Source organism: Octopus bimaculoides, chromosome 3 (assembly GCF_046866305.1).
Source record: "Octopus bimaculoides isolate indiv1 chromosome 3, ASM4686630v1, whole genome shotgun sequence".
Classification (NCBI taxonomy): Eukaryota; Metazoa; Mollusca; class Cephalopoda; order Octopoda; family Octopodidae; genus Octopus; species Octopus bimaculoides.
In genome coordinates this window covers 51393769-51451268 of record NC_142930.1, presented here as the reverse complement: position 1 = coordinate 51451268, position 57500 = coordinate 51393769, and the positions used below count along the sequence as shown (strand labels likewise).

Sequence of the window (57500 nt, the reverse complement as noted above, 5' to 3'; positions counted from 1 at the left end):
ACTATAAATCCAAGCCATAACTGGAACTATGAAAATGTGTAAAACTTTCCATAAACTTATAATTTAAGTATATATGAACACGTGTAGGCAAGCAAGTATATGCGTGAAATGACATACATAAAACAAAAACATACAAATCTGAATATATACATATATACATACATACAAACATGCATACATACATACATACATACACACATGCATACAAAAATACCCTGTTATTTGTGTTGAAATTCCAATGAAGGAGTATTGGAACTAGGTTAGAAAATAGAAACCAGCTCTTTCTCTATTGGCAAGAAATCATGAAAGAAAACTGAATCATGACGTACATACATATCCTCATGCGTACGCAAAGATTAATACGTGCAAATATACATATACACGTGTGTACATGCGCATATACACTTGCACAAAAGTTCACACAAGTAAATTAGCAATAAACAAGTTAAACCTACAAATAACCCACGAAAAAGAATTAATAAATATAGCAGTCTTAATAATAGAAATTTATAGTAATCTAAGAAAAGTTTTTGATTGATGAATGTAAATTGAATTTAACATCAACATTTTAGATCCAGCAATAAAAAATACCAGTAACAAATTAAATCTTATCATCTTTACTGCTCATACAAATACACAGCAATACTGATCGCTTCAATCAAGAAATAAAACCGAGGAAGCCTACAAATGCAAATCAGCCTTCGAGCACTAATCTTCCTAATTAAACATGATGACATAGGAAATTCGAAAATTTAAAAGTACATAGTTTCAGCTAAAATATATATGAATCATCAGTTTGAAAGAAAATCTGTTTCCACAAAAACATACATACGCATATGCACACACGCAAGCATACACATACATACGCAAGCAGGCGCGCGCACACATACACACGCAAGTACACTCACAAAGATATCTTTTTATTATAGCCACACAGGGTTAAATACAGAAAATGGACAAATTACAAAGTAGAGCTTTTCTTGGTGGGGGGGATAATTTCGATCAAAAGGGATCGCGGGAAAAAAAGGTGGGGATTTCGATCAAAAGGGATCGCGGGAAGAAAAAAAAAAGTGGGGGGGGGGATCAATAGGGATCGTGTATCACAGTCAATGTAAAAAACGGGGAACAGATTAGGTTTATCCGTGGAGAGAAAAGCCTACGGAAAAGACAACGGTCACCTCAGGCTTTTTTTTATTTTTAAAGGTAACATGAAAGTAAGTACCTTCTCTCTTTTTGTCTCTTTTTGTTACAAGTCTATGCTTAAAATGGTGTCGTCTTTCATTCTTACCATTCTTGCCACATTTACCCATTTTTTATTGAAACTTTCATTCGACAACACTTTCCTCTCTATCCTCATCCTCCTTTTCAAGTGGTACTTGAAAAAGTTGACGAGGGACTGACCAGAGAGGAAAGTGTTTGTTTGTAGACCTTTCAAACGCGTCCACCACACGCATTCTTTTGCCATAGCTACCAGTGTTACAAAAACCGTTTTTCGTTCCCGTTTAAAGGAAGGTGGCGGAATAATATTCACGATAGACTCGGCTGATAAGTGGGCTCGTCCCACACGCGACAACAGCCGTTCGACGAAGGTCCACAGCTCTAAAATATCTGGACACTGCACGAGTGCGTGCAGAACGGTTTCGTCGCTCTGACCGCATCTTGGGCAGGTCGGTCCGGTGGTTTTCGAACCGTGTCTGTAGATCTTCTCTCGAACTGGTAGTGCGTCTCGATAGCATTGCCAAGCCAGGGATCTCTGGAAATTATCCATAGGCCCCGGCCCGAACGTCGTCCTGAAAAGGCGGGTTAGGAATTTCTCGTCGACACCCAGGTTTGCCCCGAGAGTGTCGTCAGACCTCCCCTCCACTAGTCCTCTATAGAACGCATTGGTCGTTTGGAAGTTGCACAAGTTTGATCCCGGACGGCAGAGCTGTTGTAGAGCTTGACGACACTCGCGGTGCCAATCGCCCAGTTTCGGTCTCTTCCTGATCCATGTTTGCAGTTCGGTGAGTGAGACGAGCTGCGGGAAGGCGTGCCTCACAAACGGCGCCCACACCTGTTCACCGTTGTCAATGAAGTTCCAGAGATGCCGCAGTCTCAGCGCATGTCTGCGCATCATTAACCACGGCATCCCCAGTCCTCCATGTAACGGTTGTTGACAGCAAATGGATCGCCTCACCATCGGAACACCACCCTTCCACAGAAAGCGGAAAAGTATGCGTTCTAGTTTCGTGATGGTGGCATCGGGACACGGCACGGCGGTCAGGCGGTAATCGATGACTGATGCGATATACACATTAGCCACCTCCGCCCGGCCTTTTAGAGATAACTTTCTCTCAGCCCATGTTTGGCTGAGTTTGATCACTCTACTGGTGATCTCGTCCCAGTTCTTATCCATTTGGAGGTCCGGACTGAACCAGACCCCGAGCAGTTTAACCGGTCCGTCCGTCCAGCGTCCAACTACGGGGTCACTGTTGGACGGTATGGGCTTGCTTCTCCAGGTGCCGAGTAACAAATCCACTGACTTTTCCGGGTTAATTTTTGCTCCTGTCACCGTTTCGTATTCTTTAAGTGTCTCGCCTAGCATCTCGACGTGCTTTTCGCTCGACACTATGACGGTGACATCGTCCGCATATGCAGACACGCTCGTCCCGCAAACCAGCTCTCGTGGGATACCCCTCCATAAAGATAGATAGATAGATATATAGATAGATAGATAGATAGATAGATAGACAGACAGACAGACAGACAGACAGCTAACCAGACAGACAGCTAGCTAGCTCACTAGATAGATAGATAGATAGATAAATAGATAGATAGATAGATAGATAGATAGACAGATAGATATGTTTTTAAGAAGGATAAATTGATAGAGAGAGATAAAATACTTGTACGTACGTTTACGTATATTGTGTACGTAAATAAATAAATACATACTGACTAGGACATACAGTAACGAACTGGAAGAATATTTAACTTTTCGGCACCCATGATAGATAATTTTTGCCTGTTACGATCTGTGTTTGTGCTTTTATGCACCAAGAGCATTTGAGAGGATTTCTCAAACATAATAACGCAGTATCCGACATTCTAAAAAGACATCTATATTGAGTTGAATATAAATAGCTTTTGGTATTAATACAACTTCCGTTGCAAATAATAATTTCTAATGATTCTGCTGGCCATTTGCGACATAAGTGTCTGAAAATATGCTTATATTCCATATAACTTGCAACGAGATTTAGCTGACAGGCGGTGACCAGACGCCTCCCACCGATGACTTCCAATTGAATGAAATCACTTGATATAGAAGTTTCTGCGTCCATCACAGACCGTTCTCGTTGCTACAATGTATGTGCATTTTTTACACTAAGCGCCTATATAAGATCTCTGAATGTTAATAACGCAATATTCGATGCTCTAACAAGACATCCATGATAAGTTATCTCTCTCTCTCTCTCTATCTATCTATCTATCTATCTATATATATATATATATATATATATATATATATATATATATATATATATACATACACACACAGACACACACACACACACACACACACACACACACACACATATATATATATATATATATATATATATATATATATATTATTTAAAAGAGTTCCAGCTCTGTCTGTTTTTTATGTTTTATTTATATTCTTATAAAATTAATGTGGGATATAGAATATGGAATATATAATATAAATAGTAAAATGAAATGAAGTATTGAATGTCTTATTGAATATATGAAATACTGAGTATTAAATATAGAGTATTAAATATATAAGAACTAGTATACTTTCCTGCCTCATGTCAGAAGATGGTGCGCGCGCGCAAGCGTACATGTCTTTGTGTCTGCGATTGCAACTTCACCCCACGCACCGCCTGGTGTTGGTTTGTTTCAGTCCCTCTGATAAAGAGGTTCCGCAAAAGTGGTCGATGAAGTGAGCACTAGACTTTAAATAATAAGTACTAGGGTCGATTTGTTCCACTAAATCCTTGAAGGCATTACCCCAGCAAGACTGCAGTCCAGTGAATGAAACAAGTAACAGATAACATACACATCCAAACATACATATATACAAACAAACATAAAAGCAAAATTAAAAGATATTAAATACTCAACTAGAAAAGACGCGATTTAACAAATGGAAAAATGAAGTATCTTAAAGTTTCGAAAGTTAATCCTTCACCGGATGTAAAAAGACATGCAAAAGGCAGTTAAAGTACATATCAAAGTAACCTTGGCCATATATGTTTTTGTATATTTAAATATCTCGTACGCTGGATTCACTGTAGGAGAATGCTTATTGGCGCAAAATACCAAAAAATATCCAGGGTACTGGCCGTCAATTCAATTATATATACATGTTGCTGTTCATCATAGAAACCATGTTCCGAAATATCAGCGAGGATCATGCCCTTGTATTTCCCAAACCAGTCAACACGACTTTCTGTGCCGAGAGCTGGCTCTATAATTTCTTAGGCCTTGGAGAATAGATATGATACCATTCTATAGACTGAGACTTCGTTCCTGGATTAGAAAATTACTATCATCTTTTATCTTGTCATTCTGAATCGTGGAAAATCTATCTTCATTAGCTTGAAACGCTTACAATTAATCAAAATAAACTTACACGTTCTCTTCTTCAAAATCAGATTTCAACGGCCACCATAAACCTTAGCCGTCTTCTATAATGCATTGTGACCATAAACTATTCGTACAGCAAACTCACGGATTGCAACTCACCTGTTCCTGCCGATCAGTTCGTCCACTCATTGACGATTCGTACAAGAAGTCACATTTTATGGTCACTACAATGCCAGTCTTCCCTCTTTTAAATTTCTTCATCCATTGTGCATGTTGCTAGTATCATCTGTGCTGTTAACAACCAGTGGCGTTTTGTGAATATCGGAGATCTCCTATTCCGCCTTCGTCAAAATGTTAATGAAGGCAAGATATTTCTCCTTGAAGCCTACAATTTTCATGCAATTAAGAAGAACCGAAGGAAGGGTTAAAACAGAGTGAAACTTACTCTAACCAAGATTTATAGTTTAAATGACTTATATCAGTTGATAAAAGCATTATACCCACTTTTGAATTACAGTACCATCTTCGAATATGGCTGCGTTTGTAGAAGTGTATATACGTATGCATAAAGGTAGATAGGTAGGTAGGTAGGTAGGTAGGTAATATATCAATACATCTTCAATGTGAAGAGATTCTTTTTAATGTCTTTATCGTTTTTCCTTTCACCTTTTATCTTTTTCAGTCATTAGATTGTGGCCATGCTGGGGCACCGCCTTGGGAAGAACTTTTAGTCGAATGAATCGACTTCAGTGTTTCTCTTTAAGCCTGCTACTTTTTCTATCGGTCTCTTTTTGCCCAACCCCTAAGTAACTGGATCGTAAACAAACCAACACCGGTTGTCAAGCAGTGGTGGGGGACAAACACAGACACAATTACATAGGCACAGACACACAGACACACATACACACACACACAGAGGTTATAGCAGAAGACACTTGTTCAAGGTATCACGACTAAGCCCAGAACCATGTGGCTAGGAAGCAAGCTTCTTACCAGACAGCCACGATGTGCCTGTTAATGTATAGGTTTATTTGACTCAGAATCGACACACTTGTCCAACAGGGAAATATTAAAGTTTCCTATCTATCATAAATGTTTTACATTCCTGTGTCTAGTATTTACTGCTGTTAATGCAGTGATCTGGCAAAATCGTTACGACACCGGGCAGCAATTCGTCCGTCTTTACATTCTGAGTTCAAATGCATCTGAGGTCGACTTTGACTTTTATCCTTTACGGCTCGATAACGACTTACACCCTCCCATTAAACTGCTGGCCTCATGACAAAGTCTGAAACCAATATCTACTGCTGGTGTGATAGTTACATGCGTAGTTAAGCAATTCCCTTCCTAACTAGATGCTTCTGCGTTCGATTTTACTGTGCAGCGAGCTGGATATCTCTTTTATCACAGCACCAAAGACCTGTGATTTAAACTTAGTAAACTAAATCTATGTGGGTATCGTTGGTGGAAAGCCCTCCGTTGCAATGACTTAGGCTAGGTCTCCAATTTTCTTGGTAGTTATGAATGTCATAGGCATTGTATTTTCTGATCTATACCATGCAAAAATATTATGTATTATTCGTCTTCTACTTTCATCTATTTATTTCAGAACTTGCTGATTCAAGACTTTCTTTCTCCGTATCTTGTGCACTATGAATTTTATGGACCTCGTAAGGCTGAATCACGAACACAAAATAGGCATAAGGTTATATATGATGGATTCTCTCTTAGAGAACGACGTATGAGTGTTCAGCATTGCCGAACGACCTGCACAAGTAATTTGTTTATAGTGATCAAATGTACGTACTGTACATTAGCTCACTGCCTCCATACAATCGGTGTTGCCTGAACAGGTGCACAGTGTACCATGCGTCAGGTGCCAAAGTCATCGCAGATCAACGTGGGATGAAGTGTTTTTCTCAATATCACAAGCACCACCCGGTATAGGAATTGAAACCATGATCGTGGGAGCAATTTCATCACAAAATATATATATACATATATAAATATTTGTATATACATTTTACACATTGGTTAATTGAGCAACTGCTTCAACATGATAGAACAAATGTATCAATTCAATGGACCAGTTTATGAAAATTGCAGAAGGAATTACACCCTAACTGATTAAAGGAATATGTTTCTTAGTTGAGTTTTAAGTCGTCATTGTACAGTGAAAAAGTACTATCAATTTTATTTACATTGGGTGACAACTGCAAGAGAAATTCTTTGCTGGGGTAAACTTCTTTACGTCTATTATTTGGTAAAGCAAAACTTGAGACACAGTTGACCCAATTGAAAAACTTAAGATAAAAAACAAAACTGAGCAGGAATCAGACAGGACGAAGTTGAGATGCGACTATGCAGGGCACTATGTTGTAGTAATATACTATTACTGGCCTGTATATGTTTGTTTCGTTCCATATTACTTCTGTCTTCCTCACAAATATTTTAAACTTACCGTTTCGTCCACAGGTCTAATTTCTTTTTTTTTTTTTCCTTTTTCTTGTACGGTCTTGTCCTTGTATCAGTTTTTTTCTGTCCTTGTTTTTCTATCCTGTCTGCTCGTTTATACCCCAGTAGCTACGTTTGCTTAAAGCGCCAAATTGAAAATTATTATGGGGTGGTGTGATGATATTTCCTCGACTGAAAGTGTCTGCGTGTCTATGCATGTATGCATTAATATATATATATATATATATATGTGTGTGTGTGTGTGTGTGTGTGTGTGTGTGTGTGTGTGTGTGTGTGTATACATACATATATATATATATACATATATATATATATATATATATATATATATATATATATATATATATATATATATATATATATATATATATATATATATATATACACATAAACACACATATTTATGTACGTACAGAGAAATGATGTATAAACAATGAAAAATAAATCCACGGTTATTACATAGCAGTAAATCCAGTGGGATGTTGGATGTATTTACATAAGCGGCAAAATCGATTTTTCAGTGTAAGATTATTGCGAAACTTAATTGATCTAAAAAGTTAAATCAAGTAAATAAATTTAAAAACGCAATTCTTCAACAATATTATGTTAATCAGAAACCGTTACTGATTTAGATACAAGAGAAATATTTAAACCAGTAAAGGTTTTTTTGATTTGCAAACTTTCCTGAAAATTTGTGTTAACGCAGCTTTTTAATTAATTTAACTATAACTTAATTTAATGTAATTATGTATCACAGCTATGTAATTATACATTTGGTGATGTTTATCTTAATGAAACAGATGTTGATCACAACTAAAGTGTGCACTATTTCTGAACGTCATGGTTTTCTGCTCTTACGACAATTAGTTAACTAGTTAAACCTTTCGATTTCTATAAAGCATTAGCCAACCACGACTTTTCTACACTGATCTATTTTTTGGTGCTCTTCTTCCAGCGAATCTCTACGTCCTGCAGTATCATTCTTCTCTTAGGTTTTGTTGGTTCATATCAGGTCTTGTTGATTCATATTGAACCGTCCAGCGTTGGTAGCCCTATCAGGAGGTGGCACTCCACATTCAATGCTATCAGAGGCATTCAGGCGCATGAGCTGTCAAATCGCGACAATGACTGGACCTTGTAGCGGGCTTCTATGATACACACGCACACATTCACACAAACACACACACACACCGTTCTGGTCTGACGACCCTCCATGTTTATTTTCATTCGGTTTCCTTATATGTCTCCAGTGTCATGTTTTTGTTCCCAACTTTGACCTTCTTTAAATCCAAAATATTATTTTAAGATTTATGGAAGCTATTGTATTTGAAGACTCCTATTGTCGTTCAATGCTCGAAATAAGGAGTAGATAGACAGCCGACTACTGATGAAGGGTCCTTTCTTTGTGTTTACTTGTCCTGTTCTCCATCTGTATCTCGTTCTTTACGTATTTCATGTTTGAACCGTTGGTGACGTCCTGTACCCATATATATATATATATATATATATATATATATATATATATATATATAATAATATTATTAGGGACAAAATCCAAAATTACAGGTAAAAAACTCAATTAAAATCAATTTATAAAAAATTAAAATTAAATTGAGCCTTATAGATAAAGTATATATAAAATATATATAGTTTTAGGGAAAATAACCAATTTTCAAGAACTCATCGATGAAAATCCACTATCACATATAGAAAAATTAATAATTAAAAGCACAATAAATGAGTATAATGTAAAGTAAAGTAAATATCATAAGATAAATATAATATAATAATATAATAATAATTATATTTATCTTATGATATTTACTTTACTTTACATTATACTCATTTATTGTGCTTTTAATTATTAATTTTTCTATATGTGATAGTGGATTTTCATCGATGAGTTCTTGAAAATTGGTTATTTTCCCTAAAACTATATATATATATATATATATATATATATATATATATATATATATATATATATATACAAATAGTAAATGAGTATATGCATATATACGTACAGGTATGTGCATACCGACATCCACCTGTATGTATAGGTGCATATCTGGGTACAGGACATTGCAAACAAAACAGAGACGAGAAAACACACAAGCCACATAGAGAACATTCTACTTCATCAGCTACCTCCGTTTTAACACCAGCGTTTCGAAGAGCTAGGCAGGACGCATCGTTAAAACAGCTCTTCCCATGGACCGCAAATTAAATTTGTATACACAAATTAAATCTTGCCATGGAGGAATGTTGTGGCGGACAAAAAACAAGACAGGAAAACAAATAGAAAAGGCTTTACGGCCAGACGAGAAAAATTGTTTGTGTGAACGCTGTGAGGCACGAACTTGAAAGTAGGGACGAAATGGTTCGTGTGTTTGCTCGGCGATAGCCAAGGAAGAAAAGGATTATTGACCGGAAGCATGTGACCATGCCGGTGTAAGGGGAAGAGAGAGAGTGACAGAGGGAGAAACAAAGGGAGGAAGTAGAAGAATAGGTGAGCAACGAGAGGAAAAGAGAAAGAGAGGAAGTACGAGGGGGAAAAAGAGATACGTAGTAGTAACAGAGGAAGAACGAGAGGGGTAAAGCGAGATACGTAGTAGTAAAAAGGAAGAACGAGAGGGGGGGAAATGATAGAGGAAGAGGAAGAGAAAGAGAAAGAGATAGAGTAACGTCGGAAAATATGAAGTTACGAAAAACTACTTACAATTGGAGACGCTGCGTTCAATCATGTAAAAACAAATAGTAAATGAGTATATGCATATATACGTACAGGTATGTGCATACCGACATCCACCTGTATGTATAGGTGCATATCTGGGTACAGAGCATTGCAAACAAAAAGAAAGAAAGACAGAGTGAGAGAGAGAGAGAGAGAGAGAGAGAGAGAGAGAGAGAGAGAGAGAGAGAGAGAGAGAGAGAGAGCGAAAGAGGAAGTTGTAGGATTCGTGTTCGTGGAATCTAGGTTTTGCAGTGTGCTACACTAGGAAAGACCGGTTACCAGTTTTGCGATATTCAGTTGTCATTTGCTGACCATGTGCTGCAATTATGTACATCTGCACGGCTATCCGTGTATAAGCATACACAGACAAATGTATATTTACATATATATGTACCCGATTCAATACAAACTGTAGATATAACCTAGAAGTAGTTCAAGTGTGGCGTATAAATAAAGGGAGAACACAGAGGGGGTGCATTTTCAATTGATTTTTTTAGCAGTTTCAGCAGCATTTTATTGATGAATTCTTAGATTACATCACGACAAAATTCTGGCAGCTTCAGGTGATTTTAACCGAACAGAGTGGTAAAGTAGATGATTTAAGCTGACTTGCTAACCACGTTACAAAAGGAAGAAAATGTTCTCCTTATACATACACTTGCTGTGGTACCCGGTAATACGTGGGAGCGGGTATATTCCCAGTACTCTTCACAATGCCTAATTTCTCTCAGACGAAAAATGAAATGAAGTCATAGGACAGATAATAGAAGGCGTAAGCAAATTCATTCACGAAACAATAATACAAATAAATACGTGTGGAATCGGAAAATGACAATCATCGTTTGGTCAGATGAGTGGAAAGCTGCAAATATATATTCAATGGAAACATCAAGAAGGGAATTGTAAAGAGTGCTATGAGAAAATAAATAACATGAAAGTTTGAAAGTGTAAAAAAAATTATTTAGAGAAAAGGGCACTTAATTTGACGACTGTGTTTCATGGGTATAGTTCCACTGATCACAAGAATCAAATATCGAATGCAACGGTTAGAACCGACAATTTTAAGTGCAGGTGTTAAGGAAATGCATGTTACATGTTTCAGCACACAACGTTGCAACGTTTAGAATCGATAATTTTGCTGAAATAATTGATGAACATTTTAACCCCACAACAATTTAGACCAAATTTCGTTAATCAATTAATGAAAAATCATCTTCCGCTTTGCTTGAGTGGCCCAGGTCAAAATTTATTTGTTTCAACACATTGCTAGTGCATATTCCATCTGTGTTTAAAATTTCAAGAAAATCGGCCTTAAACTTTAAACGTTATGGCAGAAAATAATATTCATATGAGAATTTGCACTGAAAGATTCAACTGATTTTTGAAAAAATCGATGCTGATTAAAAATTATAGATTTTTTTGAAATCCCAAGTGAGTAAGTGACCGCATGGGTATAACCCCTCCACACGTATCGAGTTTCATCAAGATCGGTGGGATAGTCTCGGAGGAGTTAAAATCACAAATTCACAAACGCACACAAACACTCAATGATGGATAAGAAGTACTGACCTTAAGTAATTTGAGGCCCACATGAGAATATCCCCTGTCTTAAAAGATTGATGTAAGATCCTGAACCTTCTATAAGAGTTAAGGTTCATGTAGTGACTCAATGAAAATCTGAACTCAAAAAGTGTTCGCAAGTTAAGAGGGGGGTATACTGATAAGTTAAACCTTGTGTATAAGTAGTAGTTTGTATAAATGTAGTTTGATTGTCAGTATATCTATGGGTATGCATGAAATACTGAATAGAAAATGCTTGAGAAATAAAATGCGCTTAGCTATTTAAAACCTGAAACACTGGGGAAATAAATCAACGAATTTAAATAATGAGTTTTAGCAAATGAAAACGATTCGTATTATAATGCAGAATTAGCAAATGCTAATAAGATTACCGTTACTAAAACGTCTGTTTATGCCCATGAAACATTTTTCATCGATTTTCGGAATTTTTCCTCAAATTGATATCTATATTAATGGGTAGGACCAATTTGACGAACCCGTGTCGTCGTCATTTTTGTGCATATGCGTAAACAAATTTATTTGTCTCAACGCATCCTTAGCGTATATTCCATCTCTATATAAAAATCCAAGAAAATCAATTGGAAACTTTAAAGGTTATGGCAGAAAATAACATTCATATGAGAAGTTGCATTGAAATGTCCTATTGATTTTTGAAAAATCGATGCTGATTAAAAATTATCGAACATTTTTGAAATTCCACGTGCAGAAGTGGCCGCATGGGCGTAAGCCCAAAACACACACACACACACACACACACACATGTCAAGTTTCATGAAGATCGGTTGCATATTATCAGAGGAGTTAAAGTAACAAATTCACAAATACAGAGTCACACAGCCACAGTGAGAAATTGCCATTTATGTACATACATACATATATATATACACACACATTACCCTCACACACATATACATACATACATGCATACATACATACATGCATACATACATACATACATGCATACATACATACATACATACATACTTATCATATGCTGTCTTAGTTTTTTTCGCGTTTCTTCTCTTATTCACTATGTTTAGTTCGTTTTGATGTGGCTTGTTGTGCCTATGGAATATGTCCGAAATATTTCTCAACATATGAAACTATTAGCAGCACTTAAAGAAATGTATTATGTCCTTAAATAAGTAATTTTTATTTCTCACCAGATGGAGAATTTTTTGTTGAATTTTCTATCACGGAACAGTACATTATATATATATTTATATATATATAGATGAATTTGTGTGTTCTGTTAAAGAGTTTTATAATTTTAAAGATTTTTTCAGATTTCCGTTTTAGAAATTTAGGCTCAGCTTGGAACATTGACATTCGGAGATTCATTACTACATCAAAAGCTTGCACTATCTCAGCTCAGCCATAAAAATTAAATGATGGTAGAATGGTTTGCTTTTGTGCACTTTGCATCGGATCGTAAGAGATCATGCGAATGTTAATCCCTTACTTTTTGCCGATACTGGATTTGGTCATTTCCTATAGCTTTCGTAATAAATTTTGTTTTATATATCCGTTTTATATTTCAGCTAATACTTCTCTATCAACAAAGCATCTATTGTAACCTTTTTCATTTTACGGAATTATGAAATAAGATTTTTACGGTTGTCAACTATGGTTTTCCTTTCAATTTGAGTATATTCCGAAAGAATTGTTGTCTACTTTCAGTTATTATCGCTAGAACACAGATTTTCTGGAAATAAAGGGACGTGTAACTGACTACACCAAAGTAAATCAGAATATAAAGTCTAAAATAATATAGATAGTGCTTGATAAATTTTCTCTCACTATAACTCATTGAATCATATTCGATACATGAAGACCGTATATTTAAAGGAACCCGTCTGTAAATGATGGTGAAAGTCAACTACGTTAAGAAAGTAAAAGGTGAAGTTAATAACTGCAAAAACTTTGTACATATCTCTTCATTTTTCATCTCTATATCATCTTTTATCTACCAGTAATAATAAGATTACTTTCCAATTCAATTAAAAAAAATTATATAGTGAAATATTATTTGATATTCTATTGAGTTATCTCGTATATATGTGCCTTTTTTAAAAAGAGCTTCCAAGCACAGATGCCAGAAAAGTAGATAATTATATCTAAAATACAAATCTGGAATAAATTTTGTTTGTAGTATATTAGATATTTTCACTCTCGGTTGGAATGATAGATAGATAGATAGATGATATATAGATATATAGATTAATATCTATATATATATATATATATATATATATATATATATATATATATATATATATATATATACTTATACGTATACATATGTACATATATATATATATGTAATATGTGTATATATATAGTTACATGTAATTACATTTACATTTAAATAATTACATTTTTATATTCACTGTGTGTGTGTGTATGTGTGTGTGTGTGTGTGTGTGTGTGTGTGTGTGTGTGTGTGTGTGTGTGTGTGTGTGTGTGTGTGTGTGTGTGTGTGTGTGTGTGTGTGTGTGTGTGTGTGTGTGTGTGTGTGTGTGTGTGTGTGTGTGTGTGTGTAGTATTGGAAATTATTTATCACTGGATGTATAAGATCCGCCGATATTATTTTGATTTTCATACAAAAAATATCAAACACATTAAGAATCTTAGCATTCTCTTGTGTACATAAATTTCAAATTCTTTAAAATATCACGAATGAGTAAATTTGATATGCTATATATTCCCACTGTGAGCTTAATCGTATAATAAAATACTTGGTCTAAGAGGTTTAGGGAATTGTGTATTGATGTCAGCTGGAAACCACGTTGAGGTCCAGCTATACGCCATAGAAAATTGAAAAAATAGAATTGTAAAATTGAATGTCATTTAATGATTTAATACAAGAATAAACGAATATTCGTGATAAAATATAACATTTTATTTATCGAACATGTTACTAAAAATCAATATCGAAGTGAACAAAAAAGGCCAAAAGTAAGTATGCTCAAACATAGTATTATCGGCGATTCCAAAAATAAGGCATAAACAAAAGCCTAAAGAACAATTTAATCCGGTTCCTTGGCATTCTTTTATCATTTCGTCTCTTAGCATATCCGAAGATATAGCAAACATGTTTAGTATCCGCTTATTGTACGCGATTGATCGGGCTTACGTGCTAAAGCGATTCAAGTATTTGTTACCTCAGATATACATTACCGTCACCTAACTTATAAACATACTGCACATCTTAACATATAGTAAAGAATTGTAAAAGTTACAGTGTGAGAATCTAGACATACAGAACCTTTAGACGGTATTTTTCCCTGTAAAAGTAGCAGTCAAATCACCTTCAAATATTACCCTATCATTTAAAAATCGATAAAACAATACTGAATATAATATGGCAAAATGGAAGGTAAAATGATAACGACTTGTATGCCGGTGAAACGTAGAACAATTTACAGAAATGAATATATCTCATGTTTTCACTTGATAGTCTTTTTAAACTAACTTAGATTCCTTTTATTTGCCTCGCAGACTAATAGTCTTTTGAAGAAGAATAATGATGTCCGCATGACTTCTCTGTTCAACAACATTGCTTACATAAAAGGGCACGAAACGTTAGCGTTCTTACACCTCCAGCGACTAAACTTATAAGATTCTTCTATGAATATTCTTGTGCATTAATTGTAATCTATTTCATACTCTAATGCATTGCATATTTGCGTTTGGATTATATACTGAAGTCGACAAATCATCAAAATAACTATATGCTTGTCAAGAGTAACGAAATTCAAATGTATATTTTGAAACTCATGTTTTGAAGAAGTTCAAGCGAAAGTGCATACTTTAACATATTTAACATACTTAGTTCCGTCCAATAAGATATTGAATTGGAGTATCTGTTATCACTTCTTCCATCTTATTCAAACGTTAATCTAAGTTTGTAAAAGCTAACTTCTAATATTCGATGCAAGAAAATTGTAATGAAATCTAGTAACTTAGTGGGGAAGTATGCTATTGAAGTAGATAATAACAATCAACGAACTGTTTACTGTGACGATGACTGATTCGATAAGAGTAATCAGAAACATTGCACTTTTTAATAACTTCACTCTAATTGTCTCGTAGCCATATGGCTTATACTGAATTCCTAAAGAATTTATCTTTCCTCTCATAACATCAGAGTCCTTAATTGCTTGTGGTAATAATTTCAACATGTTCAAGAACTGATTGTCCAAGAAGATAACAATCAATAAGTACTATGTTTTAGTAATATTTTGTTTTGAGTAGCTTGCATGACGTGACTGAAATACTAAATTATAAGATAGTGTGAAGTTTCCGCCATGAAAAACGTATGGAACAAAATAATTGATGCTACCTCCTGTACTTGGCCACGCAGGGTTGCAACATGTGGGCGGAATAATCTATTCTCGTTGAAAACATAAATTAATTGAGATGTGCCAAGCTACTTACAATCACAGAGACTTAAAGAAACCATTAATTGTATTTATATTGTAATATCTCTCAACTGTAAAACCAGTAATTTATTAATGGTGGCAATGATTTCTAATCGTCACATTGAGGTACAAATATCGAGTGAAGAATATGTAGATTAATAATAAGAAGAAGAATGATAATAATAATAATAATAATAATAATAATAATAATAATAATAATAATAATAATAATAATAATATGCCACAGAACCACTATTATTAGAAGTAAGAAGGTCAGGCTTGTGTAGGATGAAAGATTGCAAAGATAAAGCACTATACAAGAAATTGAAAACGAAGTCTTGGGAACATTGAGCAAAAATCTCGAGAAGTAGCGTAGGAGTGTCTGTGTGGTAAGTAGCTTGCTTACTTGCGGTTTGCCCACTGCGCATGTGCGTCAGACTTGCTACTTGCCGTCAACAATGATAGACATTAGTTTCGGCTCTGTCTAAAAAAAGGAAAAATTGAAGAACTTGCCGAGGTAAGTCGTTTTTGTTGCTCAGCTGGGCAGCAATTTATTGCTTCTATTTATTTTTTCAGTAAATTGTTGTCCAGCGGTGTGGCATCTTCGCTTTCCTTGGCGGGTTTTTTGTGTGTTCGTTGTACGAACAAATTTTGTATTCGCTGTTTGTAGGAGGCGGGCTCGCTTGCCCACAGTAGCGAAATTTTTTGTTTTGACTTTGAACCAAAAAAAAACAAGCAGCTTTGAGTGAAGTCGACCGAGGTGGGCGGAATTGGTTTTTGAGCTGTGTGTAATTTATTGTGTTTCTTTTTGCAGTAAATTTGCCAGCTCTGGAGCAGTTCCGTTTACTTTCGGCGACTTTAGGACAGAATTGTGTTTCTCATTCGTCGTTATTAATAGGTGGGTTCGAGTCACCATAAGGCGGACTGAGAATTTTTTGTGAAAACTTTTTGTGTCTCACTTAATTGCGAGAACTGTTGTTTTTGTGGGCGTATCTCGCCTCCGAAAAACTTGCAAAAAATTCTAACAATTTGTGAAGGATTTCTCTGTGTTCCTGTTGCTGTGGCCCTTGATTACCTTTACTGGAATACCTTATTGGAATACCTGTAGGCTAGGATTACCGAGTCGCCGGAATTGTGTTGCTGTGACTTGAACTGTCTTCCTTCCTTCTTTTCTTCTGCTCTGTCTTTCTATTGTTTTTGTATTTATTTATTTGTTTATTTATTTATTTATTTATTTTTGCTGTGAACCTTTTTGTTGAATTTTCGTTGGACTTCTTTTTTTGTGGAACATTTTGAACTTTTTTTGAAAGCATGGCAAAAAAAAGTAACACTGTCTTGGAGTGGGAACTGTGCCCACCCAAGCAGTGGTTGAAAGAAATGGAGGAAAGAACAGTGACGCTCCGAACCTACTCAAAGGTGTTGGATAGCGTCACTGTCTTTCCTCAAACTATTATTGAAAAGGAACTTGCGAATGTTAATGCGAACTTTAAATATATTTCAAGGGGAGTCAAATATGCAACCGTATGGTTGCTTTTTGACTCCCCGAGTGAAACTCGCAAATTTGCGAGTGGGCCCATTGAGGGCAAAGAAATTTTGTTTCTGCCCACATATTGTGGACAAAAAATAACGAGGGCTTGGGTCTGCGGGTTGTCGCCTGGAATAAAGCCCGAGTGGATAGAGGATTCTTTCCGCCGGGGTCTGAGCGGCACCAGAACAAAGCTCCTCAATGTAAAAATTTTGCCAGCAATTCACTGGGAGGGGTCAAAAGCGGTGTTGACCCTCTGGTCCCTGTCGATTGCGAGTCTGGTGTTTCCAGACTTTTAAGGACGGCTCAGGCAAGGTATCCAGTGATTCTGGAAGGACGCCCTCCTAAATGTCACAAGTGCCTTGAATCCGGCCATTTAAAAAAGAACTGTCCCAAGGGCCGAGGTAAGGCCTCGGAGCAGAGGAAAAAAGAGAATGTGCCCTCCGCCCCACCATTGGAGGGGGAGACGGAGGAAGTCGTGGAGGCGGTGGCCCCCACGAATAGAAAGAGGAAGGTGAGCAACGGTGGTTGCTCACCAGGAGAAATAGAGGTTGCGGGAAAGGACGGGGACACCTCGGGTGTGCCGAAAGATGCCCCGACCCCCGCAACCGGTAAAAAGGAAAAAAAGAAAAGGAGAAACGGGAGACGGTCGGCGGATGTGCCGCCGACCGAACCCGTTGTCCCTCCGTTGGGAAGTGTGTCACCGGAGCGGGAGGCTCTGTCAGTGGGATTTATGCCACTGACAGAGCAGGTTGCGACCCCTGCCGGTGATGAGGAAACGGAGTATATCTTCTGTTACCTCAACGGAGGGCCCGTTGAAAAGTGTCTGGATGATCTATTTGACCGTGAGCATTACGACTCGGTATGTATAGACCATCCAAGTTGGCCTCCGCAGGTGGCTGCGGAGGTCTTAAATCATAGTGAAGTCATGGAGGTCGAAAAGACCTGTCAAAAAGAGGATTTTACTTACGTTCTTCCGGGCTTGCCACTGCAAGATCTCCTGATGGCGACGGGATACTTGCTTGGAGGCCCGGATGAGGAAGATTAGATCTTTAAAAAGAACTTTTATTGAACTTTATTGAACTGCCATTGAATTTTTGACTTTTATTGGATTTGTATTGAACCATGTTTTCGAGGGGTTATCGTCCGTGCCTCTCTCATTTTTATTCACCTTTTGTTATCATCCTCATCACATTTATGTCTTTGTCTAGCCCGCAGCTACCACTCTATGTACATCCCTTGTGGCTAATTCAATGAAATAAAGTAGCTTGCTTGCCCTTGACTTCCGGTCTTGCGCGTTGGCATTACTTTCTGTCAACCTGAAGAACTGTGTAGACGTCCGTCGTTCGACACCGTCCAAAAATTGAACTGTGAGAGTCGACCGAGGTAGGTGAAATTGCTTTTTGACCTGGGAGGGGTTTGTTGCTGTTTTTTTTTTTTTTGCAGTAAATTCGCTCAGCTCAGTTTTGCCTGCTTTCGGCGACTTAAATTGTTGCTCACTTAGCGAGCAAAAATTGTGTTTCTCGTTCGTCGTTGTTGGTGGGCGTGCCGTCACAACGACGGACTGAAATTTTTCTTTAGAACTTTTGTTAAATTCTGTGTGGTGTTTTTTCGCCAGAATTTGAACATTTCTGTGAGCGTGATATTTCTCGTGGATTTACCTCACGCCAAGAAAAGAGCTCTTACTGCTGGATTACCTGGTGAAGAGAACTTTTTGCAGAACCTAGGATTCCCTGTCTGAACATTGTTATTTGTTTCTCTTTTCCTTTCTTTCCTTTTTCTTTTCTTCTAATTTTGGTTCTTCTTTCTTTCTCTTTGGAATTTATTTTTTCTTCTCTTTCATTCTTTTTTTTTTTTTCTAACTTTTTCTCACATTTTTTTTACTACTGTGTTGGAATATTGTATCGAACGTTTCGGACATAGCAAAAATTGAAAAGAATGACTCTGTCTTGGAGTGGGAGATTGTCCCACCCAAAAAATGGTTAAAGGACTTTAGGGAAAGAACGGTGGTGCTCAGAACCTACTCAAAGGCACTCGACACCATTACGGTCTTTCCCAAGGTCGAGATAGAGAGTGAGCTTGCGGAACATCTGGCCACTATCAAGTTCATAACCAGGGGTGTCTAGTATGCAACGGTTTGGTTGCGATTTGACACCCCTGAGGTGGCTCACAAGTTTGCGAGCCAGCCCTTAGAAGGAGAAAAAATTCTGTTTCTTCCCACATACTGTGGGAAGAAATTAACTAGAGCTTGGATTTGTGGGCTGCCACCCGGCATAGAACCTGATTGGTTAGAGGATACTATTCGACGGGGTCTGGGTGGCAGTGGAGCCAAGCTCCTACATGTGAAAATTTTACCTACAGCTGATTGGGTCGGGTCAAAAGCGGTTTTGACCCTGTGTACCCAATCAGCCAGGGATCTGGTATTCCCGAATTTTTTGAGAATGGCTGGGCATAGATATCCGGTGATTTTTGAGGGACGTAAACCCAATTGTCACCGGTGTCTGAAGCCCGGCCACATCAAGAAAGACTGTCTCCAGGACCAGAGTAAGGTCCTGGAACAGTAATTAAATGTTGTTCTCCCCGTTCCCCAGTGGAGGGAGAGACGGAGGAAGTCGAGGAGGAAAGGCGGAAGTGCGCCCTACTCCAGTGGCCCCAAAGAAAAAGGAAAAAAGAGCGAGGCACGGCCGGCGCTCGATAGTGCACCACCGGCGTGTCCCGACACTCCGTTGGTGGGAATTGTGCCGCCGACAGTAGAAGCTGTGGGCTCACCCTGTGAGGAAAAGGATTTGCTGATCTTATTCCGAAAGGGAGGGGCCCTGCAGAAATTTGTGAATAAAAGGAAGCGTCGGAGGGAGGGAGTCCTCACCTGTACGAAGGATCCGGACTGGCCTCCGCAGGTGACTGCGTAGGTCGTGTCGGGTAGTCACATAAATACGGTGATGAATTCCTTCCCCCTTGACGAATTCAGTATTGCAAAGTGGCCCGACCCACACCCATCGTGGTGCTTGAGAGAAGCGATGAATATATCGGGCGAAAAAACGTAAGTGGACGAGCGCCTCATATTGTGTAATGAAAAATTGTAAGAGGCAAATGTCTTAATATATGACTTTGTATGTACGAGGTTCATAGCCTCAATGTGAAAATTTAATTTTAAAAGAACAGTATTATAGAGAAGCAAACTTCGGCGGGCGGCTTTTGCCTTCTCCCATTATACCATCATATTTATCATCCATTTCATCTCATTAATGTGTTCGTCTAGCCCGCAGCTACTCTGTATACTGCCTTTATGGCAAATCAAATGAAATAAAGTAGGTTGCTTGCCAACCACATGGTTCCGGGTTCAGTCCCACTGCGTGGCATCTTGCGCAAGTGTGTTCTACTATAGCCTCGAGCCGACCAAAGCCTTGTGAGTGGATTTAGTAGACGGAAACTGAAAGAAGCCCGTCGTATATATATATATATATATATATATATGTGTGTGTGTGTGTGTGTGTGTGTTTGTGTGTATGTGTTTGTGTGTCTGTGCGTGCCCCCCCAACATCGCTTGACAACCGATGCTGGTGTGTTTACGTCCGCGTAACTTAGCGGTTTCGCAAAAGAGACCAATAGAATAAGTACTAGGCTTCCAAAGAATAAGTCATGCGGTCGATTTGCTCGACTAAAGGTGGTGCTCCAGCATGGCCACAGTAAAAAAAAGACTGAAACAAGTAAAAGAGTAAGTACGTGGAATAAATAGGGATTGCAATAATGGTAGAGCACTTGCAGCAAACAAAAGAAAATATCCATGGTGGAAAAGAAGAATACAGGCTGGGTTAAATATGCTCTCGAAAGACATTACTGTGTTAGACCCAAAAGAGAAGGGGAAGCTTAAAAGCAAACAAAAATACAGGGCACTGAACTAGAAGAATGATATTGAAAGAAAGGACCTGATAGTGGTAATAGAGGAACTGAAACAACGCCTCGTTACAAAGAAAGCAAAGATGGTAATGGAGGGATATCAGCAGAATAGGTTATTCAGAGTAGATTAGAAGATCACCAGAGTGGTTGGCAATGGGTAGGACAGTACTGTGCTTGAAAAATATGACTGTACCTATATATGCATATATACGTAAATTTATATATACGTACATATATATATATATATATATATATATATATATATATATATATATATTGTGGCTTCATGCAAACTTCACTTAACAGTTCAACAGCACTTTTCTCACGGTAAAAATTAATTTTTCTGTGGGCGACACCAGTTACATTTGTCCATGCACCTTCGCTAAGTAAAATAATGTCTCTACTACTTGACCCTTCTAACATTTTCCAGGCCACCAAAAGTTAGAAATAACAGACCCCCACAACGAAATACATTGTTCTCAACAATATGCCTATCTTTCTAACTGGTTTTGGTTAGTTATAAATACTAGAATTTGGTAAGGCAAAATCAGTTAGTGAGAGCGACGATCAATTAGTGAACGGACAACTAGAGTCATGGCCACAAGCAGGCAGCCATCAAGGACAAAACGTCCAGAGGGAGAAAGAAGGTTACAATCAGCCAACTATGAGACACAATTTCACTAGCTCAATTTGTTTTCTCTTTCAACATCATTCTATCACTATCTATGGTTTACTATTACAATAATAACGTGTACACACATACCGGCCGAAATGAACTCTTTACTTCGCATGATTTTACATTTATTAATTATACATACCAATCCGTCGTGGTTTAGGATATATACAAAGTAACCGTAAGTAAATATTTCTTTACAACTTCGATCACTGTTCTTCGTTTATCTTTCACATTTGCAACATCAACACCCGATACAATTGCTAACTGCCGACTCCAACATATATAATGATGCAAACCATTACACGGGCGACCCTCGACTGCAATGAATAATAATATTGCCGTTATATATATATATATATATATATTCTTCCTCCGTTTTTCCATTCTTTGAACTTTCCTTGTTTCCGACGAAGTTCTCTGCCCGAAACGTCATACTCTCTCTCTTTCCTTTCCCGAGCGTCTAATAACAGTGTCTGTATCACGTCCTCACGTTGTTGTTTTTTGTTATTGTTTTTTGTCTTTTTTTGAATCTATATATATACATATATACATATACGTACATATATATATGCATATAAGAAGGTGCCTTGTGTGCCCTTATGATAAATAGAAATTTTATTTCTATAGCTACCTAATGCTATTTAAGGCCTGCAACCACATATAATATTGTTGTTGTTGTTATTATCAACTATTTATATTTACCACAGATAATAATAACAATAATAATACCTAAATAAATATACATTTCTGAATATTTACTCCTTAGTATATTTACCTTGAAGCTGTTCTGATTTTGGCGCAAAAGAATTCAGAACGCCGGCAGGCTGCAACGTGACGAGTTTTTTCACTTGTTAAAACTTGCCGATGAAAGGCTTTTCGCTAGGACTGGAAATCATGATTCAAGTGTATCCAAGTACCAAAACATATAGTATTGAACTCTCTTAGTATGTTAACATTCTTTAACCCGTTCGCCCGCTTCCTGTTATTTTTCTGTTGAAATTTTTCATTGCTATCGGTGGTTTAACTGAGGGTTTTAACCCCTCTTTCTAGCAGGTAGGCGCCTTGTAGTCCCTTATGATAAATGTATATATACATGTATATATATATATATATATATATATATATATATATATATATATATACATGTGTGTGTGTGTGTGTGTGACTGTGTGTGCTTGATAAATTATATAAAAACATCAATTAATACATTGCATTCTACACATGCTCTTGATAAATATAATATTATGGCACAATTTACGCTTCGTCAAGTTGAATGACTTTATTTACGACGTTTATGTCGCTGGAAAAGAAAACTATGTAATTCTTCGTAAAAATCTTTCTTTTTAAATTCCAGATGTAGCCAACTAATTTTCTATTGGTGTTTTTAAATATTGGGTCATCCCATAAATAATACTGCCTTTTTTTATACAGCTTTTATTTTTCAAAATTAAGATAAAAAAATATTCTTTTTTAATCTAAAATATACTCTTCTTCATTTTCTACAATTGTTTTCCATCTATCTGATAGACTTGCAAGGTCCCTCTTCCAAAAATCATTTGTCCGTGACGTAAAATACTCCCCAGTACTGTTCTGACCTCGTCTACAGAATTTATATTTTTTCTGTCCAAATGATTTTGAAGACTACGGAATAAATGGTAATCAGATGGGGCAATGTCCAACGAATATGGTGGGTAAGGCATCGTTTCCCATTCAAAGTGCTTCGTCTTTTGAAATTTCACCTCGCTGTATGTGGCCAAAAATTATCCTGATGGAAGAACCCCTTTCGTTTTGAAACCAAAGGTAGCCGTTTTTCTTCAAGCGCAGATGTCAATGAATAGTTGAACTACCAAATCCAAGCTTCTCTGCTAGTTCCTCAACAGTTACGATGGGATTTTGTTCCACCAGGTTTTGCAGAACGACCTCTTTGACCTCTACAGATCTTCCAGGACGGGGTTCGTCTTCTAGACTGTAGATTCCGGCTTGGAATTTCAGGAATCACCGTTGACACTGGCCTACGCTCATTGTCCGATCCCCATATACTGCATTAATATTCCTCGCACTTTCTGTTGCGTTGTTGTCTTTATTCAACTCATAAAGCAAAATATATCGAATATGCAACTTTATCATTTCCATTATAGATTTGAAAAAAATAACCGTTAAAATCGAACTGCACTCTTCAAAACTTGCACTAAGAATAAGTACAAGGTAAAATTACTACCTGCTTTTCTAGCAAGTTGATGCAAGTAGTTTACCCTGTACCCCTCCGATTTTTCATGCAATCGAAAATATTGCATTATTTATGGGACGATCCAATAGATGCTTATAAGTAGAGGTATAATTAAGAAATCCTTTGTTTAAATTTACATTCCAACATGATTATGTAAACTGTAATTGCTTCTATTTGATTGTGATGTACAGAGGTGACCTTTGACTCATAAATTACTGCTTCTACGTTAGTGGAGTCTACGTTGTTATACACCTATAATATTGAAGCAATAATTTGTGAAGTAGATGTCTACAGACTTTGCATGGTCTAGCTTGGATAGGATTACCCCATATAATAATAGTTTAGATTGGTCCGATTTATGTTTGACTGAAAAGGAAAATAAGACTGAATATCACTAAAGAACAAAAGAGTCCAGTCACATTGTAAGATTCATTAGAATGTCAGATAGATTGGTCTGCAGTAGTTATCACTCCGGCTCTCTGCAGTAAGCTCATGTCTCGCCGAGAGGAACATAGCCTTTCACCCAAGGATTAATAGGTAAGGTACGAGCCTGTACTGATTTTTTTCTTAGTATTTGTTTTTGCCTACCTGTCCGTGTCTCTTATGTTCTGAAAACATAGACTCGGTTTACACCTAGGAAGAAATCGTTTCCGCTAGGTCTAAAAGACACACCGTATGTCATGACAGTATTTCTACGACTTCTTCAATAAGTTGAGAGCTGAAAGCAAATCAAAGCCAAAATAAACAACAAAAACTGATATCCGCTTATAGACGCAGTACAAAATTCTTTCTGTCTCATTTTGGGATAACTGACAGAAACACTAGTGACGCTAGACATTGTGCAATACATCATAAGTGTATCTTTTTGTTTAACAGCTATGACAAAAATCCGCTGAAGAGTGACATTTTAAACATAGAAATACCGTCTGACCACTTAAAACAAAACTTGAAAGTTCTTGACGCCAGTACCAATATCTTTTAATAGGAAAAATGAGTCTTCGAAAATATATTTTGTGGAACGTAATGTTTTTTTAAAGAAAGCATTGAAAGAGTGAACAATGTTTGGGGGTTTTACGTTATAAGATTTAAAAATTCAAGAAATGAAATTAATCACAAACAATGATCTTGTAAAACGATTTTTCTTATGAAAAATAATCTTTCATGGTAGAAGGTTGACATCAGACTTTGAGAGTTTACTATATATATAGTGAAACCAGTTAATAAGTTAATAGCTGGATGATAAACATAAAGGTCAAATTCAGTGCGTTTTGTGATATTATTGCCGTTGAACTGGCACTGGAGAATGTTATAGATTTTAGAGGTCCAAGTAATCGTTCTATTGATTCTGGCAATGACTTCATTATATTCGTGATGTTCGTAATGGAGTTCAAAATGTTAGTACATATTAAAGTATTATTACTACTAATTCTGCAATGTCTTATGATCAATAATCTAAGCAGCAGTTATTGTTTCTCAATATGCACTACGACCCAGCAGACCTATGATAAATGGACATATTAGTTGTGACTATCCAGCTTGTTTCAGATAGAGCTTATCTGGGATCGCATACGCCAATGTCTTTACAGTTTTTAAGAAGGGAGGAACAGATTTAAAGATGTGGCTGTTAATTCTAAAACGCAGAGCAACCACATAGTTCCCTTTTCGGTTTCCCACTCACTAGTAGTAGCATGTTACTGAAAATTTCACACATTTTCGTTCATGCAAATTTCGGTGTCTTAGAATTTAGTCCTATCTTGCAGTATATTTGGGATTCTGATTTCACATGTCATCAATTCTACCCTTTCGGTTTAAATTAATTAACGATGTCCTACTGTGATATAAAAATAAAAACAATATGAATGTGATTAGTTAAATACTATTAAAATACCCAAGTATTAAGACATCAGTTTATTTAAGTATTCTAGCATTACATCGTAGTACATCGTCATTGGAAGTAAAAGATAAATATAGTTCGAAAATCATTTGCCATTTAAGACGCAGATGTTCCTTTTACAGAATTTTCTAAAGTGATAATTACCAGAAGAATCCTGCTGATATTCAATCACTCTTGTCACTTCCAATATGTGTGCATCCCAGCTTCGCAGGTACAACTCTTTTACTACTTTTTCTAATGAAATAATTTTATATGTTATTCGCTTAAATAACGAAATTTATAGGGAAACCATCCAAGTGACTGTGATTGTAATCATTTTTTATTGTTTATGTTGAAACGAAGCTTAACAAAATTGGGAGTCAATCCCTCTACTAAATTTGTTGTTTGTTTTATGATTGCCAAGAAAAACATTTCAATTGGTACAAACAAATACCACGTACATAAAAACCAGTGTTCTCAGCTGAATCAATGTGGTATAGAACTTTTTATAAACTCTCTTACATGAATTTCAAATAAAATGACTACAGAACTAGCCAAAGCAAACGTTTCTATCCTAAACTTTATTATGTATTCCTTAGCCCATGTTTGATACGTAATGACGAAGATAGGAAGACTTTTTCCCTTGTAACCGAAGGTCATTCATGATATTTTCTCTAATATATGTTTCAAATTTGGCTATTTTTTCTGGTGGTAAACTTATACTCTTCTGTCCTAAATTTACAAAAGCACAAATAACTCATGTAAGCCATGCTGCTGACCAAGAAGAAAGTTCATCAACTTTATATTTACACAAATAATATATTGATGATCTTAAACAGCTTTCATGTTAATAGAGTAACTAGTTGTCATTCAGCTATGCACATGGCTGCTATGTAAAAAGGTATTTTAAACTCCATTTGGAAGGGTTTAGGAAAAGACTCTAATCATTTATCATATATTTTAGTTCACCAAGTTTCTTAGGAAGAGCTGAGACAATATTGTAGAACACTAGGTTATTGTACTTCCAGAAGATGGGCAGCAAATCATCTTCCCGATTGCAATAAATTACAATATTGGTTCTAGAATAAATTAACTTTTTTGATCCAAACATCGATTCAGAAATCACGTCTGCGGGTTTAGATATCTCAACAACTATTTTCCTTACTATAGATATGTCGTGCGTCATTAAACAGGACGTATAGACATTATCATAAATAAAGCTAACAGGTATTTGAAAGATGAAACAGCTTCTTCATTTGAATGGAGATGTCTTCCTGAAGATTCTAAATCAGTGTGTGTCCACTTCGAATATTTAGACTGATGCCCTTCATGTTGTCAAGAAACCAATAAAATAATCATTGATTTCTTTCTACTAAACTATTCGTGCTTTAAGTTTCAGTTAGATCCTCCATTCACTTGCTCTGCGCAAGTTTACATAGAATACGAGAAGCTTTTAACTTATCTTGATCCTCAACATGCACTGTAAAATAAGCTAACTATACGTTGATCAATAGATCACCATTTGCTAACCACAAACGTTATGAACTACCCCAATGTTAAAGATATTGGGGTAGTTCATGCATCTATCTCTTCAATGTACCTTTCTTTTAGGCCCGTTTTTTATTTGTGTGGTAAGAAGCTTGCTTCTCAACCACATGGTTCCGGGTTCGTCCCCACTGCATGCCACCTTGTGCCGACGAAAGCCTTCTGACTGGATTTGGCAGACGGAAACTGGAAGAATCCCGTCGTATATATATGTATATATTTGTGCGTGTGCATTTGTGTATGTATTTGTCCCCGCCACCACACACACACACACACACACACACACAATCGCTTGTCAGCCGATGCTGATGCGTTTATATCTCCGTAACTTAGCGGTTCGGCAAAAGAGACCGATAAAATAAGTACTAGGCTTACAAAGTATAAGTCCTGGTGTCAATTTCAGACGACTGAAACAAGTAAAATAATAATAATAAAAATAAGAGAATATATATATATATATATATATATATATATATATATATATAACATTTTCCTTGATCAGTAAACAACGTTATTTCTGCTGATGTGAATTTTGTTTGTACTACACTGATCTGATCGTTTATGAGTAGTGATGTAAAGCAATTCATAATGTTTATAACGCAGTTAATGGTAAAGCTGATTGTTGTTTTTCTCTTTGAATAGACTCATGCAGTGGTGCAATGTTGTAAGAGACATTACTGATTTCTTATTGAGATATAGCTTATGCTATTCATAGCGTTGATTATCCAAAATAACAAAACTTGTAAACTTCGATTTTCCATTTCTGTACCGAAGTTCCGCCTGTAATTTCTAAAATTAGTTTTTCTCTGTTTACTTCAACTATTTATGTTCAAAACATTGCCAAATGTTGCCACCAACTTTATTGTTTGCATGCAAATATCATTCGATTTAGCATTTTTATAATGTCGGTACTTAGTGACTAGCTTCAAATCTATTTTATCACGGAATGTCTTGCAATTATGAAACAGCAATATCGCAAGGATTTAAATGTCCATTGCAGACTTCTTTTATTGACAATTAGAATATGCTTGTATTATAATAATTCTAACAATGAGAGCTAGAGATAAGCTTTCGATCCGCTACATTGCCTGTCAGGCTTTGATGTCAAGTTGAGCTCATTTCATTTCTCTTATACAAATATCACTAAGAAAGACATCCTGTTTACTCACTCCTACAATTTGTATTGTCTCCTAATTCTCCCAAGTGAACAAATAAAATTTTTGCATTAAAAATGTATTGGTATTGTCATTGAGAAGCTTCAAATCAGCTGTGGTCAAGCAGAATTGTGACATGTCGATAGCCGACCAAATGAAAAGATGCTTCTGTAATTTTTATTTTTATTGTTGTCGATGTGATATGAATCTGCCATGGTGAAAACCATTTTCCGCGTCCAAATCATAAGGCAGTGATGTAGTTTTAGCATGTACTCTGTTAACTTTACAGTCTATTTCTGTATGTCTTTTGTTAATTTTTCTATTTTTCTTTTTTTACTGTTTTGTAATCTCAGTTGAACCTTAATCGAGAACTTTGATCATAGTCATTCCAGCTGTGACCATCCTGTGCGAGGAATGTCCAGGATTACATGATTCAATGTGTCTTTTCCGTATTTAAGTTAGTTTCATTTGATTCGAGGGAGATATGGTTGCTATTATTAACTGATAGGGTAACAATGCATAGGTTCTCTCATAGGTGCTGCTATATGGTTTCTGATACAATACCAATATCTATATGCATGAAAGAAGCCGGCAGCTGCTACTGTTTGTTTTAACCATTCACACGCCTTTTATTTTCAGTATTTTTGTTTCGAATTATACACCGTATATATTTTTTGTCTAGGTGTTCCTCCTTGTATATGGCGTTTGGTTATAGTCTGAATGCTCTCACTGTGTTCACTTTAGTTCATTGGCGTTCGCTGTAAAGAGATTGGATCTAGGTTGGCATAATTCTTTCATGGGTCAAGTATATGGTTTGTACAACATAGCCGTTGTTTCTTTTTATTGGCTAAGTAAATTGTCATTTATCCTTCTTTGCTGCAAATCTCTTTGTGTATCTCTGCATTTCTTAAAAGTTTCTCCCATTCAATACTAGTCCTATAGATAGCATTATATAACTACTTCAAATTTTTCAAGGTCTCGTTAAGCGTGTTGTTTAAAAGAACAAGTATCATTATACAAGCAGCAATTTTCCTGTTGTGTTGACGTCGACAAATCGCTTTATACATGGAAGATATTCATAGCAATTTGTGTATTTCTCACTATGTTCTATTACATTTGGTGATATTTAAGAATTTTAATATACTGTGCACTAAAATATTTTGAATACTCAAATATTACGAAAGTTGTTGAAAGAGGGTAACTTATGCATTATTTTAGTACTGATTGTTATCTTGCCTGTCAGCATATATATATATATATTGTACGCTTCTTGCAGTATTAAAATGTTAAAACTCTTATTTCTTGCAATATAGGTACTTCGATTAGTGACGATAAAAATTTTCTTTTATGGTAGTATATAGTTCCTAGCTGTTTATATTAATTATTCATATACGCATTAACATTTCCTGAAATCAGCCATAAATGTTTATGGTAAAACTATATATACTGACAGCCGAGTTTAAGCAAATCATCGAGCATTTGAACAGTCACTAGTGACGAGCCTACAATTGATAGGCGAAACTAGATTCTCATATGGAGGTTATCTCCCCTGTCAGTGTGTGTGTGTGTATATATATATATATATATATATATATATATATATATATATATATTGCGACCTTCTTACGGCATTAAGAATTGTTAACCCCTATGTCTTGCTTCGGCAGCCGCAGTCACAATTAGTGACGATAACATTTTTCATATACATATATATATATATATATACACACACACAAACATTACAGACATATGCAAGAAGTACTGAAAACGTAAGTGGTATTTTTTAACTATACATAAGGCACATATTCTTTAGAATGCCGTCCACCGTCAAGTGTATGAATCTAAAGATTCTCTAATATGACAAAATACAAATTGCTCACTTCGTCAGCACTACTGGCAGAAATACACAACACGAAGAATGTATCTCATTAAGCTAATAATAAGTACAGCTAGGTTATAATAAGAGAATAGAGAAAGAAAAGTGTAAGTGTTACAGAGAGTGAGCGAGGAATGTTATAGAGATGAAAATGGGATGGCCATCAAAGCCACGCCTCACCTAGGGAACTCCCGTTTGCTCATACGTACTCACACACTCTTGCATAAGCACACATAAGCAAATATGGTACTAAGAAAAAAGGAGAATGGAAGAGACTGATTTCAGGAAACATATTATCAAAAGTAAGAAAGTTAGTAGTAATAATATCAATAATTTTATATTAACTTTAGCATTAAGAATGATAATAAGTATAATAATGTAAATATTAATAACAATAACTATAACAATAGAAATAGTAGTAATACTGTTGAACCAACGGTGAATTGAGCGGCTATCACCACAACCGAAACAATAACAACAACAATTTTTTCTACTATAGTCACATGACCTGAAATTTCGTGGGAGCGAGTAAGCTGATTACATCGACGGAATTTGAACTCAGAAGGTATAGACGGACGAAATGCCGCTAAGCATATTTCGCGGAGTGCTAACGATTCTGTCAGCTCACCGCTTTAACAATAATAATGATGATAATAATAATAATAATTATTATTATCTTTATTTCTACTCTAGACACAAGGCCTTGAAAATTTTGTGAGAAGGGGGCTAGTGCGTAACTGGTACTTGTTTAATCGACCCCGAAAGGATGAAAGGCAAAGTCGAACTCGGCGGAATTTGAACGCAGAACGTAGCTGCAGACAAAATACCGCTAAGCATTTCGTCCGGCGTGCTAACGATTCTGCCAGCTCGCCGCCTTAATAATAATAACAGCAACAGCACCACCAATAATAATATTTTTTTAAATTTCTTTATTGCCCACAGGGGGCCAAACACAGAGGGAACAAACAAGGATAGATAAAGGGATTAAGTCGATTACATCGATCCCGGTGCGTAACTAGTACTTATTTAATCGATCCCGGAAGGATGAAAGGCAAAGTTGACCTCGGCGGAATTTGAATTCAGAATGTAGCGGCAGACGAAATACCACTAAGCATTTCACCTGGCGTGCTACCGATTCTGTCACCTCACCGTCTTGATGATAATAATAATAATAATAATAATACGAAGAAGGAGGAGGAAGAGGAGGAGGAGAGGAGGGGAGAAGAAGAAGAAGAAGAAGAAGAAGAAAGAGGGAGCAGGAGAAGAAGAAAGAAGAAGAAGCAGAAATAGAAGAAGAAGAAATAATAGCAACAACAACAGTAGTAGCAGCAAGCTTGACGAACAAAAAGGCTGTAAACAGAGTTCGTATGGTTGTAAAGACCAACTTTTAATCAATAAAATGATTCTTGAGGACTGCCACAAATGTCACAAAAATCTTTGTATTGCATGAATTGATCACAAAAAAGCGTTTGACAGCCTTCCACATAGATGGATTAAGAAATTCATGGAAATATATAAAGTTTGCCCGGTTATTGGTAAAGTTCTGTCAAATAACTATGAAACACTGGAAAACAACACTTATATACATAATGAATTGTGAGACAGATTGTGCGAAAGCTGGTGATATTGACATAAACTGTAGCATTTTCGAAGATGATTCTCTATCAACATTATTTGTTTGCGTGGTTCTCATTCCCCCAAGTAAACTGTAGAATGATACAAAGGACGTGTACAGCGTATGCAATAGACAAATCTCACACTTCCTTTATATGGATGATCTAAAGCTTTTCGCAAAAGATGATCAACAACATAACAGTTAAGTGATGATATTGGTATGGAGTTCGGCCTTGATAAACGTGCTAAAAACGCATTTTGCAGGGAAACACTTGAAAACGTACAACACACAGACAGTTCTAGCAATATCAAGGAATTAGATCCTGGAAAATTTATAAATATTGAAACGTGTTGTGATGGGGAAAGCATCCATCACTCACAAATGCATGAAAAAATGCGGGAAGAATTTTATCAAGAGCGAATTTAATGTGAGAAACAGTCTTGATGCAATTAGTATCTTAGCTGTATTTCATTGAGATCAGTAAAACTGACACAAAAAGAAGATTCTCACTTTGTACTATATGCGTCACCCAAAGGCAAATGTAGACAGATTAGATACCCTAATAAAGATAGGGAAATGTAGATTAACACAGCTGCAACTGTCTCTAAAGACAGCGACCATAAGGTTAGAGACCTATCTAAAAAAAACACCGATGACCGGATGCTTAAATTTGTCTAAGAAACTGCACTCAGTATCAGAAGAAGCAAACGAAGTCACGAGATTCACTAAGAGTCTCACTAAATGAAACAGAAGAGACAACTGAGAACTTAAAAGAAAATCAAAGCTAAATGAAATGGAATCACAGAACTGCGAAATAGATGGAAATATAAGACAATACGTGATAAATATCCTGCAAGGGCCAGCGATCGTGATATTGTTACAAATATGATAGATCAGCGGTTGGTTGCATCTGGACTTAAATTAAAAATAGAGGGTTTCATCATAGCAGCTCATGATCAGTATCTGCCTACCAGAAACAACCAAGCCAGCATTCTTACAGTGATACTGATCCTGCCTGCTTGCTAGGGTTACTGAAATAGTCACCGATGGTCCGACCATGCAACAGGTTCTACTGGATTAAAAGTTACCAACAGCGATTGGAGTGACCTGGCATGATATAATACATATATACACTTATATATATATATATATATATATATATATATATATATATATATATATATATATATGCAATGTGTGACAGAAGGTCAGCAAATCAAACGGAGGCCTCAAAAGACATTTTAAGATCGACAAAGATCTTACTGGTTCAAACCGGATATGCAATCTATGTGAAAGAAAGAAAGGAAGAAAGAAAGAAAGGAAGAAGGGTTTATTGGATAGCGGTTCCATTGGATATCGAAGAAGCCATAATGAAGGTATGGTGCGCAATTTATCAAGTAGAAGTTAGGTTTGTTCAATTTTCACCATTACTTAAAGACGTAACAAAGTTGCATTCATGAGAAGTTTGTCAAGAGATATTGTAGTCGTGGCTGTCCTCCTCTTAAATAGCTTTCATTTCAAGTAGGTTGGGACGAGAGTTAGTGCTGGTGATATGAGCTAAAGCATATTCTATCTCTCTTCTCTCTCCTTCTGCCTGTCTCTGTCTGTCTTTCTCCCACTTTCTTTTTCTCTCTCTCTCTTTATCTCTGTCTATCTATTGATCTATCTATCTATTAATTTATTTATATATATATATATATATATATATATATTAATCTATCTTTATATATTAATTTATCTGTCTATTTATCTATCTTTCTATCTCTGTTGGTAATTTTTTTCTTTGGATTTTTCCCTTTTCTGTTTTTCCTTTCCGATGAAGTGATATGCTCGAAACGTGAAAAATCACTTTTTACTGAGCGTCATTCTGGTCGTTTGTTAAAAAGAACAAACGACCAGAACGAATTAACAGAAAATGGTGTGAGGGACGTGGCCAACCCCGCAAACTGCATTCTAACACTGTATACCTGGTAGACCCTTTGTCTTCTCGATCAGACATGTTCATTCACTCTCAACAAATTCGCTACAGTCTTCCATCTTTTCTGAAATATTCCATGTGATAGGCATATCCTCACCAACCTTTTTTTCTTTTCCAGGTGAAAAAGAAGACAACCAACCCAAGGCTAGAGATAAAGATGCCTGTCACGATCCCTTTCATTCGTGTCTTCCATAGTACCACCTTCGCAGTAGCTACTACAAAGAGGAAACAAGCCGGTTCTACCCTATTAAGAGAAGACGGCGGAACAAACTTAATTATAGACTCGGATGACAGTTGAAATTTTCTCAGCCGTGACGACAGTTGCTCGACATAAACCCAAAGTTCCGAAATCTTCAGACATTGCATAATTGCGTGCAGAACAGTTTCACTGTCTTGTACGCATCTTGTACAAGTTGGCGTGAGTAAAGAAGCATGCCTGAAGAGTATATCCCGAACAGGTAAGGCTCCTCGGTAACATTGCCATGCCAGAGACTTCTGGAAATTGTCCATAGGCCATGGCCCGAATGTTCGTCGGTACAGGGCGGCCAGTTGACCGTCATCGAAGACCAACGTTTCTCCTAGGGCGTCGTCACACTTCAACTCTACCAACCCTCTATAAACGACGAGGTGGAACCCCCGATGCCGGTGTTGCTCATCTGGAAGAGGAGCAAGAGTTCCTGATGAGACACTGATTGCTAAGCACCCAACTTCTGTCTACGCTTAATCGATGGGTTCAGTTCACTAAAAGAGGTGAACCGCGGAAGCAACAGTCTGACGAACGAAGACCACACCTGCTCACTGTCCAGGTAGAGCCAGAGCTGCCTCAACCTCAGCGCATGCTTGCGCAATTTTAGCCACGGCATCACCAGCCCACCCTTCAGAGTTTGTTGGCAACAAATAGAGCGCCTTACAAGAAGTTCCCTGCCTCTCCAAAAAAGCAGAAGAGCCTGCATTCCAACTTGTTCAGACAAGAAACTGGACAAGGTACAACGGTCAGGCGGTAGGTAATTACTGATGCGATAAACACACCAGCAACGTCCGCCTTCCCTTCCAGGGACAGCTTCTGTTCATACCAGGTCTGAGTCAGGAGAGCCAACCTGCTCGCCACCTCGCTTCAGTTCTTCTTTATCTGGAGGTCTGGACCAAACAAGACCCCTAGCATTTTAACCGATGCGTCCGTCCAACGTCCCACGACGCTGTTGGGCGTCATCGACTTGACCCTCTAGGTTCTGAGCTGCAAGTCCACCGATTATCCGGGTTAAGTTTTGCACCTGACACCACTTCGTTATCCCTTATGGCCTCATCTACCCACTGTAGATGTTCGACCCGGGATATGATGACGGTATGTCGTTCGCATATGCCAAAACCAATTTTCCGCACCCTAGATCTCGCGGGATGCCTCTCATAGCCTCCAACCTCCGAAGCAATGGCGTGAGGGACAAAGCATACAGAAGGTGGGGGGAGAGAGGATACCCTTGCCGTACATAATGCTCAATGTAGAAAGGTTCCGAAAAAAAAACCGAACGATTGATTCGAAGTTGTTATATACAGCTGTGATCCACCAACGGAATGTCGGACTAAACACGGCCGACGCAAGAACCATCGCCAGATACTGATGGTCAACCCTATCAAATGCTTTGGATTATTCTAAATGGACCATAGCCCCCACCCTTACCAGGAATTTTATTTACCTTAAGGTATTGTGTATAGGATGGAGATTGCCGCGAATTGACTTACCAGGGATGGTGCAGGTTTGCGCCTCCCAAACAAGTTTATCCACGACCCACATCAACCATTTTGCTTGGGCAAAATCTTGAGCAAAAGTCTTCAGCTCTGCGTCAGGCAAGGGGATGGGCCTAAAATTATCAATTACGTCCCCCTTATTCGGGTCCTTTCTTAGCAATGTCACAACCCACCGACTCACAGACTTACGATTACTCCTATTCTGCTGCCAGTTGATATAGACGCATACAAGTAGGTACCCGAACAACTCTGGCATACTATAATACAGTTCGTAGGGATGACCATCTAATCCCGGTGACTTGTCCCCGCCGCACTTGTCAATGCCTCCTCCACTTCCGCAGCTGTGATCGGCCCTTCACAGCATTTCGCTTCCTGCCCCGAGAGAAGTGGTACACCGGCGAGGAATTCTGCAAAGTCCTCCATACGCTCCGGCCCACCGCCCCTCCCAATGAATGTGATGTCTTTCCATATAGGCTGCAGACACTTTTCTATTGCCTCTTTAGAGGCCATATTGATTTCTTTACTTTTTATGATATATGTTTAAAAAAGCACAATTCTCCTCTGTGTTGTGTGAATCACATCTGGCGGAGTAACTTTTATACTTTGCCCCTCCCTAAGGAGGAGGCTCTTATATTTATCCAGTTCATTCTTTCCGAATGATACGTCTTCTGTAGTTACACTTGCTGCTGTGACGAAGTTGATATGTTTGTTTACGCTTTGTGACACTTTGGGTTGCATGTTCGAAACATTTTTCCAGGATTGAATGCTTTTTCCAACGAATCTTCAGCCAACGAATCTTCCTCCTCCGAAGAGGACAAGTTTTCAAAAACAGATGTCATTAATATCTTTTTTTATTTCCTCCTCCCAATGAGGCGGGGAAAACGTAACAAATCTGCTAAGACGCAGATGAAATATTTTACAACAATAACAAGAGACACAAAATTGTTCAACAATACAAGTTAATAAATTATCTACAAAGTACTTTCGCTGCAGAAGAAAAAGACGTCTGACAACTTCGAGTAGTCGGTTTCAAACTCTATTCTTTATTAACCATTACGGTCAAAGATACAGAGGAGACGAAACAACGACAGACAAACAATAACGTAGGGGAAAACAAAAACGAATGTAAAAATGAAAGATGAAAAAGAAGGGGGGAAATTGAGTGATAGATATGGGGGACCTCACCAGCCACACATCATCACTGAACCTTAATCAGATTACAGTTTTTTTTCTTGTGGTAAAATACAATTAAAACATGTAAAAGGTAAACTTGGTACAACATGGAAGATCCATGCAAAAGTTCAAATAAAGAACCTTTCGTACTCCCCATTGAATGTTTCAAGCAAGAATAAAAATAATTAAATTATTTTATTTTATTTATTATTTCATAATAGAATATAGGGATAAAATCACGTTAATGATTTTTATCTGGTAGTCAGCATGTATAAAAATTTATAGGCATTTTATACTCCTGACCGGAATAGTATTTACTACTCGGCTATTCTGATAATATACTCGTGGCTGCCGTGAGGGTATTTAATTTTGACTTATCTTGGATCTATATGCACAAATATGTGTATGTAAACGTGCAAATCCGCTTTGTACAGTATGTATGATTATTTTCATTTATATTTCCCGTGAATTGTGTTGACGAAGGAAAAAGCCTATTTTTACGGTTATAAACCAGAAATTGGAACCATTTCACAATTAACGTGAAGTCTTTTTAATGCATATACATACACATGTAAAACAAATAATTGATATATGCATAGTTATACTATTAACAGATTGTCGGAAAGGTCAGATTCCGAGTATAACAAAAAAATGTATGCCATTAAAACTGTTACCTCTTTTTGAAAGAAAATTCTTTGAGTCCATGTTTGACAACTGGTGTTGGTGTGTTTATGTTCCGCAAAGAAAAAATCGATAGAATAATTACCAGGCCTAAAAAAGAAAGCCTTGAGGTCGATTTGTTCGACTAAAACCCTTCAATGCGGTGTTTCAGCATGGCTGCAGTCAAATGACTGAAACAAGTAAAAGTAAAAAATTGAAGAATAATCATTTTGCCGAATGAATTTGAACCATCGATGTTCGGGATTGAGTATTCCTTACTACACCTGAAGAAATTAAATAAAAGCAGAAATTAATTAAAAGTAACAATGAACTAATGGACTATGCAAATCATACGCCCTTATAAGACCCAAGAATATATTCTTGCCAGTACACCTCTTCCACTAATTTTGGGAAATTGTTGTTGCATATCAATTTATTTCTCATTACGAAGGTTTCAGTAAACTACACACATACATACACATACATACAAATATATATACATAAATACATACTGACCGACGGTAGCTAGATAGATAGATAAACACGCAGACTTACAAAACAGTCATATAGACATACTTATACACATATATACTGATAGATTTCCACATAGACAATCTATACATCCCCAAGTAATTGTATTGACATAAACGATGAGTATCTGTATACACACGTGCACACTCATGTAGCACACGCATACATCCAGATATACACAATTTAACATACACACGCACAAAGTCAACGCCGCCCATTCAACTACCGAAACACACACGCATACAATTAAATTTATATATATATATATATATATATATATATATATATATATACAAACAGGAACGACCAAACGCACACGCACAAATGCATACAGTAGTTCAACGCATACAACTAATTATAAATTCGTAGATATGCAACGAAGTCACTACAAAGCGCAGTGTGTGTATACATACATGTGTGTGTCTATGATGGGGCGTATACGATACAAAGGTTGACACAACTAGATATGTATACTCTTACCGTATATATGAGTATGTACACACACATATATATAGATATATACATATATATGTATTTACATGTACATGCATACATGTGTGTGTGTGTGTGTGTGTGTGTGTGTGTGTGTGTGTGTGTGTGTGTGTGTGTGTGTGTGTGTGTGTGTGTGTGTACGCGCGTGCAGACCTTGTCTTAATAGCAATCCATCTGTTAGGCTTATTTGCTCTTTGAAATGAGGTATATGAAAAATAAGAAAAGAAAAGAAGTAATAAACAGAATTACACTTGTGTGAAGAAAGAAAGGTGAACATAATTTAATTGGTAACACTGAATAGTTATAAATTGGTTCAAGGGCTTTCAGTATAAGAAATCTTATAAATTTATGCAAATATGCACTTCTAGCTACTACATGTCTATTAACCCTATTATTCTCAACATATCTCTAATTTTCGCAATGGAGGCCTCCAAATTATATAAACAAGAAGTACATGTGTAACCATAGACATACATATATTGATGCAATTAAATTCCTCACAGTTGCTCCTGACAAAGTTCTGTAAGTGGTGCGGATTAGAGAAGAGTTAAGGAGAGCGAAATATTTCAGTACTATTTTGCTATTGAGTAACTTACCAATTCTTAAGTTGAAACGTTTACATACATTCGTACGTACGACGGAGTATTGAAAAGTTCCTGGCTTTAAGAAGAAACTTCTGAAATCTTATGCAGGGACGTAGAAAAACCGAAGGGCCGCTGGAGCGAGTGTGTGAATCTGAGAGGGGTATATGTTGAATAAAATCATGGTTAAATGATCCACCTATACTTTCTTTTACACAAAATCAGGAAGTTTGCTGCATCACCTCGTACATATGTTATTAGAACAACCTGTATAGGAAAATAAAGCTATGAATTCAAATTGACTTACCACTGCTGGCTTGCAGTATCCTTTTTAAGAAAAGCTTAGCCGAAAGTACTCTTTCTCTTTTCTCTTGGTGCTGTATGAATTATTTGATGTGGTTTCTGTGTCAAGTTTTGACTGCTTTCTCTAGCACAGTGGTATCATTTAGATACCTTTAATTATAATTATTACCTATAAGGGTTTTATTCCCATGCTGGCCACTTGATATGATCGGTATTTTACATAACAATCTTATCCTTATATATATATATATATATATATATATATATATATATATATATATATATATGTTATATATATATTTATATCTGTTGGAGTCTCAGCTTTTTTAGCTGCTATTTCTGAACTTCGGTATGTAGTGAAGCAAATGTTTGCTGATCCCTTAATTATGTTTATAAATGTATATGAACTTTTAAATAAGTTCTCCACCGATAATGGTGTTTACATACCGAAGGGCTTGGTAAAAATTATTAATTGTTGATTTATTAATAAATTGATAAACCTTTACCCTTTTAATTTGTAATATATATATATATATATATATATATATATAAATATTTGAAAAGATTTGTAAATGTACCACACTAGTAAGTAGATATTAAAGATAAGCAAAAATGAAAATGTCACTTTTTAAAAAATTGTGTGTTTTAATTAATTTACATTACATTACATGTTTCGTTTTTTTTTTTAAAAACCTTATCAAAAATGAGTATAAATATGTGAGAAGAGAAGAGGGCTATTATTCTGAAGTAGGTATTTTTGCAGTCCTATGGTGGTTATTTTATAATAGTTTTCCAGCTGTATAAGACCCCTACCACCTTCTGTACGTTGCATATATAGCCTTTCTATGTCAGATTTTGGGTGGTGCATCCTAGATCCTGTCATTATTTTTCTTGTTTTCATGTCTATTTTAGATAGTTCGTTTAGTGTCCAGTTAAGGATATTGTAGCTGTAAGTTATAACTAGGACGGCTAAAGTGTTAATACTTATTATCTTGTTTTTAGCATTGAGCTCTGATTTTAGTATTGATCTAACTCGTCTATAGTACTCTTTATTATTATTATTATTATTATTATTATTATTATTCTGCCGAGGTCGAATTTGCTTTTCATCCTCTCAGGGTCGATAAAATAATGAGCAGTTGAGCACTGGGGTCGATATAATCCATTTAACCCCTCCACCAAAATTGCTAGCATTGTGCCAAAATTTGAAAGCATTATTATTATTATAAATAAAATACTGGTCAGGAAGTGAGATCAATATAATCGTATATCTCATATTTCTCGAAAATTTTAGCTTGTGCCTAAACGAGAAATACTTATATTATAACAATATCATCTAGAAACTGTTAGTTTCATTTCAAATATACTTCAAGCTTTGGCAGTTTGGGTGTTGTACCGAGTATCACACCAATTATTACTACAAAAATTTTAATCATCGTGTCCGCCTAAGTTCCTTTTTTTTTTTTTCAGTTTTCTCACTTTCACTTAATAACTATTTAATTCTCATTTGACATTCTAATAGCAATGATCTTACAATGTTTGTTATTTCTTATTCCAGTATGATATCTAACCTTCTTAAAACAAAAATATGGAAATGTTCTTTAAAATCCTCTACTTATCATTCGCTATAACACCCTCTGGTCCATTTTCACTTTCTTCAATTCCACTAACTTGGCTAACATCTTAACACCCTCTCTTTTAACCTACAAACCCCTAGAATTAAGAGAGTAGAATAAGCTGTCACGTTCCGTACTCTCTTATAGCATTTGCAAAGCTGATTCATACATTCGCCTCTTTTCTACACATTCAGTATATGCTAATATCCACCATTTAAACATGTTTTTCTAGTTTTGCCTTTTATGTAAGTCCTTCTTACATAATTATAGCTGTTGAGAAACAAATCATTTTGTTTCTCAACAGCTATAATTAGGGATTTATTTTCTCTAACCACATATAATACGCTTTTCTAACTATGAACAACATAGTTCTACAGGCCTGAAATCGCAGTACCGATAGTTAATATGCTCTAAATTTAACAAACCTCTACTTCTAACAGCTTTTGATAAATAGAGTCTGTCGGCTCTTTTTCAGTAATACGTTATAAATTGTAAATAATTTCCTAGATTTATCGAATTACTGTAGCTGTCTTTGTTTACTTTAATAAAATGGTGGAGGGACTCAATAATCGTATAAATCATGTGTTTTCTTCCATCAGCAATACCGCCAAAAAGAACGCATGTTTTGAACTGTCATCCATATTTCTAAAGTGCTGATGTTGCTCTGCTTCGAAGTCGTCTTCACATGATAGTTGACGTGTTTCGTTCGTCCACTTGAAAGGCATTGACAATAGCGTAGCTTCCTTTGAACTTAAGCCACGTCTATCTCAGTTGAATTGTGTTTTTTATGGATTCTAAATTGCTGATATTGCATCCACGGACGACTCGTATATGTGAAATCCTTTTCCACTCGAAGACTGATAAAATTTTTATGAAGACACTGCATGTTAAAATCCTGCAGTGTTTTAATGAGTCGGATATAAGTAATCCACGTCTTCCTTACAGGAGAATAGAAACATGCACTGCCAGTAATGGTCGCTGAGATACCGCTTCACTTACACGAGTAAGTCTTTTGCATGGGGAGGTTAGCCATGAGTGGCGCATTTTCTTCAGGTGCTTCTATTTCTTTAACTTAAATTGGTGATTCTTTTGCGGTTAGAATTAATGAACTCAGTTTCATAGTGGCATTTAGAAATTGATTCTAACTATGGATGAAGTATTTCTTATCACTAGATTGGTTGCAGAAATTTAAGTAGATGCTTTATTTTTCTCTAAGAATCAGTGCAGAAGAGTGATGCTTAAGTCAGTAATTTTGTGACATGAGGTTTCAGACTGCTTTGCTGTTTTTATTCCTAAATCTGGACTTTTGAGTTATACACTATTTCTTCAAGCTGACTTTACACATTCCAGTGTGTAATAAAGAGGACTGTACATTACTGATACTGACACAAAATGGATATAATTGTCTACATAAAAGCTAAATCCAAGCGGCTTTATCATTTCATTATTGTTTTAGTAATTGCATTTATCCAGACATGTGGAATTATGCCAATTACTGACTACAGAACTTAAAGTAGTTTGGGCACCAAATGGTGGTTTTGTTGAGGAGTGAACTGCCAATATTGATAATCCTCCTATTATTTATGCAATTGTAGCCAATATCTAAGTTTTGCCAATTAAATAGCTTGAGACATTTGTGATCTGTAGCGAAGTATTTTTAGATCAAATTTAGGACGTTCTTAGTAATATTAGATTACTGAGTTTAAAAAGTCCGTGCATCGAACAAAAGTAGCATGATGTATTCTACATTGAAGCTGCTATATCCTTTATTCTCAGTACCACTTTCCTTATCCCCCGTATGTTGATAAGTACGAAGTAAATTACGGGAGCTACAATAATTGACTAAAACTCTAGAGGATGAAGTCCAATGACTAACCAGATGTAGAATATGGTGATTTCTAACAAAATTTATTTTAAGACTCTTTTCAGGATATATGTATTTGATGAATAAAAATGCTAACAAATTTCACTGGTAAGTTTGGTTGCCATAAAGAATAAACAGTTTAATTTTTTGTACAAACTTTTTTCTATAAGAAATTAGTGGGTAGTTATGTTTGTGCTAATGTTAATTTGTTTAACCTATTTTTAATTGAACTCAGTGGTAGTACATACCTCTTCTTTCAGTCATTTTCAATTTCTAACTAAACTGAGTGTACAGAAATGCTATAATATATTCCCAACTGAAATGTGTTTGTCAAATGAAAAGAGTTAGGTATATTTTTTCTTTCGTGAAAATCATTAGTCTTATTCACAACAATATCTGCTAATTGAATTGTTATCTAATGAATGGAAATCATTTTAGGTTGACAACAGAAACATTTCCCATCTGAAATCATTTGTGAATAGATGTTGCTTCCTCGAGCGATCAACAACGTACTATTTAAGTATTGCACGATCAAAATTCTGCAACTATAACTAAGTATATATTTGCCGACAGGATTAATTTGATTTATGATCACCATTCATTTTCTTGTAATTTTCACATGTTCAGTATTATTTACTTATCTACATCGTAAATTGTTTTCAATATTGATTGCTTTCCTTAGAAAATGTAACTGATTGACTGTTTCTGGTACTTATTTCATAGACCTATAAATAATAAAAGTCAAAGTCGACTAAATTATATATTACACCTCTTGCTAACTTGCTAACTGCTCCGTTTCTCTAAGAGTATTCAGGAGCATGATACTACAAGTATGGTGTTGAATCAAACAAAATGAACTATATAATTGCGGTATTTCATTGTTTCAGAGTTCATATTTCAAATCATATCTACTTTCAATTTATCTTCATTCTCTTAATTTTTGATATTCTATTCAATATAATTCATTTTTAGAATAAGCTCATTGTAGGTAGCTTAGTGGTGAATAATATTATGGAGGCTCCGTTACTAGTAAAAATCCATGAAATAAAGGAATCTTTGTTGTTATTGAAATTGTAATTATTGTTTAACCTAAAATGTCCTCTTATTAAGCAATGACCATATGAGGTTTATTTATTTTTCACACACAGTCTTCTATCAAGAACTACATCATCCGATCCATTATTTTTTTCTTTTTGGAGATGATAGCATATCATTGGATGTATTGGATGTAGATTTTACTATTATGTCTAGCATGTTCACTCATAGAAATGTTACTCGCCCATAAAGTGTTATTTGAAGTTTCAAATGAAAAAAGCAGCTCTATTTACTTTTAAGCTTGTTATATCTAACTAAAAATGAAACTGATGTGTTCGGAAAGTTCAATGAAAACCTTGGCATGTGATTAGAGTGACAATTATCGTTTTTATAAAGCTGTTAAAGAAACTGTAATCGTGTGGAGATAAACGTAATCATGTTGTATAATTTAGAATGGCAATTTGAAATGTGTTTCACATCCATACAAACCTGCTATTGACTATCTAAATATTGTTTGCAAATTTTGTTATAAGACCAGTAATTTTCAGTGAGTCGGTAAGTCGATTATATCAACCCCCACTGCTCATCTAGTAATTATTTTAATGACAACGAAAGGATGAAAAAGGCATAAAATAAGAAAGATATCAAAGCACTAAATATTAAAAATACTCTTTTGTTATTCACCAATGCTGTCTTCCCACTCTATCAATATACATACAATACTCCAGACTGAAAACGCTATTAAAAACATCAGTAATACATGATTCTCCTCCTGTAAATTAGTTATTGTAGAATGGGATCTTTGTGGGTTTCGTCACTGCTTGCAATTTTGCTCCAGTTGTTTCAAATTTAATACATGGATTAAGTTTTGTATACTAATTGTGAAAATGCAATTCTATTTCCCTATAAATCTATAATCAAAAAGTTATTACCCAAATTTCGCAAATTTAAAGGCTATTTTAGCCAACCAGGAGCGAAGCAAAAAATTCTATTTCCATAGTAACCAAAGATGCTGCGCACGCGCACAGGGAGAATGGGAAACGAGAAAGATAATCTTCTACTATAATAATACTCTTGTTTTTTCTCCGTCATAACATATGAATGAGAAAGGAATGGGTGGTGGCAAACTGGCGGGATGGTGAACGTTCAACGCAGAAAAGAAAAAAATAAACAGCGTTTCAACTCTGTGAGTATATGCGTGTATATGTGTGCGTGTACAAAGGAAGTATGTGAATGTATGTGAACATTGAAAAGTGTATTAATTTGACTTACTGTCCATATTTCCATATAAAATACTACAATTAGCCGTCATTTATGACGGTATGGGGCCAGCTAGTTTATTTTATAAAATCCTGGAGTGTATTGTAAACTTTCGTCCTTGAACTTTTGTAACTTGTAAATGTCTGTTTTAAACAATATTTTGAATGTTATTTCTAGCAACTCCTTGGTTAGTTTCTTCGTAGCTTTTAAATATTTAATTTGCTCACGAATGTTTTAATGTTAACTTCATTCGTGTATATTTTAATACTTTAACTATTATGTCTAGCAATGTTTTGACGTGCCGATCTTCATACACCACACAATGTAAACCCGGTCTAGCGTATCCCTACAATTTAAAATATAATTAAATTCTAGTTAATTCAAATATATTTTCTGTGTATTTTCATCTTCATTTCTTCTATCCTTCCAATTGTTTAGATTAATAACAATTTACATGCATGCATACACACACATATTCATATATATATATATATATATATATATATATATATATATATATATATAGATATAGATATATGCATATATATGTGTGTGTATGTGTATGTATACATGTATTTATGTATGTAATATATATTCATACGCACACGCACACACACACACACCCACACACACACACACACACACACACACACTCACATATATATATTTATATATATATATATATATAGGTGAGCACATAAGTGCAAAACAATGAGTAAAAAGTAGTACTCGAATACCAAAGATTCATCGGACAGTTGTGGTGAAAGACCAGCGTTTTTCATCCCAACTCTCCGACGAACGGAAACGTGAAACTCTGAGTAACAGTTTTGCGATATATATATTGAGTCATCCCATAAATAATGCGGTTTTCAGTTGCATGAACTAAAAGTTGGAGGGGGACAGGATAAACTACCTCCACCAACTTGTTATAAAATCAGGTAGTTATGTTACCTTATACTTATTCTTAGTGCAACTTTTGAAGGGTGCAGTTCGATTTTAACAGTTATTTTTCAAAGCTATAATGGAAGTGACAAAATGAATATATTCGGTATATTTTGCTTTATGAGTTCAATAAAGGCAACAATGCAACGGAAGGTGCGAGGAATATTAATGCAGTATATGGGGAGCGGACAATAAGCGTAAGCCAGTGTCAACGGTGGTTCCAGAAATTCCGAGTCGGAAACTACAACCCAGAAGAGTAGCCTCGTCCTTGAAGATCTGCAGAGCTCGACAAGGACGTCCTACAAATCCTGGTGGAACAAAATCCCATCGTAACTGTTGAGGAACCAGCAGAGAAGCTTAGATTTGGTCATTAACCATGCATCGATACCTATATGCCATCGGAAAACGACCGTCTTCGGTTTCACGACGAAATGTACTCTTTCATCAAGATAATACGCGGCCACATACAGCGAGGATGATATTCCAAAGGCTGGAGCAGTTTGAATGGGAAACAATGCCCACCCACCATACTCACTAGACATTGTCTCATCTGATTATCATTTATTCCGCAATTTTCGAAATCATTTGGATGGAAAAAATATGAATTCTGTAGACGAGATCAGAAAATTACTCGGGGAGTATTTTTCGTCACGGACAAGTGAATTTTGGAAGAGGGGCCTTGCAAGTTTACCAGATAGCTGCAAGAGCATTGTAGAAAATGAAGGAGATTATGTTTTAGATTAAAAAATAACTTTGTCATAATTTTGAAAAAGAAAGGAAATATCAAAAAACCTGCATTATTTATGGGATTACCCAATATATGTGTGTGTGTGTGTGTTCATTCATTTATTTATTTATATGCTTGTATATGTGTATGTGTGCGTGGGAGTGAGAGAGAGTTTATAAATTATTGCATAATATGAGGTACATTCAACGAACTTTAGGTATAATTATGACACGTACTCTATTTTCAGTATTCATTTTTGCTTTATTTCTCACATGCTTTCAGATTTGACATAATATCAACGCGATTGTTTGTGTATGCATAAATAAGTACTTCATACACCATCGGATCATGTTTTCGCAAGAACTCACGAGCAATTCTTTCACTTGAACAAACTCTTGCTCCACCACACCTTGAAGAATAAAACAAAATCATAAAAATATTACGAGATTGATACGGAGGAAATCAAACAAAAACTAGAATATAGAATACTCAATATTTTTTTATAAATACAATCTGTTAAATCTCAATCCTGCTTTTCCTTTTAATCATCGTATCTTTCTGTTCTTAGTAGTTAATGATCTGAGATCTAAAGAGTGAATTCTTAGACTTCTTTAAAATATAAGTAAATCACAGAGAGAGTTTTCATTTTATCTTGCACCTCTATGTACTACTATTAAAAAATCATTAAAAAAATCTTTTATTCTTATTGTTTCAGTCATTTGACTGCAGTCATGCTGGTGCACTGCTTTGAGGGGTTTAGTCGAACAAATTGACCCATGTTCTTACATTTTTAAAACCTTGAACTTACATTATCAGTTTTTTTATCTGGCCGAAGAGCTATGTTGCGGAAATGTAAACAAGCCAACAGCAGTTTCTAAGCTATGCTGGGGGTCAACGCAAACGCAAAGGTACATATACATACATAAAAGCACGCACACACAGAGAAATCATACACACACGCACACACACTCACACACACACACACACACACACATATATATGTATATAGATATATATGTATATATGTCTATAGATATATATGTATATATGTATATATGTATATAGATATATAAGTATATATGTATATATGTATATAGATATATATGTATATAGATATATAAGTATATATGTATATATGTATATAGATATATATGTATATAGATATATATGTATATAGATATATATGTATATAGATATATATGTATATAGATATATATGTATATAGATATATATGTATATATGTATATAGATATATATGTATATAGATATATATGTATATGTATATATATGTATATAGATGTATATAGATATATATGTATATAGATATATATGTATATAGATATATATAGATATATATGTATATAGATATATATAGATATATATGTATATAGATATATATGTATATAGATATATATGTATATATATGTATATAGATATATATATATATATGTATATAGATATATATGTATATATATATATGTATATATATATATTTCATTGATTAGAGAACAAACATCAAATTCGGGCCAGCGACTCTATATAACCATACACTTCTATATATTTCATTATATACAAATAATACCATGGCCTTCGACATATAAAAGAAATACACATATAAATACCGAATGTAAAATATATATATATATATATATATATATATATATATATATATATATATATATGCACATATAAAAAATACAAAAATATACAGAAGGACCTGTATGGAAAAATGTATTAAAAAATCGACTAAAATAGGCGATTGAAATGAATTACAAAAACATATCAAACAACTAAAAAAATTTACCCATCGATTAGAAATATATCAAAATAGTCAGTTCTTAAAATTGAAGCAATAGCAATCCATGGTAGGCCCGGTATCCATGGAGTGTAAGACAGTTCCAAAAAAGGGTAAGTCAAAATCCACATCCATGGCCAATTCGGGAGTTAATTGCTGCGATCCGACTGCATGTTAAAGCACATCTTGGCAATGACCCCTTCATCAGGATGAACAGAACTCTCTAGCAATATTTCATCCTCTTAATTTAACCAATCAAATTTTGTGTGATGAAATAGGTATTTCAACATCTCAAACAGTCATAATTGGTCTGATGAATTATTTCATCATCTCAAATTCAATATAAATATAACCGTTTGTATCTATTTCCTTACTTTTTTTTTACAGTGTTAACAATGTCAAGACAGTGTGGAAATCGTCCTGATGTGTTTCTTTTTTGTCTGTGAACAATTTATTGTGAAAGCTCAAAAACGTACAATAACACCAGAGATCAAAAAGGCTTGTAGGCTATACTTTGACTGTCCTCTTGGAGATCAGGGCAAGCTATGGGCATCACATTCTATCTGCGCAGCTTGCTTAAATAGCTTACGTGACCGATTCAATAATAAGAAGTCCACGCCTTTTTCCATTCCAATGATATGGAGGGAGCCGAAAGACCATTTTAATAACTGTTATTTTTGCAAACTAAATGTCACAAGATTTTCTATGAAGAATAAACACAAAATTGTGTATTTCAATTTGGATTTTGCAATGAGACCTGCGCCTTACAATGGAAGTCTTCCAATTCCAGTTCCACCAGAAGATGGTATTAAAACATCAGATGATGATGCTGACTGCCACGATAGTCCTGCCCGAGGAAGATTACGTGGCTGATGACGATAGCGTTGAACCTCAGAAATTTTCCCAAGCTGAACTGAATGACCTTGTCAGAGACCTATCCTTCTCGAAAGATAAAGCAGAACTGAAGGAGAAGTATCTGCCAGAGCACGATGTTCGTATAACTTATTTTCGGCAGAGAAATGTGGTTCTACAAACGTGTTTTTCTGTTGAAGGCCCGCTTTACTTTTGCAGTAACATCGATGAACTTTTCAAATGTTTATCACAACATCATGATCCTGCAGAGTGGCGTTTGTTTATTGATTCTTCAAAATGAAGTTTAAAAGCTGTATTTCTCCATAAAGGCAATTTGAAGCCCTGCATTCCTATTGCACACTCCGTTCATCATGAATCATATAAGAATATGGAACTTTTACTTCATGCCATTACCTATGAAAGACACTCATGGAAAATATGCGGAGATTTAAAAGTCATTGGAATGATATTGGAAATGCAGTCAAGTTTCATAAAATACTGTTGCTTCTTGTGTATATGGGATAGTCGGGCAACTGGCAGACATTATTCAGAATCAAACTGACAAGAACATCACACCAGCCAGGACTGTCTAGCGTCAAGAACACACCTCTTGTATATCCATGTAATGTCCTATTGCCTCCTTTGCACATAAAGCTTGGACTGATGAAACAGTTTGTAAAAGCACTAGGGAAGAAAATGCCTGAGGGTTTGAGTATATGGTAGAAAAGTTTCCCCAAATCGCACAGGCGAAGTTGAAAGAAGGTATCTTTGTCGGACCCCAAATTAAAGATGACAACTTCAAGACAACACTGGATGAGCTGGAAATGCCTGCCTAGAATGTTTTCAATTGGATCTATGAAAATTTCTTGGGCAACAAGCAGGCAATGGACTACAAGGATGGCATTAAAAATTTTCTGAAATGTTACTCAGCAATGGTTGTTGCATGTCGCTGAAAGTTCACTTCTTGGTCTCCCATTTGGATTTCTTTGCAGATAACCTTGGTGTGATGAACATGGTGAAAGATTTCACCAGGGCATTACTGTTGTGGAGAAACGGTACGAGAGCTTCTGGAATGACAATATGCTGACTGACTACTGCTGGACACTTTACTGTGATCAACCAGATCAGGAACACCGCAGGAAATCCAAATTACAATGTTTCTCACTCTGTTGTTCTTTGTCCTGTTTGTCTGACCCGTTTTTTTTTTGTGTGTGTGTATTCACTCTTTGTAGAATGATAGTGATGTCTCTTAACTCAATAAACTCATTTACATTCTAAAAATAATATGTCTTTATGTATTGTGTTAATGATTTCATATATACAAATATGTAAATATTTGTATACTATATGTAAATATGTAAATATTTGAAACAAATGATTTTCAAGCAGAGTTAAAAGTTAAATATTTTGACAGTTAATCATCTTGATTAGTTGTTTCTCACCAATGATTTTGTCATTTTTCTATGCAGTAAAATAATTATCGAAGCAGAAAATAAATAATCCCAACTTACAGATTCATGCCGCCTGTCGTGATGGTATCTGTTCGTATGATATTGTGGAAAAAGGACTCAGAAGCCACAGCAAAATATTCATATTCATTAGCCATCGAATAACTGTTCATACGCCATAATTGACCACTTCGGGCATTGTTATAGGCTGCTTTGATCTGGTGACGAATCACACAATAAAAAAGAGATTTCAGAATGTATTCAGTGATTATTTCCACACTTCACAAATTATCGATAATATACTTCTTTTCTGAATCATCATATTAATTAATGTAAATGAATGTTTCTTAAATGAAAAGTAATGTAAAATCACTGGATATTCTAATATATCTGTACGTAGCAACTATTTCCTTATGTAAGGAAGGATTACGTTATAGTCTTGTTTTAATGTTATTATTAGGAATTTTATTTGCGCCAAAGTTATGATAACTTCACGTGCATTTATTTATAAATGTATATGGACATTGAATCCAGTAGATGAAAGAAGTATACAAGTCGTATGAATACATTCACTTAACTAAAATACATAAGTATTGAGGTCATGTGGAAACCTTCATTTGACCAGAATTTTTTAACATATTTAAAATATTCTACTGATTTGTTAGAAAGGAATAACTATTGCATAGAAATAAAAGATAAAACAAAACGATGCGATTTGAATTTGAAATGGAGATAGAGAAATTACACACGTTAATGATATTCAGTGCAATGCTTTCATGTTTATATCCTTTTCAATACCGCACATTTAATACATATGTTAATGTCAGACTTTTGTCAGACAATTGATAACAAACAAAAAAGCAAAAGGAAAGGGGAAGCAGAATGTGTGTACATCTGAATAGCTACAACTAACTTCATTTTAAGATCTTAAATTGATTACCGATTTCATCTCACCAATGTGATTTATCATGTTTTGTGAAGGAAAACTAACTACACAAACTAAAATACTGCAGCAGTTTATTATTTCATAGCATTTACAATTTATGTGAGAGCATCATCTATTCGAAAAGCTTTCAGAATAACCCTACATATAATTATAGAAGAAATGTGTGTCTTTTACACATAGACATAAATCATTAAATAGCAAATATACATTGTATAACTGTCCTAATCAAATAAATTATTTTAGAAAATGCTTTATAAAGAATTTTAACTAAATGAAAATGCTCTCAAAATTTCTTACCTTATCTTTCCATTTTTGCTCCATGTAGATATGCACAAGATGAGCAAATTCATGAGTCAAAATACTTTCTGTGCCTCTGTAAATATCTCTCGGCATGCAGAGTACAGATTCCATATTCGATAAACTAATTGAATTTGTCATTCCTGGAACCATTGCATATTTTCGACCATCAAAAGTACAAGTATTGCGGCATTGTCCATCACATCGATCTGGAATTCATTTAATACCAAAAGATGAATTTTTTTTCAGATGCCTACATTCTTAGATATTTGCAGCCTTACAAAATATTTTATCGTAATTGAATTTCGAAAGATTTAGCTCTAAAAGAATCATTTCATTTTATTTCTAAACTAATCTATCGTCACCATGTAATGATGTCTTTGTTTTTACTTTTAAGACTGTGGCAACTGAAAATGTTAATACAATGCCACTCGTTCACTGTTGTAAGTAACAAGATGATATGTAAATAGCAAATGTATGGATAACATACAGTGCTGGATCAAAATCTTTCTAGGAACGTCAAATATGAAGGACATTCTCGAGATATACTAAATGAACTAATATATCATCTTTTCATTGTTCAAAAATTATTTCCAATTATGAAAGCAGTGCTGTTTCAATATTCTCTCCACCAATCTCTCCCGCATCCCTCTTTCTAAATATATATATATATATGTATATATATATATATATATATATATATATATATATATATATATATATATATATATATATATGTATATGTATGTATGTATGTATGAATGTATGTATATAATTAAAAAATTTGGAGTCAACATGAAGGAGTACGGTTGGAAATTTATCTTTTAGTCACTAAAATTATTTCCGTGCAACGTAGTTCTCCAAGCGTTCAGGTACTTGATTATTCAGGAGTTTCCCTGCATTATGAGGACTTTATTGTTTTCAGATTTATTTATTTATTTTTGTTTTGTTTATATCGGGAGGATGTAAAAAGTGAATGAAAGTAAGGTTAAGGGATGAGTAATAAGTGTAGTGATCATATGTGAAGGATGCAGAGGAAGAAAAAGACGAATAACACGAAGAAAAGAATGTGGAGGAGGAGGAGGAGGAGGAGGAGAAGAAGAAGAAGAAGAAGAAGAAGAAGAAGAAGAAGAAGAGGGGAGGAAGCTAAGGACAATGAGGAAAAAACAATATTAAAAAAATCAGTCTATCTCAACTAAAGTCGGTGCAACATTGTCGCCGGTACCAAATTTCATTTGCTAGGCGAATTACTTCAGTTTACCACTAGCGTCAACATTTTTCGCATATCTTGCATATACGTGTCTGCCATATATATATATATATATATATATATATATATATATATATATATATATATATGAATATATGTATATATGTATGTATGTATGTAAATATGTATATAGCTAGATAGATAGATAGATAAATAGATAGACATACATATATATGCTGCTCAACTTTTTTCTCCTCTCTTACTAATGCTCTTTTTATATCTATTTTAGGATTTCTTCCAGGCGTTTTTCCACCATTTTCGGCTTTATTTATTGTCTTCGTCTATTGTCTCAAATTCACCCTGTATTGCTTTGTTTGCTCGAGCCCTAATTCTACGTAAATCTTGCTGGTGCCGCCGATATACGAAGTTCCCAGTCTTATCGTTAAAGGCATGAAACTAATTATTAGTATTTTTGGTACATAACTGAGGAAGAATTATGGTTGTTGTGTCTGCCCTACACGTACGTTTTGTAGTATTTCACGCACTTTTCCTTTATGGAATAACTGAACGCCACGCATCCCGTCTTTTGTTAACAGTAAGTTTATATATAAACTCTGGGACCAATAAAAACGGCACACACACACACACACACACACACACACACACACACACACACACACACACACACACACACGGACACAAACACACATATATACACACACATAGAGATGTGCACAAAACCAGTCCCAAAAACAAGTGAACCATGACAGACTGTCACAGACCAACCAAAAATAAAAAAAATCTTCTTTAACTCTTCTTCCCTCCCACCCCAGATAGCCAGTCATACTGTCTCTTAAGACAGTAAAACATTCCTTCAATATACACAAGAGAAAAAGGCCAGGTCAGTTCCTTCTCAATTTTATTCGATTGTCAAAGAATATGTATAAGAATATGTATATGTATTTTTCCATATGTGTATTTTCATACACTGTTTTTAAAACTGTTTTTAACAATTTCACCTTAATATCAGAGAATGTGTGACAATCAGTATGTAACACTACAAAGTTCATACAAAGCTTTATACTTTAAATATATTTTATCATCAAAGAATGTATATATGCATTTTAATACTCAAACTGTTTTTTAACATTTTTTATTATTCTCAAAGACTTTTGATAATCTTTTTCTAAAAAAGTGAAACCGGTTAAGTAAATAAATATTTTTGAAAAATAAGTGCATTTTCAAGCCTTCTTTCATATATATTTCCACTCGTACGGTATTCCACAACTTTACTTTAGTATATATATATATATATATATATATATATATATATATATATATATATATATATATATATGTATATATATATATATATATCATTGACGTCATAAGAATATATATAGAAACTTTGGAGAGGAACTGAAATAATTTGTATTTTTAGAACGATAGATCTCGAAGCACATATACATAATAGCATGTAAATTGTGAGTTGAAAACCATATATATATGTGTGTGTGTGTGTGTGTGTTTATATATATATATATAACTTTCAAATTTTTTTCTCTCCTGATTCTCTCTCCTTGTCCCTTTCCCTCTCTCGCCCTGTCTTTAAATTTGTATAACTGCCTCTATCTTAAATCTGTATTCAGCCAGGCAGAAACTGTTTTGGCTTGTGAAAACTAGTGCAGTATCAGAAATGACTATCAATGAAGTTGATGTAATATGCCATAGCATTCATGATTGATTTTTGTTTTATAGACATCTTTCTGTTACGATAAAATTACAGTTATTTGTAAACAATAATTGATTTTTAAAATTCTAGCTTGACAATGTGATATTAGAAGGAAATGAATTGAATCTTACCGACATGAAACTTCACTCAGAAGTACAGGAGACCAAAAGAGGTACTATTTTGACCAAGTCATATTATTAAGTCAATAAAGGTTCGATAAAGTGTAGACGTCAACTATCATACAACGAATGTATTACTTACGATCAATTATAGATCCCTTTAATACAAAAATATCGAAGCGAAAGTAGTTTACTACGTAACTATCGAATATTGTCACGAATAGCAAAACCTCAAATTTTCATGGACTTTACCCTTCTTAGTTATTGATTCTCAAAATATTTCAATGCATATATACAGTTTATTAGCTATCCTTTTTAGAAATTCGATGGTGAATATAGTATTTATCTAAGAGTATAACTTTTCTGAATCATTAGACTTTTCTGTACACTTTACTGTTGCGTGCCCATGCATTGTTCTACTGAAAATGATTATAGACTTGACAAACTGTAATAGATTTGCGATAGAGAATAAGAATATAACAATATCAGTGAAAAGACGCTACAATAAAATACTTTATAGTCGTATACAAATGGAGGCCTTAGCTCCACAAATTAATATTAGATGAAATTCTGTGAATGAATATCACTTTCTCTGAAGACACATAAAAGTCAATTTTAAAGTGTAGTAGTGCTGATATTCCGATGTCTAGGTTACTTTCTTTAAATATCATAGTGCGAAGAAATATATTGTTAAGATATTCCCAAAATATGATGTACTTCAAGGTGAAATTTATTTTATTTTACACCTGCTTTTCACTCATATATGATAACGGAAATTTGTGTAGTAAACTAGTAACTATAGAACCGTACACAATTCCAACACTGCATCCATATATAAACACAGTATGTGTATATGTGTATGTGTCCATATATATATATATAAATACATATGCATATGTACAACATATGCACGCACACACACACACACATATACGTATATATTACATGCATAAATACATACATACATACATATATATATATATATATATACATATATATAGATGTATATATATATATATATATATATATATATATATATATATATATATATATATATATATATATACATATATATAGATGTATATATATATATATATATATATATATATATATATATATATATATATATATATATACAAATAGATATGTATATATATGGAAAATAATCACAACTCTCAGACGAATGGTTATGTGAAACTCAGTAATAGTTTGTGAAATATGTTTGAGCGTGAATGAAATAATATTTTACTTTGTCTTTGTATTGGTGGACTATTTTCTCCACCTGATTTATACCTGTGTGATCACTCGTGTGTGTATGTGTGTGTGTGTGTGTGTGTGTGTGTGTGTGTGTGTGTGAGAGAGAGAGAGAGAGAGAGAGAGAGTGTGTGTGTGTGTGTGTGTGTGTGTGTGTGTGTGTGTGTGTGTGTGTGTGTGTGTGCGTGCTTGCGTGTAAAATTTGTAAAATTGTGCACTGCTAATATTTTAGTCAGTCAAATACTTGCACTGCTTCTTTAAATCATATTTTAATATTTGCATTCCCACTTCTATATTCGTGTTTTATAACCTATAGGTAAATGTTTACACTGCATTAGTAACTATAAATTGACGGTGAAAATTCATTCAAGTGCATCGACAATAGTTTTGTTACAGTTCAGCTTATACATGCTAATTATCTTTGTTCTTTCACTACTCTCAGTCATTAGACTGCGATCGTGCTGGGGCACTGGTTTAAAGAATTCTTAGTCGAGTAGATCAAACATAGTACATTTTTAAAGCCTGGTACTAAAACCTCCAAGTTACGAGGACGTAAACACTCTAACACCATTTGTCAAACGGTGGTGGGACATACACAATGACACACACACACATACATGCATGCATACATACATACACGCACGCACGCAGGTACGCACACACACATGCGCATGTATATATATATATATATATATATATATATATATATATACGACGGACGTCTTTCAGTTTCCGTCTACCAAA

At 35.2% G+C, this 57500-nt stretch overlaps 1 protein-coding gene and 1 long non-coding RNA gene across 2 annotated transcripts in view; one reads left to right on the top strand and one right to left on the bottom strand.

The window, feature by feature from the left end:
- The first annotated feature begins 16207 nt into the window (after positions 1-16207).
- Positions 16208-35438, top strand: LOC128247419 (uncharacterized). The gene is made up of 3 exons (XR_008263805.2): positions 16208-16327; positions 18547-18721; positions 34295-35438. It is a non-coding gene; the product is annotated as an uncharacterized LOC128247419 (long non-coding RNA).
- An 11905-nt stretch (positions 35439-47343) lies between these two features.
- The window catches only part of LOC106867257 (uncharacterized), a 32940-nt gene continuing 22783 nt past the window's right edge, over positions 47344-57500 (bottom strand). Inside the window, exons 5-7 of the mRNA XM_014912076.3 lie at positions 52442-52650; positions 51262-51416; positions 47344-47512 (exon numbers count right to left, since the gene is read on the bottom strand). Coding sequence (XP_014767562.1) covers positions 47365-47512; positions 51262-51416; positions 52442-52650 — 512 coding nt within the window. The 3' untranslated portion in view covers positions 47344-47364. The remainder of the gene's footprint in view (positions 47513-51261; positions 51417-52441; positions 52651-57500) is intronic.